Below are 72,089 nucleotides of genomic sequence, written 5' to 3'. Positions count from 1 at the left end.
TGAGACACATAAACACTCAAGTCAAGAGAATTTAAAAATCAGAGCAATGAAATCATCAAGAATCAACTTGAAGATTAATGAAGACACATGCATGAATGCAAAAGGAGCAGAAACATGCAATTGACACCAAACTTAAAATGAGACTCTAGACTCAAACAAGAAATATTTTTGGATTTTTTCGAAAATTAAGTGGAAAAAGAAAATAAAGGTATCAAAATTCTTAATGAGAATTCCAGGAATCATGCAATGTTAGTCTAAAGCTTTAGTCTAAAGAAATTAGACATGGCTGAACAAGCTTCAGCAGGACATTGCATTCAAGAGCTAAATTGATGAAAATCAATCAGCTTTGGTGATGATAAGAACATCACCTTGAAACACTAGAATTCATTCTTAAGAACTCTGAAAAAAATACCTAATCTAAGCAACAAGATGAACCGTCAGTTGTCCATACTCGAACAATCCCGGCAACGGCGCCAAAAACTTGGTGCACGAAATTGTGATCAATACTTTTCACAACACAAATAATCCCCGGTGATGAATCCAAAAACTTGGTGTTCAATACCATGGCATAAACACAACTTCGCACAACTAACCAGCAAGTGTACTGGGTCGTCCAAGTAATAAACCTTACGCGAGTAAGGGTCGATCCCACAGAGATTGTTGGTATGAAGCAAGCTATGGTCACCTTGTAAATCTTAGTCAGGCAGACTCAAATGGATATGAATGATGATATACGAATAAAACATAAAGATAAAGATAGAGATACTTATGTAATTCATTGGTAGGAATTTCAGATAAGCGTATGAAGATGCTTGTCCCTTCCGTCTCTCTGCTTTCCTACTGTCTTCATCCAATCCTTCTTACTCCTTTCCATGGCAAGCTTATGCAAGGGTTTCACCGTTGTCAGTGGCTACCTCCCATCCTCTCAGTGGAAATGTTCAACGCACCCTGTCACGACACGGCTATCCATCTGTCGGTTCTCAATCAGGCCGGAATTGAATCCAGTGATTCTTTTGCGTCTGTCACTAACGCCCCGCCTTCAGGAGTTTGAAGCTCGTCACAGTCATTCAATCATTGAATCCTACTCAGAATACCACAGACAAGGTTAGACCTTCCAGATTCTCTTGAATGCCGCCATCAGTTCTAGCCTATACCACGAAGACTCTGATCTCACGGAATGGCTGGCTCGGTTGTCAGGCGATCAACCATGCATCGTGTATCAGGAATCCAAGAGATATTCACCTAATCTAAGGTAGAACGGAGGTGGTTGTCAGGCACACGTTCATAGGTGAGAATGATGATGAGTGTCACGGATCATCACATTCATCAAGTTGAAGAACAAGTGATATCTTGGAACAAGAACAAGCGGAATTGAATAGAAGAACAATAGTAATTGCATTAATACTCGAGGTACAGCAGAGCTCCACACCTTAATCTATGGTGTGTAGAAACTCCACCGTTGAAAATACATAAGAACAAGGTCTAGGCATGGCCGAATGGCCAGCCTCCCAAAGAGGGTTCAATCATAAAAACATGATCAAAAGCTCCAAATACAATAGTAAAGGGTCCTATATATAGAGAACTAGTAGCCTAGGGTGTACAGAGATGGGTAAATGACATAAAAATCCACTTCCGGGCCCACTTGGTGTGTGCTTGGGCTGAGCATTGAAGCATTTTCGTGTAGAGACTCTTCTTGGAGTTAAACGCCAGCTTTTATGCCAGTTTGGGCGTTTAACTCCCATTCTTGTGCCAGTTCCGGCGTTTAACGCTGGGAATTCTGAGGGTGACTTTGAACGCCGGTTTGGGCCATCAAATCTTAGGCAAAGTATGGACTATCATATATTTCTGGAAAGCCCAGGATGTCTACTTTCCAACGCCGTTGAGAGCGCGCCAATTGGGCTTCTGTAGCTCCAGAAAATCAGCTTCGAGTGCAGGGAGGTCAGAATCCAACAGCATCTGCAGTCCTTTTTAGTCTCTGAATCAGATTTTTGCTCAGGTCCCTCAATTTCAGCCAGAAAATACCTGAAATCACAGAAAAACACACAAACTCATAGTAAAGTCCAGAAAAGTGAATTTTAACTAAAAACTAATAAAAATATACTAAAAACTAACTAGATCATACTAAAAACATACTAAAAACAATGCCAAAAAGCGTACAAATTATCCGCTCATCATCGCGCGACCACGTCCCCGACGCGTCCGCGTCGCTTGCGCCGTACAGCTTACCCTTTATTGCCAAAATATCTTATCTTTTCTTCTCCAATCCTAATTTTTCCTCCCTCCTTTCTTCCTTACTTCTTTCTTCCCTTCCTTCCATTCTCATTCTTCTTATCTTTCATTTTATTTATTTGCATATTCCATTCATTGCATTTTAATTTAGTGTATATTTTTCCTTCTTTTCTAAATTCATTATTTTTCCTTTGGTGTTGAATTTTCTTATTTAACTGTTGCATCCTCTCTTGAATTATTTTGGGTGTTTAGTGACTTGTTTTATTCTTGTTAGGTAATATTATTTATATCAATGCCAATCTGTTATACCTGTATCACTTTTGCATTGACATGAATTTATATTATCTCTCCTTACCCACACTCTCTTCCCTCATTTTTGTAAATTTTTACATTATTGATATGCCATGTGTCTCTACTGTTTTCTCACTTTCATGTTGTAGCTACCATGTAATTGAGACCCCCGTTATTTGCCATTAGCCCACCCAGACTTTATTTATATTCTTATTTTTATTTTTGGGTTACTTTTTTTTCTTTTTCCTCTTCTTTCAGGATGGCCACCACAAAGGGAGAGGAAAAGCTTCTTACTGGGGAGACAAACAAGTTCATCTACTCAATCTTTGGAGAAAAGCATCAGTTGACGCTACCCGTCCACCTACACATCTTAGCATGCACCGAGGACGGTGCAATCTTTAAGTGTGGGGAGGTCGATACCGATCTCCATGGGTTAGTTATTTTCTGACTCAACACCAATGTTTAAACTTCTCTGTAGTTAGTTCTTGCATTTGCATGTTTGATTGCATTATAGTTAGATTTTGTGCATATTTTACCACCACTTGGTTGAAGTAATAAATTTCTTTTCAAGACTTTATTTTATAATATTTCACTAATTCAAATTAAAAATTAAAATTTTCTATGTGTTAAATTTGTTTGAAGTTGTATTTGGAACTTGGTTTTTGAGCCAAATAACACACAACCTGTGAGATTTTGAGCTTAATTGTATGGTTACATTATTTAACCATAAAATTTTATTCTTGTGTGTTTTTCTTCTCTATGATGGCAATCTTTATTTTGTTCCATTCTATATGTCCAATATTTAGTATATTTACATGTTTGCATATGATTGAGGCCATTATTTGATTTTAGCTCACTTATCCCAAATAAGCCTACCCTTTACATCACCCTTGTTAACCACCTTGAGCCTTTTAATCCCCTTCTGTTCTATAACCACATCACTAGCCTTAAGCAGAAAAACAAAAGTAAAAATCCCAAATTGAATCTTTGGTTAGCTTAAGATAGAGATTATGTATCAACTAAGTGTGGAGAAACTGTGGGAACATGGGTTAATAAAGGGAATGTATCATGTTGCTAATTTTGAAGATTGAGAAATTTGGGAACCTACTCATGTAAAACAGAAAATCAAAAATTCCATATGCATTGATATGATATTTCAGTTTTTACTTTTCAAAAAAAAAGAAAAAAGAAAAAAAGAGAGAAAAAAAAAAAATATATATATATATATATATATATTCAATAAATAAATAAATAAATAAGGGGACAAAATTACCCGAATGTTAAGTCTAATGAAAAATCAATGCATATGTGATACAAGTTAAGAGAAAAGTTGATACATGAGTATGTGAAATATGCAAAAGTGGAAAAATTATGGGTAGCTAGGCATGAATTAGAATTATATAGAGTATACGTATGTTAGGTGGAAGTTTAGGTTAATTAAAGATTCATATTATAGCTCACTTGACCATACATATCTCCTCAACCTTACCTTAGCCCCATTACAACCTTGAAAAGACCTCATGATGTTTGCATTGGTACTTTAAATACTTGTTGATTGGTTAGATGAAGAACAAGGTTTAGAAAGCATGATTAGAGAAGAGTAGAGTGAATTACCCTATACACTTGAGAGATTAGAGTGCATATACACTACCAGTGAGGGTTCAATGCTTGATTCTATGTCCCCTGCTTTCATGAGCTATCTTCTTACAAGTTTACTTGCTTTTTATTGTATGATTTGAATTAGTGGAATTTGAATTACTTTTGTCTTGAAGAACTTATTTACTCTTAACCAAGTAAGTAAAAGCATTTAACATGTAGTTACATTCATAGGTTGCATTTCATGCATTCTACCATTCCTCTTCACTTTTATAGCTTCTCTTGAGCTTAGCATGAGGACATGCTAATGTTTAAGTGTGGGGAGGGTGATAAACCACTATTTCATGATTTATCTTGTGCTCAATTGAGTGATTTTTATCAACTCTTCACCCACTTATTCATACTATTCGCATGTTTTACGTTTTCCTTCCTGATTTTGTGCTATGATTGAAAACATGCTTCTTTGACCTTTAAATTACTAACTTCAATCCTCTCTTATTACCATTAGATGCCTTGATATGTGTGTTAAGTATTTTCAGATATTACAGGGCAGGAATGGCTTGGAGGATGGAAAGGAAGCATGCAAAAGTGGAAGGAATACAAGAAGTTGAAGGAACTGTAAAGCTGTCAGCCTGACCCTATCGCACTAAAACAATCATAACTTGAGCTACAGAGGTCCAAATGATGCGGTTTTACTTGCATTGGAAAGCTAACGTCCGGGGCTTCGATTTGATATATAATTTGCCACAGTGACCGTACAGATAGGCGATGCGAACGCATGCTTCATGCGGATGCGTCGCAGTGACGAAAATCAGCGTGGCAGATTTCTTCTCCAGCGATTTCTGGGCTGTTTTCGACCCAGTTTGCGGTCCAGAAAACACAGATTAAATGCTATAAAGTGGGAGAATCTATTCATTCATAATCATCAGCTCATAATTTGTAATTTTGGATATAGTTTTTAGTGAGAGAGGTTCTCTCCTCTCTCTTAGGATTAGGATTAGGATTTTTTAAAAATTAGGAATTTTTATTATTTCAACTCCCAATTTTTCTTCTGAGCTCCAGGTTCAATATTCCTTTAATTTGACCTCTCTTCTACTTTGAGATACTTTAATGCTTTTATTTATGTTTGATTTATGTTGCCCAATTGGCTTATGACTATTTTCCATGTTAGATTTGACTGCTTTGAATGAATGTTATTTTAGGTATTCCAGATATTTAAGATTTTAATTTAGCTTTTTATATTATTGGCTTTAATTGATTAACTGGAAGCTCTTGAGTTATCAGCTATTCATGATTGATTGTTATGTCGGCTAATTAACTGAAATTCCACTAACTCTAGTCTTTCCTTAGGAGTTGGCTAGGACTTGGGAAATCTAACCAATTGGTTCACTTGACTTTCCCTTGCTTACGCAAAGGTTAACTAAGTGGGATTAACTTCCATTCTCATAGGAGTAACTAGGATAGGACTTCCGAATTTTCATATCTTGCCAAGAGTTTATTTTATAGTTAATTATTTATTTTATTTGTCCTTTAATTTACTTGTTCCCCACTTTCAAAACCCCAATTTACAAAACTCATAACCAATAATAAGAACACACCTCCCTATAATTCCTTGAGAAGACGACCCGAGGTTTAAATACTTCGGTTATCAATTTATTTAGGGGTTTGTTACTTGTGACAACCAAAACGTTTGTAAGAAAGGTTGATTGCTTGGTTTAGAAACTATACTTGCAACGAGAATTTATTATAACTTCTAAACCACCAATCTTCAGTTCTTCAGGGATCTACTGCAATTTGATTATAACCTGAATATCCATCCAAGAAGCAGTAGTATTCATGACCTGCTAGTCTTTCTAGTATCTGGTCTATGAATGGTAAAGGAAAATGATCCTTTCTGGTAGCTGTATTGAGCCTTCTGTAATCAATACACATACGCCACCCTGTAACTGTTCTTGTAGGAACCAGTTCATTTTTTTTCATTATGAACCACTATCATGCCACCCTTCTTAGGGACGACTTGGACAGGCCTTATCCAGGGGCTATCAGAAATAGGATGAATAATCCCAGCCTCTAGTAATTTAGTGACCTCCTTCTGCACCACCTCCTTCATGGCTGGATTCAGCCGCCTCTATGGTTGAACCACTGGCTTAGCATCATCCTCTAATAGGATCTTGTGCATACATTTGGCTGGGCTAATGCCCTTAAGATCACTGATGGACCACCTAAGAGCTGTCTTGTGTGTCCTTAGCACTTGAATTAGTGCTTCCTCTTCCTGTGGATCTAAGGTAGAGCTTATGATTACAGAAAAAGTGTCACATTCTCCCAGAAATGCATATTTTAGGGATGGTGGTAATGGTTTGAGCTCGGGTTTAGGAGGTTTTTCCTCTTCCTGAGGGATTCTCAGAGGTTCTATTATTCTCTTTGGTTCCTCCAGATCAAGCTGAGCATCTTTAAAGATATTCTCTAGTTCTGATTCGAGACTCTCAGTCATATTGACCTCTTTTACTAGAGAGTCAATAATATCAATGCTCATGCAGTCGTTTGAGGTGTCTGGATGCTGCATAGCTTTGAAAACATTCAACTTAAACTCGTCATCATTGACTCTCAGGGTTACTTTCCCTTTTTGGACGTCAATGAGGGTTCGTCCAGTTGCTAGGAAAGGTCTTCCTAGAATGAGAGTTACACTCTTGTGCTCCTCTATTTCCAGCACCACAAAGTCAGTGGGAAAGGCAAATGGCCCAACCTTGACAATCCTGTCTTCAATCACGCCTGATGGGTATTTAATGAAGCTATCAGCAAGTTGGAGACATATCCAGGTTGGTTTGACTTCTTCAGTCAAACCAAGCTTTCTGATAGTAGATGCAGGTATTAGGTTGATACTTACCCCAAGATCACATAGAGCTTGCTTGGTACAAGTACCCTCTAATGTGTATGGTATCATAAAACTTTTGGGATCTTTAAGCTTTTCTGGTAAGCTTTTCAGAATGATTGAACTGCATTCTTCAGTGAAGTAAACTTTTTCAGTTTCTTTCCAATCCTTCTTATGACTTAAGATCACTTTCATGAACTTAGCATAAGAGGGTATTTGCTCAAGTGCCTCTGCAAATAGAATCTTTATTTCAAGAGTCCTGAAATAGTCTGCAAAGCGGGCAAATTGCTTATCCTGTTCCGCTTGGCAGAGTTTCTGAGGATAAGGCATTTTGGCTTTGTATTCCTCAACCTTAGTTGCTGCAGGTTTATTGTCTACAGATGTGGTTTGAGAAGCCTATTTAGAGGGGTTGCTATCAGCACTTGTATGTGTCTGATCCCCCACTGGCGTTTAAATGCCAGGGGTGGAAGCTGGAGTGGTGTTAGACGCCAACTCCTTACCTGTTTCTGGCGTCTGAATGCCAGAACTGAACTTTTTTTGGGCGTTCAATGCCAACTTCTTGCCTATTTCTGGCGTTTGAACACCAGAACTGAGCATGGGTTGGGCATTTAACGCTAGCCCTTCACCCTTTTTTGGCGTTTGAACGCCAGAATTGTTCCTCTTTGGGCTCTTACTGTCCTAAGAGGGATTTTGGGTAGCAGTTTGTTCATTCCTTGGCTTCCTGCTGCCTTGAAGTGAGGTATGTAATGTCTTCCCACTTCTTAATTGAACTGCTTGGCACTCTTCTATTATTTGTTTTGATAACTGCTGTTCTATTTGCTTCAACTGCACTTCCATATTCATATTAGCCATTCTTGTGTCTTGTAGTATCTCCTTGAATTCGGCTAGTTGTTTTGTTAGAAAATCTAATTGCTGATTGAATTCAGTAACTTGTTCTGTAGGACTGAGTTCAGCAGTTACTGTTTTAGCCTCTTCTTTCATGGAAGGTTCACTGCTTAGGTACAGATGCTGATTTCTGACAACTGTATCAATGAGCTCTTGAGCTTCTTCAATTATCTTTCTCATATGAATAGATCCACCAGCTGAGTGGTCTAGAGAAATCTGAGCTTTCTCTGTAAGCCCATAATAGAAGATGTCTAACTGCACCCACTCTAAAAACATTTTAGAGGGGCATTTTCTTAGCATCTCTCTGTATCTCTCCCAGGCATCATAAAGAGATTCATTATCTCCTTGTTTAAAGCCTTGGATACTCAGCCTTAGTTGTGTCATCCATTTTTGAGGAAAATATTGATTCAGGAATTTTTCTGACAGCTGTTTCCATGTCCTTATGCTAGCCTTAGGTTGGTTATTTAACCACCTCTTAGCTTGGTCTTTTATAGTAAATGAAAACAGTAATAATCTGTAGACATCCTGATCTACTTCTTTATCATGTACTGTGTCAGCAATTTGTAAAAATTATGCCAGAAACTCTGTAGGTTCTTCCTGTGGAAGACCGGAATACTGGCAATTTTGCTGCACCATGATAATGAGCTGAGGATTCAACTCAAAACTACTAACTCCGATGGAGGATATACAGATACTACTCCCATATGAAGCAGTAGTGGGGTTAGCATATGACCCCAGAGTCCTTCTGGACTGTTCATTTCCACTTAGGTCCATGATGGAGAAAGGGAGATGATGTGGATTTATTTTATTTATTTTATTATATAAGAAAAATAATTTTTGAAATAATAAAATGAAATAAAATAAGAACTAAAATAAAAATAAAAATAAAAAATTTGAAAAATATTTTGTGAAGATTTTCGAAAAAGTGAGGAGAGAGAAAGTGGTTAGGATATTTTTGAAAAAGATGTGATTTTTTTAAAAATCTTAAAAGGATAAGATTTTGAAAACTTTTGAAATTGAAATCTGAATTTTTATGAAAAGTTTCGAAAAAATTGTTTAAAAATAGTTTAAAAAATAAATTTTTTTTAATTTTATTATGAAAGAGAAAAACAACCAAAGACACAAGACTTAAAATTTTTAAATCCAATGCTCCTTGTTTTCGACAATTTTCGAGGGAAAACACCAAGGCACACCGAACTTAAAAATTTTAAGATCAAAAGACAAAGAAGACTCAAGAACACCTTGAAGACTCACAAGAACAACAAGAACAAAAGAAAGAACACCAAACTTAAAAATTTTAGAAAACCAAAAATAAATTTTTGAAAATTAAAGAAAATTAACAAGAGAACACCAAACTTAAAGTTTAGCACAAGATTTAATCAAAGAAAAATTATTTTTAAAAAAGTTTCAAAAGGAAGATACCCAATTGCCAAGAACATAAGCCAACGCTCTAGCCAACTGAGCTATAAATTTAACATGTTTTAAAAAGGTATTTAATAAATAAAAATTTTTTGAAAACTAAAAATTTGAAAAATGCAAAAGAAAAATAAGAAAAGACACAAAACAAGACAAACCAAAGATCAAACAAGAAAAATTGACAAGAACAATTTGAAGATCAAGGAAGAACAAAGAACATGCAATTCAAAAATTGAAAGACAAAGAAAAGCATGCAATTGACACCAAACTTACACAAAAGACTCCAAGAAAAATTAAAAACTAATAAAGAAAAATAATATTTTTGAAAGATTTTTAAAAGGAATAATAGAAGATGCAATCCTAGTGACTCTAAATAAAAAAAAAGACAAATTTTTCCTAATCTAAGTAACAAGATAAATCGTCAGTTGTTCAAACTTGAACAGTCCCTAGCAACGGCGCCAAAAACTTGGTGCACAAAAATTACACTCACACTATGTAATTCCGCACAACTAACCAGCAAGTGTACTGGGTCGTCCAAGTAATACCTTACATGAGTAAGGGTCGATCCCACGGAGATTATTGGCTTGAAGCAAGCTATGGTTATCTTATTATTCTTAGTCAGGATACCGATAGGGTTCTTTAGTTTCAGTTGTAAAAAGTAAAAGAACGTGAAATTAGTAATTGTTACACAGTAATGGAGAATATGTTGGAGTTTTGGAGATACCTTGTCTTCTGAATCTCTGCTTTCCCCCTGTCTTATTCTTCACGCACGCAAGGTTCCTCCTATGGCAAGCTGTGTGTTGGTGGATCACCATTGTCAATGGCTACCATCCGTCCTCTCAGTGAAAATGGTCCAAATGCACTGTCACCGCACGGGTAATCATCTGTCGGTTCTCGATCATGTCGGAATAGGATCCATTGATCCTTTTGCGTCTGTTACTACGCCCAACATTCGCAAGTTTGAAGCTCGTCACAGTCATCCAATCCCTGAATCCTACTCGGAATACCACAGACAAGGTTTAGACTTTCCGGATTCTCAAGGATGTTGCCAATGGATTCTAGCTTATACCACAAAGATTCTGATTAAGGAATCCAAGAGATATTCACTCAATCGAAGGTGGAACGGAGGTGGTTGTTAGACACGCGTTCATAGATTGAGAATGGTGATGAGTGTCACGGATCATCACCTTTATCATGGTTAAGTACGAATGAACATCTTAAAGAGAAACAAGCGTGTTTGAATAGAGAACAGAAATAATTGCATTAATTCATCGAGACGCTGCAGAGCTCCTCACCCCCAACAATGGAGTTTAGAGACTCATGCCATCAAAGAGTACAAAGTTCAGATCTAAAAATGTCATGAGATACAAAATAAGTCTATAAAAGTTACTTAAATACTAAACTAGTAACCTAGGTTTACCAAAAATGAGTAAACTAAGATAGATAGTGCAGAAATCCACTTCTGGGGCCCACTTGGTGTGTGTTGGGGCTGAGACTTAAGCTTCTCACGTGCCTGGGCTGTTTCTGGAGTTAAACGTCAGGTTGTAACCTATTTCTGGCGTTTAACTCCAACTTGCAACCTATTTCTGGCGTTCAACGCCAGAATGCAACATGGAACTGGCGTTGAATGCCAGTTCACGCCATTTATCTTCGCGCAAAGTATAAACTATTATATATTGTTGGAAAGCCCTGGATGTCTACTTTCCAACCCAATTGAGAGCGCGCCAATTAGACTTCTGTAGCTCCAAAAAATCCATTCCGAATGCAGGGAGGTCAAAATCCAACAGCATCAGCAGTCCTTTTTCAGCCTGAATCAGATTTTTGCTCAGCTCCCTCAATTTCAGCCAGAAAATACCTGAAATCATAGAAAAACACACAAACTCATAGTAAAGTCTAGAAATATGAATTTCGCCTAAAAACTAGTAAAAATATACTAAAAACTAACTAAAGCATACTAAAATCTATATGAAATTACCCCAAAAAGCGTATAAAATATCCGCTCATCAGTGTCGTGGAAGGTGTTGTTGCCTAAAGGGTTGATCAGATCCTCGCGGCTCTGTCCATCTTTGATTGCCTTGACCTTGATGCATGTTCCTATTATAGCTTCCATTCCTTTCAACAAAATTAGAACCAAACTCAAAACGAGAGGGGTGAGAACTCATAGTAGCTAATAGAAATAAAAAGGGAGAACAAAAACAAATAAACAAGTAAAAGAAAAATATTTACAATAACCAATAATAAGGCACACATTTGCAACTCCCCGGCAACGGCACCATTTGATGATCAAATTTCTATCGGTAAAGAAATTCACAAATAAGTTCGCGTTGTAAGTATAGTTTCTAAACTAACAGAGAATCCTTTCATACAAAAGTTTAGTTGTCACAAGTAACAAAACTCAATAAATTTATAAACCGAAGTATTCAAACTTCGGGTCGTCTTCCCAAGAAATTATAGGGAAGTATGATTTATTATTGGTTATGTAAAAAGATATATATTTTGGATTTTTGAAATAGGGAACAGGTAATTTAAATAGCAGGGAAAATAAATTAATAATTAGAAAAACTCTTGGCAAAGTATGAGAATTAGAATTTCTATTCTAGTTATCCTTATCAATGGTGATGAGAATTATATTTTTGCTCCCACTAAGTCAAGTGATTAAATTAAATTAACACCTAAAGTCCTAGTCAACTCCTAAGGAAAGACTAGAGTTATAGGAATCTAAATCAATCAGCAAAGATATCAATTATCAATCACAATGAGTCTGACAACTCAAGAGTTACTAATTAATCAACCAAAGCCAAGAATGTAGAAAGCTAAATAAAAATCATATATCTGAAAATACCTCAAATTACATTAATTAAGAAAATCCTAACATGAAAAGTTCATAAGCCAATTTGGCAACATAAATCAAATAAAAGCATTAGAGTATCTAAGAATGGAAGAGAAACATAAATTAAAGTGACATTGAACCTGTAATTGAAGAGGAAATAATCCTAAATCCTAAAACTAAGGGAGAGGAGAGAACCTCTCTCTCTAAAAACTACATCTAAATTATGAAAAGTGAATTATGAATGTTGTATATGAATTGTTGTTGATGAATGGATGGATTCCTCAATTTATAGGCTCTAATCTGTGTTCTCTGGGCTTGGATCTGGACCAAAAAGAGTCCAGAAGTCGCTGGGGCCGACTTCTATAAATTCTGCATATCGCACATGCCATACGTCTGCGTGGGTCACGCGGTCGCGTCATTTGGAGTTTTGCTTTTACACGCGGCTGATATACCCCATTTTGAGGGTTTATCTTGTGTTGATTTTAGGGGTTTTATCAATAATTCCGCACACTTTCTAGATGAAAATACAAGACTTTGTGTTCCTTTCCTAATTTTAACTCATGGATGAAAACATGCTTATTTTGCACTAAATTAGATACATTTCTAATCTTCTCTTAATGCCATTCGATGCCGTGACCCGGGTGTTAAGTGGTTTCAGAATATAGGGCAGGAATGGACCGGAAGAGAGAAGAGGGACGGGTGCAAAGGAAGGGAGCATGAGAATTGAACTTTGGAAATCTCAGCATGGGCGCGTGCGCGCACTTGACGCGTCCGTGCAGATTGAGCAGTTAGAAGTCGAAGCCAAGAGCCAAGCCACAAGCCGGCTTGCGTAGCGGCTAGGCCATGATATCCGATGGCGCGCATGCGTACATTACACCTCCGCGCGCATTGCAAGATGTCCCATGGGCGCGCACGCGTACCTTGCGCGTGCGCGCCGATGTTCGAATATGATTTTTTTAAGAGCCACGTGACTTGGGCATGGAGGCAGTTGAGGATCCCATTTTGGGGAAGTGCCCTGGCGGGAAAAGTATAAAAAGACCAAAGGAACAAGGGTTAAGGGACTTTTTAGCTCATTTTCTAGATTCTAGATATTTTGGAAGATAGTTAGTTACATTTGTGGAGAAGGAGGGAGATTCAAAGCTCTCACTAGGGTTCATTTTCTTCTAATTTCTGAATTTTCATTCACTCTTTGGTGAGATCCCTTGCAATTCTCAATTCATTTTGTTCATGTCATAGATCTTCTTCTCCAATCTCCATTAGTATTTGTAATTGCTCAATTCTCATAGATCTTGGATTCAATTTTGTAGTTTTGGATTTAATCAATTCCTTTAGAATCTCATTTCCATTGTTATTCTTTGTTAATTGTTGTTAGTTCCTTGTGTTGAATTACTTTTAATTCTACTTTCTTCTCAATTTTACTATGGCTTTCACTCTTGCTCACCAAATGTTTGATGAAATGCCAACACTAGTTATGGAGTAAAAGTTTCTTACTTGGCATAGGGTTTGGGCCATTAGAAGAAGTTGAATAGTTGTGTCAATTGTTGATTTAGAATTAGGGATTGCTAATTGACTTAGAGTACACTAAAGCTAGATTTCCATAAGGTAAAGCTAGGACTTGTGACTCAAGTTGATTATTCTCATTTGACTTTCCTCTATACATAGGGGTTAACTAAATGAAGCAAGGCCTAATTGTTGTCATCATTGAAAGAACTATAAGGATAGAGTTTCTAATGCCAACCCTAAGCCAAGTCCTCTAAGGATTGATTGTTTGTTTTCTACTTGCTAAAAACCTTCAAAGAATTATAATAAGGATTTCTAATCAATAAGATGTACACCCTAGCAATTCCAAGGGAGGACGACTCGGGAGACTAATACTCTCGGTTATAGATTGTAGGATTATTTGATGCGAAGTTTAAGTGTCGATTAGACTATACTCACGATCATATCCATCATTGAATTCTAAATCGACATGCTAAATTTCGTTTATCAGCGGCCGCGTCAGTCACGCATCCACGTCAGTTGTGTTTTGCGCGAGTCACGCGTTTGCTTCATGCACGCGTTCGCGCGGTTTCCAGTTTACGCAAAGCACGCGTTTGCGTCGTCCACGCGTTCTCGTCGCTGCCAGTTTCTTCAAAACTCCATTTTGTGCTTTCCTTCCATTTTTGTATGTTTCCTTTCCATCCCTTAAGTCATTCTTGCCCTATAAAGCCTGAAAGTACTCAACACACAGATCACGGCATCGAATGGTAATAAAGGATAATTAAATTTAATATTTCTAAAGTATAGGAAACATGTTTTCACATATGTCATATCATAAGGAAGGAATTGTAAAACCATGCAAATTCATATAAATAAGTGGGTGAAGAATTGATAAAATCATTCAATTGAGTACAAGATAAATCATAAAATAGTGGTTTATCATTGACCCCACCAAAATTGATTAGGAATGCCATGGATTTCCTTGATTAGATTATCTGGAACAGGGTATATATCAGGATTGCTTTTCCTACTACCCTTAGTAATACTTATCTTCCTCCATTAGATAAAAGACATCATTTTCAACTTTCGACCTTTTTGATAACCCTTTCTTTGACAGCAGAAAAGGTGCCATTTTTTATTTATTTACTAAAGAAGCTAGTCCCAAATACTTGTCTTGAGCTCCAATGTGTGAAATATTCATAGTAATAGTAAGTGATGTACGTATATCATGAGGAGTGTTATTGCTGTAGAAGATCACAGATTTATTAAGGTTAAATCTTTTTCCACTGAAGCTTTCAAAGTCCCCTAATAAATCTAAGATCCTCCCACAATTGTCTTTTGATGCCTTACAGAACAATATAAAATCATCTGCAAAAAATAAATGATTAATCTTAGGACATCTTCTTGTAATATGAATCCCTTAAATTTTCCAGTTTTGCTCTGCTTTGTGTAGCGAGGAGAGGCCTTTTGCACAAAACAGAAAAAAAAGAAGATAGAGGGTCACCCTAACGGATGCCTCTATTTGGTTTAAAAAAGTTATATGGTCGGCCTTCCACAACCACAGAGTAAGCCAATTCATGAATCCAACCTATCCACGTAGAATCAAATCTCATCTTCTTCATGATAAACCACAAAAACTGTCACTCAAGCTTGTCATATGCTTTACTCATGTCAAGTTTAAGGGCCATCTTATACTCTAAACCTCTCTTTTTCTGCTTGAGGTAGTGCATGCACTCATATGCTATCAGGATATTATCTTAAATGAGTCTCCCCTTTAGGAATGCACTTTGATTAGGGCTAATAAGTTTATTCATACGCCCTTGTAATCTATGAACTAGTATCTTAGAGATGATTTTGTAGAATACAGAAGATAAACTAATGGTTCATACTTGGGACATGTCACAAGCATCAGGAATCTTAGGAATGACGTAAATGTTAGTGTGGTTGAAACTCCTTAAAATGCGCCCTCCTCGAAAGAAACTTCTAACTGCCTTGAATATATCATCGCCCACAGTATCCCAATAAAATTGGAAGTATTTAGCTGTCATCCCATCTTCCCTTGGAGCACTCTGCGGGTGTACACTAAAGGTATCTTTCTTTACTTCCTCAAAAGAGATCAGACGTTGTAGCCTATGGTTCATGCTAGCTGTAACCTTAGGCTTAAAGTCTGAGAAAAAAGCCCAGGATTCGCCTGATTGGTGGAAGTAAATATGTCCTTGAAATACTCCTCTGCCACCTTTGCGATGGCTGCATTAAAAGTATCCCACTATCCATTCTCAGTCTTGAGTCTCCAAATCTTGTTCCTCCTAGATCTAGCCTTAAATTTTTGATGGAAGAAGCTAATTTTTTTGGCTCCTTCCAATAGAGCTCTTCATTCAAGTAGACCCTTTCTAATTTTTTCTCAAGTTCCATAATTTTAGGACCTCCCATTAAACCTGATGCCCTCATTTCTTCTAGCTATCCTGTAATTTCATCAATATATTTTATAGAGTTTGAAAGACTACTCCTCTGCCATATGACCAGTCGATGTCGAACGAGTTTAAGCTTTTGAGCTAGTCAAAACATGGGGAAGCCTTCAATTTCTGTGTTCCAAACCTCACTAATCAAAATTTGGACTAAATCCTCCTCACACCATTGGGTCTGAAATTTAAATCTTCTTTTTAAATGTTCAGTTTGTGGATTAGTGTCAAAAAGGAGATGGGCATGGTCTGAACTCGTCTCAGATAATCTAAGAACCATTGGATTAGGGAACAGTTGCAGCCATGTTTCTCCCACTAATATTCTATCCAATCGTTCTTGACTCAATTCTCCTGCTCTCTGCCTATTACTCCAAGTGAAAGGTCTACCAATCATTCGCAAGTCAAGTAAAGCATTATCACCAATAAAATAATTAAAATTTGCTATAGAAGACTGTGATTTAACACTACCTTAACTTTTTTTACTTTGATCAACAATAGCATTAAAGTCTCTCAAAATACACGAACTACGTTGTTGCTACTGTAAGATTGCTGACACCTCTTGAAATTGTGTTGAACGGATCTGTTCATGGTTGCTGAAATAAACACCAACGAGATTCTATTCCACATTAACGGATGTGTCTTTCACCAAAGTCACGATGAAAAAATCTGAACTATCAATTATTTGCACTACCATATTGTCACTCCAAGCTAGTGCCAAGCCTCTAGCACTACCCACTGGATTAATAATCTTCCAATTTAAAAAACCACATGACCTCAACTTCATTTCTACTTGTCGAGATTGGTTTTTAGTTTCGCATAGAAAAACCATCTCGGGGGAGTGGGATTGTGACATCCCTTTGAGATTATGAATTGTTAGGGGTCTCCCCAAACCTCGACAATTCCACGTAATGAGCTTCATATTTCTTCGGGTGCCGACTGGCACCCTCCACCCTCATTTCAGCAATCATATCATCAACCATACAGATATTCTCAACCTTATTTTCATTTTTCTTCCCTTGATATCTTCTTTTTATTCCTCCGAACAGCTTACTTGAATTAGTCCCTTGTCTAGCAAGTTGTTTCCACTTAGAATCCCTGCTGGTCATTCCTTCATTAGGTAAGTTCTATGGGACAGATCCATCAGTGTTCATAGTACTAGTAATATCTTGCATGACTAATTCCTCACTCGTCTTCTTAATTGACTGCCAAACCACTTTTGAAAAATTATCATCCTCCTTATTACCTTCAGATGTCTCCATAGAGTTATCTTTTGTCCCTTTGACACTCAAGCTGACAAAATTATCTATCAACCAGTTTGGGGTTGGTTTTTTTTTCGGTTGAGGAGTGCTTGAGTTTGAGTTATTGAAACTGGAGTTATCACCAGTTCCTCCACATTCAATCATCTTGCCTACTTGATCTACTTTGACCCACTCACCAATACGATCCTCTTTAATAGTGCCTGCTGATGAATCCTCCATGAATTTAGAACAATGTTTGGAATCATGTCCTGAATGAGCACAGTAGATACAGAAAATTCCAATCCTCTCGTATCGCAATCCAATTTCCATCACCTTACCATTTAGTTCAGCCATACGAATACTATCTTTCACCCTTTTATCATCATCCAGCCAGAGTTTGATCTTGAGAATTTGAGATTCTCTTCCATGAACAAAGAAAAAACTAATGTCTATCACCTCTCCAATTTCTCCCCAAGTCTTTTTTCAACCTGAATAGTTTCGAATTGCTCAGACAGACCCCCAGAATTGGATCTAGATTGGAAAACAAGTAATGCTTTTCTTGTCCTGTTCATCTGATTCAACCCATCTTCTCACATGCAAGATATAATCCTTAAAGAATCAAGGAGATCCTTTTTCAATTTTGAGAACATCAAGATCATTCTCAAAGAAGAATTGGAATTGATTAGGACCTCCCTCAATCAATCGGAAGCCCTCTGGTTTATTCCATATTGCCTTTAGGGCATTGTCAATTGTGCCAATTGAAAACACCTTATCTGTAAAGAGTCTCCCCGAGAGACTCTTAATACAAGCCTCCAACCCCTGAAAATAATCTTCTGTCTCCAATACCACAATATCCTCTTCATCCTCCTCACTACCTGGATCAATTTTAGAATTTCTCCCTTCACCGAAATTCATATTGGATTGAGAGTGTTAATTGAGGAGAAGTTGATTATAAGGTAACGAGAATTAGGAGTACAAATTGTTGTGATCAAAGAAGAAGATAAAAATAGAAAAGTAGAAAAGAGGTGGAAAGATCAAAGCTCTAAATAGAGCACTGATAAAACCCTAGCAGAGCCCTGCTGTTGGAAGTGTTACGCTTATGGCTGTTTATGCTGCTTTAGCAATTGGAAGTTCCATTGGCAACCTTTTCAGATCAATGCTTACTATGATATCTGGATATGAGACTGCAACCATACTCTTCAATAAATTGCATATGTGCCTTTTTCGAGCAGCAATGTCATTTTTTGATGCCACCCCAAGTGGGTGAATCCTTAATAGAGTATGTCCTAATAATTGATAATGCTTTGCTTGCTATTTTTGAGGAGACAAGTTCTTTGCTATGTCACAGTTTTGTTGATTACTTGACCTTTTTGATGTATCTATCTCTTCTTTTTAATTCTTGAATAGAATTGTTTGCCTAAACTTTAGTTCTGATTTTTGTTGTAGGCTTCAACAGACCAAAGTGCAATAGATATTAACATTCCAAATGTATTATGCGCAGTTACCTACAATCTGGCTTTCGTCTTGGGAAGTATTGCAGTGATGTCTCAAGCTGCATGGCAAGTGTTTATTGTATTTATTCCGGTGGTCGCAGCATGCATTTGGTACCAGGTAGTTTTCTAAATTAGCTCAAAACAAACCTGATGTTTATTTTTATTCTTATTCCTCCTCCATGTTTTTCTGAAGTACGTTTGCATCATGAATCAAATGTTTAAAAGTGCATTGAATTTTATTGCTTTTTCTTGAAAGTTCTTAGAGGTAGAAAAAGAAAAATGCATATGAATATTACTGATGATATTGTGCAGCAACACTATTCAGAATCGGCACGGGAATTGGCACGGTTAGTTGGTATATGCCAAGCTCCAGTAATACAACATTTTTCTGAAACCATTTCTGGATCAACAACCATAAGAGCTTTTGAGCAAGAATCAAGATTCGGTGACATAAACATGAAATTGACAGATAGATATTCCCTACCAAAGATGTTTTCTGCTATAGCAATGGAATGGTTGTGTTTCAGATTGGATATTTTATCCTCCATCACATTTGCATTCTGTTTGATTTTCTTGGTATCTTTTCCAAATGCAATTACTCCTGGTGAGTTGTTCAAAATTCAAATTACATACATACAACAATCCTTATGACACTTTGGAAGGAAACCTCATTTTACTAATTCACTTTTATCTTTTGTCAAGGCATTGCAGGGTTGGCTGTGACGTATGGGCTCAATTTAAATTCACAAGTGGTTAATATAGTTTGGTTTCTTTGCAATTTGGAGAACAAAATTATATCTGTAGAAAGAATTTTTCAATACACCTCCATCTCAAGTGAACCTCCTCTTGTCATAGAAGACAACCAACCTGATCCTTCATGGCCACCATTCGGGGAGGTTCATATCTAAGATCTACAGGTACCCACAAAGAGTTACTCATTTGTTTTGTTTCAAAGCGACTGCAACTACTTGTCATGAATCATCTCTGTTAAAAGTTTTAAAATTTTTGGTAGAAGCATATGAATGAGTTTATATCTTAACAACATGCGCTCTTACACATGTCCCTTATGGCTTGATGCGCTGGCAGTGTACAGTTCCTCCTATTTTGTGATGAAATTCGACCATTTGTTATCTATAAAAATCAGTTTAATAAGGATGGGTATTTGGGTATTTAGATTACTTAGCTGTAGAGAACTAGGATCATGCTCCTGACTGTTTCGCTCAAAAACTTAAGCTATTATTGCAGGGTCACATGGATGACTTTATGTGTTGACTATATTGTTATGTGGTTCATGGTTTTTATGTGGCAGAGTGAGATCATTAACTAGACTTCGTGTGATTTAGGTCAGGTATGCTCCTCACTTACCACTTGTATTATGTGGACTTACTTGCACTTTCGCTGCTGGAGCAAAAAATGGCATTGTGGGAAGAACTGGAAGCGGAAAAACAACTCTAGTGCAAACACTTTTCCGGCTTGTTGAGCCGCTTGCTGGAAAAATATTGATTGATAGATCAATGTATCTTCAATTGGAATTCATGATTTAAGATCCAAACTAAGCATTATTCCACAGGATCCAACAATTTTTGAAGGGACTATAAGGAACAACTTAGATCCACGGGAAGAATACACAGATGAACAAATTTGGGAGGTAATATGGTTTGCCTGACACTTTGAAGAACTAACCTTTGTATTAGTATATACATACTAATATGCTTCGGAAAATATTTTAGGCTTGAAGAGAAGCTGGACTCCATAGGTTTGACTTCTCAAAACCTAAAAGATGAATAAGATCTTACAAGTCAAATTGTTATGTATATTTATAGCAAGAATATATTATAATCCTTTCTGTTGTTAATACTTGTCACGGTATATGCACATTGATTAAGAAGCACATTATCAATATTTGACTATAAATTTGTTTACTTAATAACTAGTTTATGGTGTAAATGCTTTGTTGTTTATTGTGCTTAACATTGTGTGAAGGGTACATTTGGAAAATACTTAATAGATGTGACATTGAAATATGAGAACAATGGATATATTGAACTAAGTTACAGATATTATGAATCAAAAAAATTATTATATTATATTATATTGCATAACATTATGAATTTTTTACAGTTACCGAGAATGGCGAAAATTGGAGTATGGGTCAAAGACAGTTGGTCTGCCTTGGCCACGTATTAATAAAGAAAAGCAAGATCGTAGTGCTTGACGAGGCTACAGCATCAGTTGATGCAGCCACGTCTTACTAAAGAAAAGCAAGATCCTAGTGTTTGACGAGGCTACAGCATCAATTGATACAGCCACAGATAATATTATTCAGCAAACAGTTAAGCAGAATTTTTCAGACTGCACAATAATACAATTGCTCATAGAAATAGAATAACTTCAATCCTTGACCGTAACATGGTTGTTTCTTAATCAAGGCAAGAACCACTTCCCTTCTCTTTCGTTGCATTTCTCTTCTTTATTTGCCATACTTTTTTCTCTTGCCGGGAATGAGTTATGTTAATATTGATCCTTCAGGACTTATTGAGGAATATGACTCACCAAAAAAGTTGCTTAAGAACAAATCTTCAGCTCTTGCTCAACTAGTTGATGAATACACTCGAAGGTCAAACTCTGGTTTTATTCTGGTTTTGAAAGTTGAGACACCACTCTTGTGTGGAACCAAATGTCCCGTGGCCTATATTTTAGTAATCTTCACATATTTCATTGTTGTTGAGACTTGTATAGGAATGAATGCTTATGGCTGTAGTAGAAATGTAAAATGAGTAAAAGTTCTATTTTATGTGTTATTAATTAATAATAAATTTATATAGTAGTGACATATGTTAAACCATATACACGTTTATCACATATGTATGGAGAATGAAAAATTGAACTAACATCATAGCAAAGCTAAGTAAAATGGCTATCGGTTCCAACTCTTCTTTATCTGAAAATTCTGAATGAGTTTATGAAAATCCTTAATACAATACAATACCCATAACAAACACAATATCAGACATTACATGTATCCTTCTATACTTCTTGAGTCACCACTCTAATATTGCTATGAAGATCATTAGTGATACATTATAATATTACATGCTTTACGCACCAAAACATCTACATATTCTATACCCTCTGTATTGTACAAACCTATCAAATCAAACTTGTTAGTTTAAAAACTAACATTATGGGGGTCGAAGTTCACAATTGAAAACAGCGTAAATTAAAAACTAACACAGATCGCACCTTCTGAATGCCAATTGCAAAAAAACAAGAATCCCACGCTGACAAGATCTGGGAAGGCAATGGGTGTAATGTAGGCAATCTATCTTGATCTAACTGTCAATGACTGATTCTGTAACTTGAACCCGACCTTGAGATTCCACAGAGAGAACGTAACTGTTTCTTCAAGGCTCCTCCTCTACAACTGAATACAACTCACAAAACCAACAACATTAGCAAGCTATGCACCATCATGTAGAGTTTCCATCCTTCCCACATTCATTAGCTGTGGATTTTGTTGCTTAGTTGAGGCAAAAAAGTATAAAGATCACTTGTTGTATACTTAAGATAGCATGCCAGTATATCTGAGATGTGAAAAAAAAAATGCTATAGGTTCACCATGTATATGTACCATTTTACCACCTAGACGTATTCACCCAAGAAATTCAAGCAAAAGGGAGAGAATACTCCCACACTACTTCAGTTTTAGTAAAACCAAGACAAATAGGAATACTATAAGAGAAACACACAAGAAGGAAAATTGAACCTTCCCCACCAAGAAGGACATTGTAACATGTGATAGACCAGATTTATATCTAAACCATCAACATCTAATCCTATGGTCCCTAGTTCTCCCCCAATCTCTAGCCATTAGACTATCCCCCATCTGATCCGCTCTCCTTACTAGGGTTTGTAAAGACCTTCTATGAGAAACATACGTGACTCTGAAAATCCATAAGAAACTCCATATTTTTTCCATGTACATTCCTCTGAAGAAATGATAGAAAAACAGTCAAAGAGAAGCTTTCAGCACAATCCATCCCAAATTCATGGCCTCTGAATAGCCACTGAATCACGAGTTCAACTTTAATATCATTTAAAGTCCACAACCACATGCCTCATTCCAGATAATTTTTCATATAACAATGGCACTTAGCAATAGAAAAATTAGAACAACAGAGTATGCAAACTGTAACCAACTAAAGACTCAAAGAAAAGTCAAAAGATATAAAGCAGAAAATCTGAGTCAGAAAATCAAGGCTAACAACTGCGTAAATTCCTTTACAAGCTAGAATATCTTATAACACTTAGCTCCAAACCTCTTCCTCCTACTCAATCTTTCCAAAAGAAAATTTCAACTTGACAAACAAAAATTAGCAATCACAACAAAAGAAACAAACAACAAAATATATCTGAGTCAACCAAATGTTGCTGAATGCACCACCCATATCCAGTGCGATTGCAGGAAAAATTGAAAAACTAAACCTAAAACATTTGTCACGATCATCAATAAAGCGCGTTCACTGCATATGATTTCTTTTAAATCTTGAATATGATTTCTTTTCATTTGATCCTGCCAGCTTGTTAGGGAATATGATTCACCAAGGAAACTACTTAGAAAAAATCTTCAACTCTTGCTAAATTAGTTGTACACATGGAGACCAAACTCCTGTTCATATAATTGGTTTAGATGTCCTGGTTTTATTGATTACACAATATATTAATGTATCAAACATCTTAGTGAAATAACGTATTAAGTTAGGATCAAATTTTCATGTACCTCAATGTGAGAGTTATTGCTTCCTCCCTTATGCAATTCATGTTCAAGCAAAATCTCTACAATCTCCAGGCATATATAGTTAAATTTCTTCAAAAACTGAAGACTATTAGAAATGCAGACCACAGAAGACACATTATTACAAATTTAAAATGGTTCAAATATATAGGATTTTTAACACAATTAATGGAGTATAAATTAAAAACAAAAACAAAAAACAGATTAGGGAAAAGGGAAAAAAATTATAAAAAAAAGAAGCCTAGAATTTTAACCTGAATTTTCAAAGCTTCCATGTAATAGCAGGACAATAGTAAAGTGAATCAAGGTATATCATACTTTCTTTATCAGATAAATCAGAATTCTTACCAACATGAATGTCATTTCACAATGCAGAAAAGAAAATGTTAAAATAACATATAAACTCCCTAGGTCAACATAAATAACACTAAATTCAACATTATTATAACAGTAATAACTCTATCACATTAATAAACACAAGTGGCAAAATAAATAGAACTATTATGGCTGATTATTAATGGCATCAGAACATAGTAAATTCAACATGAACCTATCATTTTGATCATCAAACAAATTTGAAGTAAATGCTTACAAACAAGAGTTGAAATCTTAAGCCCCTTGCGGGAATCTGCATTATAAAGAAAATACCGAAATCAAAAATTGCAATTCCAATTTTCTTCAAAATCGAATATATCGACCATTCAAATCCAATCATCATGATCGCAGATAAATCATCAACACGTCCATAACTAAAATACCAATATATATATAAAGTTGGAAATTTAATTGCACTCTATTAATTTGAGTTTGAACCCCATCTAAACAATTCTAACAATTCTTTTGCACATATAATAAAAAACAAGTACTACAAAGAGCACGTCGATCTACACATCTAAACCACTCTAAATACTATAGCCGAATAACCGCCTCTGAAAGAAAAAAAATCAGAAACCAAGGAATGTTTTCAATTGGCCATGATGAAGTCACTGCCGAAGGAGTCAATGAACAGATCGGGAGAGTCCGCGGCGGGACTGACTGGAGCGAACATAACGGACTTGGCGGCCATGAGCTTCTTCCGCTGCGGACAGCGAGGTCCGTAGATCCTGGCAACGAAGACCGGGAAACCGTCCAAGGAATCGGCAGCATTGGCCTGAGGCTGAGCGGTGGCGGTGTCCCGCGGCGCATGCAACGGGGAGGAAGGAGGAGAATTGCGACGGAGATGGATCCGGCAGATGGAGCCAATCCGGTGAGATCTGGCGCTGATGATGCGCAAATCGCGGATTCGAGCTAGGGCACCCGGTTTTAGGTACTTGTGGAAGCTGTGGTGGTGTTGGGGGATGCTTGTTCTAACCCTTCGGTTCATGGCAACGGCTGTGTGTGTGTGTGTGTGTGAGAGAGAGAGAGAGAGAGAGAATGGTGAAGAAACAGAGGAATTAGGGATTTTAAGGAAGAGAAGGGGGAAGAAGAGAAAGAGAGGGAGAGGCGGGAAAGGAATGAGCGGGGATAGGGAAAGAGCGGGGATGGGATAGTGAGAGAAGCGGGATTTTACATTTTAGATATTTACCTTTTTTCCTTATAAATCATATGCCACCTTCTAGACCGTCAATTCTATATAAATGGTAGTTTAACTTTTGACAATTCTGATACACTAATAAATCCAATTCTTGTATGCATTGATTTGTGAGTGTACCAAAAATGTCAAGGTTACAACCCACAAATAATAAAGATACACAATAATGGTTTAGGTATGATGAATAATTTCCAGATAGAGTGCAATGTACATTAAAACGAAAAAGAACCTTCGAATGCAGATCAAATATCTAAGTATTGGAGGGATAAAAAATATACCAGCAACAAATAATTGTGTAATGTCAATAGCACCAACACAAATTCATTGTGCAGTTTCAGTACCGAAAGCAACCGGAAGAGACTGTGCATATTAGATTGGCAATAGAAAAGGTTAGAGCATCAACTTCAGCGTTAGTGAATTTGCAAGACCAAAATTTCTGAAAAAAATTGAAAACATGACCAATTGAAAAAGGAACCCCCCACCCCCAAACAAAGAAAGAAAAAATGTTAAGAAAATCATGACCAATTGAAAAAGGAACATCAAAATGGTAACTCAAGAAAGCACAAATTACCATTATTTGTATCGGTTTCTGTTGCTCTAATAGTTAATCTCCTCCCTGAAATCAATTTTCACACAAAAACACCAAAACCATTAGTCCCCATGAAGCCACAAGCACCAAAAAAGCATAAAAATAACAAAATTGGGTGTCATTTGATTCATGCAAAACTAAACCTAAGCAAATTAGTACATGTTACATAAGAACGCTAAAAATGGTACTTTGCAAAACCCAATGTTGTACTCTTTCAACAACCAAGAAAACCAGAAAGTGATGTGGTGAGTCAACCTACTAGTGAATGAGAAAGGAAGTGAAGGCACCCTTGTTCTTGTGCATGAGATTGTTATTGTTCTTGGTGGAACTGAAACCATGTTGAGAGAAAGTGAAGCCATTATTTTAGAAAGATAGGAGCTTGTAATTCTGAAACTGAGGAAGAAGCTTCAAAGGTTCCACACCCGGAACACTCTAGAATACAAGTTGTGTGTTCTATGCTGTAAGTGATAAAGTTTTTGTTTTGTTTTTTTTTCCTTTATTTATTTATTTTAGGTAGACATTATTCACATTAAACAAAGCTTTTAATGAAAGGGTAAGGTACTTTGAAGTGGACGAGATTTGTGGTGTTTTTGCTTATCTGGCGTCATTTGATTGCTTTGTTTATATATACTAAAATTAAATATTAATATAAAATATATATTAAAAATAAATTAAATAATATATATTAATATATAATAATTAATTTTAATATCTATCTATCTAGTTCTACTTAATATATTAAAATTAGATTTTTCACAATTAATAAAAGTGAGGTGTCACTTTCTCGTAAATTTATTTTTCCTTCAAAATAAATGCATTTAATGAATAAAATGCATAATTATAAAATATCTTTATTTTAATTATATAAAATCAATATTTAATGCATTATTAAACTACTTATCAATTATTAATCAGAAATATTTTTAAGTATTTTAATGAATAATGCATAATTATACTAATTTAGAAAAATATTTTTATTATAATTATATAAAATCAATATTTAATGTATCATTAAACTAATTATCAATCGAAAATATTTTTAAATATTTTAATTATATTCATATCCTTCTAATTCTTATTCATTATCCAATGATTTTATTAGTGGCAAGTTGTTAACCCATTTATATTGATAATAATAATAATTTTATTAGGATAAATATCAAATTCTATTCCTAATATAAAAAATATAAAATTTAATTCCTTTCATTTTTATTTTACCACTATAAAAAACCATGTATGCTAGAAGAAAATATCATTCGTTTACCAATTACTCTTTCATTTGATAACTTTTACAACAATTCGTAGACACAAACTACCACACTCTCCAACTTTCGTACTCATCATTCGGAGCTCTATAAGATATGTTATCTATGAAGTATTTATAGACCATGGTATTATCATATATGCATAAATAAAAAATGTTTCGTATTTAAATTTAAGTCATTTACCTGTTTGTGATATATTGTAGTGTGAAATTACTTTTAATATGTGTTGTGTAATGATATTATGTTCTAATTTAAGCTTTTTACTTTAGAACTGTATTATGATTTTATCTCATCATTTTTTTCTTAGATATCAATTTGACGTATTTTTATTTATTATTATTATTATTGAAACGGATATGATATGAAATGTACCCAAAAAAAAAACTCTCACATTCAATTTATTTTTATTGTAGTCTTCTATCTATTCTATTTTTTTATTTTCTTCTTATTCATTTTATTTTCTTTTTAAATGTTATATAATTTATTATAATTTGTACTAAAACTGAGTTTTCTCCCAACTAATAAAAGTGAGGTGTCACTTTTTCGTGAACTCATTTTCCTTCCAAAATGATTACACTATTTTCTCTTTTAAATTTATTTTTAAAAATTATATTTAATTGATATAATTATATTATAATTAGTATGTAATGAATGATATATAATTATACTAATTTAAGATAATTTCTTTATTATAATTATACTAATCTCTTTTAAATTTATTTCAGAAAATTATCTTAATTATAATTATATAACAATATTATACTTAGCATTTAATGAATAATTCATAATTATACTAATTTAGAAAAATATCTTTATTATAATTATATAAAATCAATAATTAATGCATTATTAACTTAATTATCAATCAAAAATATTTTTAACTATTTTAATTATATTGATTTTAATTATATTGATATAATTCTATTTTTTATTCATTATCCTAAAATTTTATTAGTGACAAATTATTATCTTAATGGTAACTTATATAATAATAATAATAATAATAATAATAATAATAATAATAATAATAATAATAATAACAAAAAGATAGAAAATTATATTTTAGAAAATATAAATTGATTATTAATAATGATAATTATATGATTAATTTTTAGTAATCATTAAATATATTTAATATAAATAACCAAGTTTAATTAGTTAACAAATGAAAGAAAATATTATTGCACGATTGTAAAAGCAACAATAAATATATATAAATAACTAATTTAATATTAATGATAATTTAATATATATATATATATATATTAATAACCAATTTAATATTAATAACGATAATCATCGTTATTATTCAATAATAATAATAATAATAATAATAATAATCTTTCTTTTTATTAAAATACTCATTTAATTGAATTAATATAAATATTTAATGAAAATAAATGATGAATTTTTGGGCTTGAAGGATAATACAATAGAATATTTTTGAAGATTTTAAAGTTGTGAGTATATATTCTTCCTATATTAATATACGCATGCATATTATCTCATTTTTTCCATAAATGAAAAATAACATTTACCCGTTAAATTTGTTAGTTACTCAACCGATTCATCTTATTTAATGTGATTGAAATTGATATATAATCGTAAAGATTTTTTTCTCCATTAATTTTAGTAAAGAAATCCATGACGTAAAATAAAATAAAATAAAGTCAATATCTACTTTTTTTTCTCAATATTTTTTATATTTACGGTAAATATTAAATGTAAAAAAGAAAAAAATAATATTAATTATTATCACTTTTATTTATTTACATTCATAATTAAATTTAATATAATTATATTAAGTCTCTATAATTATAACAATTTATATCCGTTACATATATAGCAATTATATTATATATAATTATATATCTCCTCTTTTATATATACTTAGCAAGTATTTCTATTTATATAATCTATCTACTTAATATATTAAAATTGGATTTTTTTCTCAACTAATGAGAGTGAGGTATGAATTCCTCATGAATTCATTTTTCCTCCAAAATAAATGCATTTAATGAATAGTTCATAGTTATACTAATTTAAGAAAATATCTTATAATTATATAAAATTTATATTTAATACATTATTAAACTACTTATTAATTATCAATCGAAAATAATAATAATAATAATAATAATAATAATAATAATAATAATAATAATAATAATAATAATAATAATAATAATAATAATAATAATAATAATAATAATAATAATAATAATATACTTCTACTTAATATACTAAAATTGTATTTTTTCCTAACTAATTGAAGTGAGGTGTCAATTTTTCATAAATTCATTTTTCTTCTAAAATAAAAGCACTATTCTCTATTCTAAATTTATTTTAGAAAAATATCTTTATTATATTTATATTACAATTAACATTTAATGAATAATGTATGATTATACTAATTTAGGAAAATATATTTATTATAATTATATAAAATTAATATTTAATGCATTATCAACTAATGAAAGCGAGGTGTCAATTCTTCATAAATTTATTTTTTCTCCAAAATGAAAGTACTATTCTCTCTTTTAAATTTATTTTAGAAAAATTAAAATTTCATGTTGAATATAGGTGGCAAGTTTAAAAAAAATAAGCAAGTTCATAGAATCAAATCATATTTCTAGAACATATATAAGAATGTATATTTTTATTATATAAAAATTAAATTTTTGTACTTTAAGATGGGCGTGACATACTTCTTAGCATGTTTCTTAATTTATTTTTTATAACTCATTGAATACAATTTATTACAGTAAATTAATTATATCAACTAATTGATTTGATTAGGTATTTAAATATCACGCGATTTATTATAATTTATATCAATCAAATAATTGTAATTTATTATATCAATTATTTTAATTCATTAATTTATAAGGTACATAATAACATAAATGATTTGTTACTTATACTGATTAAATACAATAAATACATATTAATTTAGTTAAAAAATCATTGTCTCCTATGTTTTTTTATTTATTTTTTTTAATTCATTAAATCCAATCAATTATAATAAATTAATTATATCAACTAATTAATTCAATCAATTATTTTCTAATTTATTTTTTGAATTCAATAAATCAAATAAAATTAATTATAGAAAACTAATTAATTTGATTAATTCTTAAAAATATTTTTATTTAATTTATTTTATTTATTTAAATATAACTAATTAGTTATTTAATTTTATTAGGATAAATATCAAATTCTATTTCTAATATAAAAATACAAAATTTTATTCATTCCATTTTTATTTTACCACTATAAAAGACCATATATGCTAGAAGAAAATATCATTCATTTACCAATTACTCTTTCATTGGGTAGCTTTTACAACAATTCTTTCTCTTTCTATGAGGCGTCGTCAAAAGAAAGCAACTATCATGGACACAAATCAGCACACACTCTTCAACTCCCGGGCTCATCATTCAGAGCAATATATGATATGTTATCCATTAAGCATTTATAGACCATGGTATTATCATGTTTGCATAAATAAAAAAAATCCGTAATTAATCTTAAGTTATTTACCTATTTGTGTGGTATATTGTAGTGTGAAATTACTTTTAATTTGTGTTGTGCAATGATATTATGATTTAGTTTAAACTTTTATTTTAGAATTGTGTTATGATTTTATCTCATCATTTTCTCTTAGATATTAATTTGATGTATTTTTATTTATTATTATTGAAGCGGATGTGATATAAAATTTGTAAAAAGAAAAAAAACTTACATTCAATTTATTTTATTGTAGTTTTATATTCTTCTATTTTTTATTTTTTTATTCAATTTATTTTCTTTTTAAATATCATATAATTTATTATAATTTATACCAATTAATTATTATAATTCATTGTATCGGTTAGTTTAATTCATTAATTTATAATATACATGATAAAATAAATCATTTGTTACTTATACGTTTATTTTTCTAAAATCTAAATCTGAATAATTATATTTTCAATTTTTGTTATGAACAAAATATTATTAATAATGAATAATAATTAACCACTCATACTTTTAATTAAAGTTTTGGATGATTTTTATATTTATTAATATTAATTATTGATTATTTTTTCATGAATAAATTATATTATAATTTTATGTTAGTTCATAATTGATTAATAATTAATGTTCATGAAGCTATATTATTTTATATTTTATATTTTATAAATATTTTATTTAAATATATTTTTTTAACATAAAAATGTATCATTTTTAATAATATCATAATTTTATATTTGTTAATTATTCTAAATGAATATTTTATCACATACTAATTAAAGCCATTCTTTCATTTGTTTTTACTAAGCTATTTTCTAACTATTATATAAAATTAAAATCGTATTAATGAATTTAATATTAAAATTAATTTGACTTTTTATTATTTAGAGTGTTTTTCAATCAATAATTTTATACTCTTTACTTTTTTTTCAGTTTTATTTTAAATTTTAATTTAGTACTCAAAGGTAGTGAAACTCCATTAATACGGAAATAAAGTTACAAAAGGGTCCATAGGATAGAATAAGTAAAATAATGTGATACCCACATTGCAACATCCAAATGAAACAACTTAGGATCTAAAATGTTTATTTTTCTCTTTCTCGCTGTCTATTATATTATCTATTCTATCTATTCTATTATATAAAAATCGAATTTTTATCTTTAATGATAAAATCAACGTAGCATACTTCTGCTTTATTTTGTTTAACTCATTAAAGTCAATTCATTATGATGAATTAATTATATCAACTAATTGATTTGAATAAATATTTAAGTATCACACAATTTAAAATTATGTATATTAATTATTTGATTTAATTTTTATGATATATAAATTTAAGGAATAAATTAAAATAAGATAATTTATTACTTATTTAAATTGAATACAACAAATATAAATTAATTTAGTTAAAAACTTACTATTTTCTAATCTTCTATACATAAAAACGACAAAACAAAATTATAAAAAAGTCTTTTTTTACTTTTACTATTTTTATTTTATTTTCTTTGTTTTTTTTATGTATAATTTTATTTTATATTAACTTTGTTTATTTAATAATAAAATATACTCATATTAATTTTATCATATAATAATATTTTTTTCTCCTATATTAATCAAAGAATTTCAATAGTTATCAACTACATCTAATAGAATGATTGAGAAGTGAAAACTACGGGAAGTTAAACCCAGGTTCAAAATGCGGAAATAAAGAAAAGAAAATAGGGTATATATGATTAGAGAAAAATGTATAATAATGACAAAATATACTAAAACTGAATTTTTTCTCCAACTAATAAAAATGAAGTGTTAATTTCTCATGAATTCATTTTTTCTCTAAAATGAAATCACTATTTTCTTTTTTAAATTGATTTTAGAAAAATATATTTATTATAATTATATTACAATTAATATTTAATGAATAATGCATGATTATACTAATTTAGAGAAATATTTTTATTATAATTATATAAAATCAATATTTAATACATTATCAACTAATAAAAGTGAGGTGTCAATTCTTCATAAATTTAATTTTCCTCCAAAATGAAAGTACTATTCTCTCTTCTAAATTTATTTTAGAAAAATATCTTTATTATAATTATATTACAATATTACAATTAGCATTTAATGAATAATGCATAATTATAATAGTTTAGAAAAATAAAATAAAGTCCAGTAATTTATCTTCTGATTTCACACGTGTATAGAATAACTTTTAAGAAGGAGTCATGTATAGTAAATACAGTTGATGACTGTAAAACTGTATACTAACATTCATATAATATTATTTCAGGTGTATGTTTTGCAGGCATCAAAGAAAAGTGTTGAGTTATTTTTTAGTAGATTTAAATTATTTATTATTTATTAGAGAATTTTGTGCATTAGAATTCTCTAATAATTTATTATTTTGAGCTAATTTTGATATGTTCTTACTTGACAGTAAAACAACATATAAAAATTTGTTGGTGGATCTATGTATTATTAAGTTATTTATGATCACATTAAGTATATATGTTTGATTTATTAAAAAAAGTAGATTACTAAAACCAATTAATAACTATTTTAGAGTTAATATATTTAACACTAGCTTAAGAAAAAATAAATAATACATAACATGTTATATTTTTATTAATTAAATTATTATAATTTAAATTAATCTTAACAAAATAATTTAAAATTATAATTTCAATTTTATCACATGCATGGCACGAGTTAATACACTTGTATAAATAATATTTCAATTATTCTCGACGTAAAAGTCATTTTTCCATATAAGTCATTTCACCCTAATTTACCTCACGCGCCTCTTAATTTAACTAACTTTTTAATCAATGTCCGAATATATAACTGTCTTTTTGAAAGGATTTTGTTTCCGTTTTTGAATTTTCTCAATATTTTTTATCTACGTTCTCTTCCATCTCTGCGTTCTCTGCGTTTCTCTTCGTTTGTTCTCTATGTTTGAAATCAAACTCTAAAATCAGTTTTAAACAGTTATCTCGTTGTTGAAAATAATGAATAATTCAAGTTCAAATTGTCAATTGAACAAGAACGAAGTTGATTATTATTTTGAATCCAATCAAGTGGCTGATGTGTGGTTCGATCTAGTTAATATTTTCGTTAGTAGTTTATGATTCTATAGGTGAATAATGTTGTTTTTGTTTGTGAAAATTGTTGTTTATCGTTGATGGTTTGAATTGAATGTAACGTAAAAGTTATGCATTAAAGAAATATTTTTCTGTATTTACAACAAATTTCGGTGTAGCATAGCAAGAAGATATTTGAGTGTATTATTAAAGAATTTTCGGTGTATGTGTGCTGATAAGTTCTGTATAATTCAAAACTCTTCTTCTTCTTCCTCCTCATCTTCTACTGCATCTTCTTCTTTTTTTTTCATCATCATCACCATCTTTTTTTTTATTCATCTTGTCTTTTTTGTTTTACCTTCTCAAGTTTCTTATGTTTTATTCTCTTAACAAGAATAAAAACAAAAAAATCAAACAAAAAAAAGACGAAACACATAATGTTGGAAATAAGTAGTATGACCACAATCCAATCAATCACGTATCAAATAATTTGTTATTGTTATTATATTAAAATGTTAATATAATAACGTCCTTGATTAAATTTAGAGATTTATCATTGTGATAGTGATCACAATATTGAGAGATAAATCTTTTATAATTTAATCTAAATTGTTCTTGGTCATAGGATTATTAAAAAGGACATTAATAACCCGGAAAGATCAATATATATATAATGGTCTTCATTGGATGAAGATTAATAGATCTCATTTATTAAATTATATATATAGATGGTGCATATAGGGATATGACCATTGAACTGACTCACTTTGAGAATTTTTAATGGTTACAATTACCGCATATTTGTCAATAGGATATTCTCAATATGAACATAGTAATAGAGTTTTTTTTGACCTGCGATTGTCATAGTAATTAACAATGTATTTATTATACTTTGATTAACAATGTATTTATTAATTTTGATTGTCATAGTAATATTAAAGAGTTTGAGCTCGATGATTATAATGACTGAGATGAATGAAACCTTGGCCAAGGGAATTGAATGAATAAAGAAATGAGTTTCTTAAGTCATTCACAGTTCATTATAATAATGGTAACATGTTAGAGTTTGACAATTAAACCATACTCTAAGGGTTAACCAAGAGCTGGAAAGATGGAAGGAATCATACTTTGTTCTTATGAAGTTCTTAGTAAAAATATATTACTTCATACTATCGGATCGTTGAGGAGCGTTGCTAGACGCCAACCTTGATTAGTAACTTTAGTTTGACTAATTTACTACCCGCTTACTATTGAACCTATGGGGTCACGCACTAATGAGTGTTCTAATCTTTGCTGTAGAATTATTTAATTATTATTTTGATTTGATCAAATAAATAATTATATTAATTCAAATGGAATATTATTATATTCTTTACTAGCACCAATAATATAATAATAATATGATAATTGAGAATATTAAATGAGATTTGAGAATAATTAGTTATTCTATTTCTGAATTTGAATTATATATTTAGATGAGATCCAAATCGATTATGTTTTAAATTGTTATGATATGATTCATAAAATTTGAATGATTCAAGATTTGGAATTTCAAGATATGATTTAAATTTGAATTGAGAATCAAATTTAAAATTAATAACAAATCTCATACTATATATATGTACATCAAGAGTACAGGAAAGTCACATGAGAAAGACAGAGAAAATAACAAGGGTTGTTATTCCTTTACCTCTATGCACATAAATGTATGTGAGACTAATTCTTAGAGAAGAATTTTATGGTGTGCAAAGAGTTGCAAGAGGTTTCTCAATTTAGATCAGATGTCCAATGGTCAAGGAGTTGACAGCAAATGTTGGTCTCGGTGTGGATACGTATAGCGCCTTCGTACCATCGAAGGAGAAAAAGATTTTTACTAGCGTACTCAGGTATTTAGATCTGATCTACTATTATATTATATTATAGGAATAAAGTTTACACACAAAATAGATCTTTAAGGATTACTTTCTTTTCTTCCGCTGCGTGTTATGAACACATGGTAATCCTTCAGTGGTATCAGAGCTTTGGCTTTTTTGTGTTTGAATTTTTATTCCTATTTTTTTTTAAAGTTTGTGAATTAATAGGATTAATTCAAATTATTTTTCAAGCATGTGATGTATGTATTTCCATTGAGATGATATTCTAATAAATTAATAGTTAATTTATTTTAATTATTTAATTGTGATTAAATTATCATTTTTAATATAAAAGTTATATTTTAATCAAATATTTTGTTTGATTTTATTTTTTTTTATTAAATTTTAGTGTGATTTGATCACAATAAAAAGAATAAGATGCAAAATATCTTTTATTTATTTCTTATATATATAAGTGTATATATAAAAGTCAAATTTGATTTGATAATAACTTTTAATGCTAAACATTAGTACATGAAAAATCAAATTTTGATTTGGTTGGTGTTTTGAACACTATAATTTTAGAAATTAATTTTTTTAATATTCTTGATTATAAAGAGCGGCCTGACAACGAGGAGTTTTATTTTCAAGATAATAATCAGTATATACATTTGATGTATTAGGGATTTAATTTTATATTTTTCCTAGACAACCTGGAAGTATAAAATTTATTCTATGAGTACTGATGAAAAATTCTGTAACAATAGAGATAAACCCTAAAAGTTAGGAGTTTGCCAAAAATAAATTTATCTCTTGTTTACAATGAGTAATCTGACAACCAGGAGACTTGTACTCAAAGACAGAATTTATTTATTCATATGATGATGTATAAGGAGAATTAATTTTATACTTGAACCTAGATAACCTAGGGGTATAAGATATAATTCAGTTAAATAATTGTCTGACAACCAGATAATTATTTGGGATTATAATTGTATGTGATACAATTCAATCATATTTATTTAGAATAGGCATGAGTAATAACTTGACAACCAAGATACTCATTCATGATTCTAAATAATTTTAACAGAAATATAGATTTCTTAATTTACTTTCATATTTTAAATTTTAAATATGTCTACCTTTTGTGTGGCATACTTGAAAGTAATATATTGACATTTGAGAATTGTTCTCATGTATGAAAGGGTTATCATGGAGATGATAATTCTATGAAAATAATATTCTCAAATAAAATTATTTTTGAAATGGTCAGAACTTTTAAAATATTTGTAATATTATTTTACATGGGTTGTTTGGACAGCCATAAGTTCTAATTTCAAAGGCATATACCCACTATTTATTATTGAACATCTTGAGAAGATGTATAGTAACCAAGTAAGATAGTATGACTATTAAAGATTTTATTTAAACTAGTGGGAGTATTGGGCCATATATTTTGAATTAAACAACTTTAGAAGTTGAAACACCATTAGCCAAATGGCTTTAGTGAGAATTGTTCTTACAAGCATTTTTAGAGATTTTTTTTGTTACAAACAAAATTTTTCTTAATATGATTAATGTTTGTGATCGTTTTAGACAAACTCAATATTAGTATTGAGGATGCCAATTAAAATTGCTCTTAAGGGTTGGTTTGACCAATAATAAAGATATTGAGTATTTTTATTATAAGAATTTAAAGTAAAATCTCTAATTATCTAATTGATATTCTATTGAATAGAGAATGAAATTCTCTCAATGCACAAATATTAGTACTCTATGTACCCTATCATGTTTAAAAGAAAAACATGAAATTTGATTTAGTTGAATATCATTGTTTGTTAAATATTTGGACTACATTTTAAAAATGTTGCTAAATTAACAAGTTTTTTCACTAAATTAATTTTTTACCCATGTGAGATATGGAAAAGGCATAAGCTGAAATTCAAGAACATTAGAGTTTGGCATTATTGTGATAATAGTATGCCCAAGATCCAATCTATCATGATCGGCTCTCGTGCAAGTGGGAGATTGTTGGGAATAAGTAATATGACCACAATCCAATCAATCACGTATCAAATAATTTGTTATTGTTATTATATTAAAATGTTAATATGATAATGTCCTTGATTAAATTTAGAGATTTATCATTGTGATAGTGATCACAATATTGAGAGATAAATCTTTTATAATTTAATCTAAATTATTCTTGGTCATAGGATTATTAAAAAGGACATTAATAATCCGGAAAGATTAATATATATATAATGGTCTTCATTGGATGAAGATTAATAGATCTCATTTATTAAATAATATATATAGATGGTGCATATAGGGATATGACCATTGAACTGACTCACTTTGAGAATTCTTAATGGTTACAATTACCGTATATTTGTTAATAGGATATTCTCAAGATGAACATAGTAATAGAGTTTCCTTTGACTTGCGACTGTCATAGTAATTAATAATGTATTTATTATACTTTGATTCCGGACACCTAATACCCTAGGGTGCTAGTTGAATGGACATTGGGTATGATTAAAATACTTGTAGAATTAATGATTAGTCAATAAGAAATCCGTCAACTCTTGGTAAAGAGTTTGAGCTCGATGATTATAATGACTAAGATGAATGAAACCTTGGCCAAGGAAATTGAATGAATAAAGAAATGAGTTTTTTAAGTCATTCACAATTCATTATAATAATAGTAACATGTTAGAGTTTGACAATTAAACCATACTCTAAGGGTTAACCAAGAGCTGGAAAGATGGAAGGAATCATACTTTGTTCTTATGAGGTTCTTAGTAAAAATATATTACTTCATACTATCGGGTCGTTGAGGAGCGCTGCTAGACGCCAACCTTGATTAGTAAATTTAGTATGACTAATTTACTACCCGCTTAGTATTGAACCTATGGGGTTCACATTAACGAGTGTTCTAATCTTTGCTGTAGAATTATTTAATTATTATTTTGATTTGATCAAATAAATAATTATATTAATTCAAATGGAATATTATTATATTCTTTGCTAGCACCAAGAATATAATAATAATATGATAATTGAGAATATTAAATGAGATTTGAGAATAATTAGTTATTCTATTTCTGAATTTGAATTATATATTTGGATGAGATCCAAATCGATTATGTTTTAAATTGTTATGATATGATTCATAAAATTTGAATGATTCAAGATTTGGAATTTCAAGATATGATTTAAATTTGAATTGAGAATCAAATTTAAAATCAATAACAAATCTCATACTATATATATGTACATCAAGAGTACAGGAAAGTCACATGAGAAAGACAGAGAGAATAACAAGGGTTGTTATTCCTTTACCTCTATGCACATAAATATATGTGAGACTAATTTTTAGAGAAGAATTTTATGGTGTGCAAAGAGTTGCAAGAGGTTTCTCAATTTAGATCAGATGTCCAATGGTCAAGGAGTTGACAGTAAATGTTGGTCTCGGTGTGGATACGCATAGCGCCTTCGTACCATCGAAGGAGAAAAAGATTTTTACTAGCGTACTCAGGTATTTAGATCTGATCTACTATTATATTATATTATAGGAATAAAGTTTACGCACAAAATAGATCTTTAAAGATTACTTTCTTTTCTTCCGCTATGTGTTATGAACACATTGTAATCCTTCACATAATGCTGCAAAATTACTTAGAAGAGGATGAACTTACATTCATTCAACTAAAAGAAAGAAATAAATAAGAAAAAAAGAAAAATAAAAAAATACAGCATTAAACAAAATATTTTTCTGTATTTGCAGCAAATTTGGGTGTAACACGAAGATATTTGAGTATATTATTTAAGAATTTTCTGTGTATGTGTGCTGATAAGTTCTTCATAATTCAAAACTCTTCCGCTTCCTATTCCTCATCTTCTGCTACTACTTCTTCTTCTTCTTCTTCTTCTTCTTCTTCTTCTTCTTCTTCTTCTTCTTCTTCTTCTTCTTCTTCTTCTTCTTCTTCTTCTTCTTCTTCTTCTTCTTCTTCTTCTTCTTCTTCTTCTTCTTCTTCTTCTTCTTCTTCTTCTTCTTCTTCTTCTTCTTCTTCTTCTTCTTCTTCTTCTTCTTCTTCTTCTTCTTCTTCTTCTTCTTCTTTTCATCATCATCATCACCATCTTCTTCCTTTTTTCTTATTCATCTTTTTCTTTTTATTTTACCTTTTCAAGTTTCTTATGTTTTACTCTTTTAACAAGAATAAAAACAAAAAAATTAAATAAAAAAAGAAAAAATACATAATGCTGCAAAATTATTTAAAAGAGAATGAATTTACATTCATTCAACTAAAAGAAAGAAATAAATAAAAAAAGAAGAAAAAATGCAGCATTAGAGGAAATATGTTTCTGTATTTGCAGCAAATTTGGGTGTAACACGAAGATATTTCGGTATAACACGAAGATATTTGAGTGTATTGTTTAAGAATTTTTTGTGTATGTGTACTGATAAGTTCTGTATAATTCAAAACTCTTCCTTTTCCTCCTCCTCATCTTCTGCTGCTTCTTCTTCTTCATTTTCTCATAATTCTTTTCAAATCCACCTTCGCAACTTCATTCACCTTTCGCGATGATTTTCAGAGATTTTTGAGAGATTTTGATCCTTATTTGAATTTTGAGCGTGGCAGTTTTGATTGAGGGAAAAAAATTATTTGCGTTATTCAAGAGTTAGGAAAGTACGTATTTACATAAAATCTAAACTGAAAGTCGTTTTGTTAGATTTAGACTAACTTGTATACTAAACAAATTTGTATGTATAGCAGATCTCATAATATTTTTATACTAAATTATATAAGGTCTACTTTATAGGAAATTATAGTATTTTTTCGGAACAGTTTAATAACTGTTCTAAGAATTTCAATATCGATTAATTTTTTATTTTATATTTAATTTTAAATATTAAATATTATAAATAAAAATAGTTTTTATAAATATTTAAAAAATATATATTAAATATATTTTAAAAATATTATGTTATAGTAATAACAATTGTTATTAGGGTTAGAGGTGAGCTGAACTAAATCAAGTTTAAATTTGGCTCACGAAAATTGAGTTTGGTTTACGACTCAACTCATTAACAATCGAGCATATTTCTTAAACTCAAACTCGACTTATCGAAAGCTCACGAACTGACTCGAGTTCATGAGCTGGCTCAAATAATAGGAACATAATTGATAATTCTATATCAATAAATTATAATTTAAATATTTTTAAAATATTTAAAATATCAATTTTGTATATTCTGTATCTATCAATAAATTATAAACTTTTTATTTATGTTCTATATCAAAATTATATATAAAAAATAAATATAAAATTTTAAATAATTAAGATCATCAATATATATATATATAGAGGTAAGGGTATTAATGTAATTTTATTTTATTATAATTTTCTCTTTTCTTACTTTTTCTTTTATTCAAAAAAAAGGATAAGTATGATTTTGGTCCCTAAGATATTGGTCGAAATTTTTTTTCATTCCGAAACTTTTTTTGCATACAAAATGGTCCATAAGGTTTAATTTGGTTTTAAAATCGTCCCTAAGGTTTAACTTGGTTTTAAATTTTTGGCGGCGAAAGCAGAGGCAGAGGTGGATTGTGGACAACTTCTTCTTCTTCTTTCCTTCTCTCTTCGCAGGAGTAGAAACACTCTCTTTCTCTTTTTTTATTTTATAATTTTTATATTATGGGTAATTCGGTCCAAAATTTTTAGATTTACGTAAAAGGAATGATTTTAAAACGTGGTTTTAAACTTTAAGGAGAATTTAGTATACAAAAAAAGGTTAAAATGAGAAAAAATTTTGCCTATACCTTGGAGACCAAAATCGTATTTAATCCCATAAAAAAATCCACTTTTTCTTTTATTTTCTTTCCTCTCAATTTTTCAAGTGAAGAAATAAAAAGTAATTTTACAATTGTTGCAGGGCTTTATCTTAGGTGGGAAAAGTATATTTAGATTCTTGGTGGTCTAGATAAAAAAAAATTATAAAATAAAATAATAATTACATAAATATCCTCGTCTTCTTCCTTTTCTCACATCTTCTCTCAACAACCAACAGGGAGGGTGCCGCCGCCACCGTTCGTTGCGTCTGGTTGCATCGTCGCTGCCGTTCCGTCGTTGAGCTGCCGCTGTCGTTGTAGAGCCATCGCAAGGGAGAGAGAGATGCGTGAGAGAGAGAGAGAGAGCGCTAGAGGGAGCTGCTACAAACTCGCCATTGGGAGAGCCTATCGCTGTCGTCTTGGCTTTTTCTACCGTCACTGGGCCCATCGCACGTATCATCTTTCGAAGAGCGCCACCGATCCCTCACCGTTGCTGCTGGGTTGTCGTCATCGTCGAGAGAGAAGCAGGTCTCGCGAAGGAGGAAATTTACACTGTCGTGGAGCTGCTGGAGGTTGCGCTGTCGCTCCTCTAGACACCGGAAAACATCACTGACGTTGTCGTCCCTTTGTCACTATCGGAATTTTTGGTCACCAGAAACAACGTGCTGCAAAGAAGAGGGGACAAAGGAAAAAAATAAAATTTTAAAATAGAATTAATTTTAAAAACATTTAAATATAAATATAATTATTATGTTATTAATAAAAGTTTTAAATTTTAACTATTGATTCAAAAATTTAATGATCATGATTTATAAAAAAATTTAAATAATAAAAATCTTGAAAATACTTTTTGCACTAAAAAAACTCCTTGTTGCAGTACGTGTATAAAATGTTCGGAAAATAAAAAGTGATGGATTGTTGATGATTTTTTTTTATGAATTTTTATTGCTCTGTGTTACCATAGAAGAAAAAAAAATTAACTGAAGAATGAGACTATACAAAAAAAAAAAAATTAAAAAAATATTATTCATTGATCATTATTACATTAGAGTGAAATATATATATATGCGTACTAACACCCCTAAGTAACTAATTTTACTCTTTATAACAGAATTATTAAAAAGCTACTTAGTTAATTCTATTAGTTACAATCTATTTTTATAAGATTCTTTATGTATGTTAATGAGTAATTATTCGATTAGTGGGTTAGATCAATCGGTTAGACCAAATGATTGGAAGAGTAAAAATTTAAATATTTTATACACTGGCTAAAAAACACGATCGATTCGATATATAATGCAATTGATTAGATAAGTATTAGAAAGCCTACAACAACTAATTGATAAAATGATTCATTATCACTAATTTTTTGGCATCTGCAAGATAAATACCTATAAATAGATACTTTTTAGAGAATTTTGATTTTTTTCTCTCTCTCTGAGTATCACATTATAAAAAAAGAGTTGTGTAACTCTTTGTTGATTCTTGAAGATGAAATTACTTCAATGTATAATTATAATCGGTGTCTCTAAAAAATTTGGGGGTTAATATACATTTGGAGAAGAATATTGTATGTGCATTAATAGTGCCCATTGTTGTGAAGAAATAGTGTGATATCATTTTCTTGCTTTAAGAATCACTTAGAACATGCATTCCTAAAAGTTGGGATTTGATACAATATTAGTGAGAAATTTATAAGTGTATAAAGTGTTCATTATTATAGTGTACATATTTAAGTTTACAGATATTTTCATAACATAATTCTTCATGTGTACTATTTTATCTTTATATTGGGGAAGCAATCTGGCCAGCTGCGAGGACCTAGAAAGTTGGTAGCTTGGCTTGGTTAGGCACAACAAAAAAGAAGCCATTTATGTTGCATATCTCTTTTTGTATATAAGTTGGTCTTTGACTCAATTTTTTTTTAATCCTTAATGGGTCCTGCAAGAAAAATAAAAAAGAATTTTAACCTTTTAATACCAATAATAAAATTAATTAGCTAAGACAAAAAATATTAATTAACTAAAATATGAATTTAATTTTAATTGATATAATTACTTTTACAAAAATTATGGCATATGTACTTTTTAACTGATAGAGAAAATTGATAACTAATTTTATATAATATATATCAAAGAGAATTTTTTTCTTGTATAATTCAAAAATGAAAAAAGAGTTACATGACTTTCTTCAATTCATTTGTAAACTATTATTTTTTGAGAAATTTTTGGAAACTAGCAACTTTTAATAATTTTGGTCATTATTTAGGCGGCACAAATATTAAATTATTTTAATAAATAAATTTTATTAATTTTTGTATGCAAATTCTAAAAAATATAGGTACAAATTGTATTAATTTATATGTATAAAACTCTAGTAAATATAAATACAAATTATATATTTTTGTGTGTAAAATATTTGTAAATATAGATATAAATTATTGTTAATAAAAAATAATAATGTTTGTTAGCGATTATATAACATTGCTCATATTCTAATTCAACTTACCATTTTTCTATCCATATTTTGTATCCCTTTTAATTACTTGCAAATTTATTTATTCATATATTTATAATATGTCATATATATATATATATATATATATATATATATATATATATATATAATACTTAAAATTGTTAATAATAATAATAATATTTTATTATTCAATTAAGAAGTATATTTAAAAATTGGCATTATGTTTTCAATTATTTACATATTTACTTAACTATTTTTTCTATTAATCTGTTAAATGCTTCTAAATTCTAATAGTATCTAATTTATATACTTGACACATGTATTAAAATGACTAAAAAATACAAACAAAAAAAAATTTATAAGAAGAGTTTAATTATGCAATATTTATATATAAATGGTCCTTGGGTTTGATTGTAGTGAAATTGACTTGATTTTTTTTTAATTTGTAATTAAGTGAAATAATTATATGAGTGAAAAATTTTGAAATAAAAAATTGGAGAGTTATGTATTTATAATGTATATTATCTTTGGTTCTTAGACCAGAAAGTACAATTCAACCCCCTTATAATATTTTTTAGTCGTATGTAAATTAATTAAAAAAGTATTTTAATTTTTTAAAGTAAATTCAAAATTTCTAATTTCTATTACAATTAAAAAAACTTTAATCCTGAAAATAGTTACATTAGAATATAAAAAATTAAATATAAAGATCATGAACTCATTTTAAATCAATACTTTGTTATTGATTTTATTTAATTAATAAATATTACATATATTAGTAATATTCACAATTTAGATACTGTGATAATAATTAATACAAATAATTTAAAATGGGTTAAAGAAAAAGTTTTTTAAAAGTTATGAAAAAAGAAAATATATATTTTATAAAAAAAATATTATTTTAGTATCTTTTAGAGAAGAAAAATAAAATTTTCTCTTAAATTTTATCAACAATAATATATAATTATAGATAAGTTTAGATTAATATTATGACTAATTTATTACCAATATATTTATTTTATTTATTAATGGTAGAAGATTGTTTCTAACTAAAAATTAAAAGCTCGTTTTTGACAAAAACACTATATATTCATTGTCAAGTTGATATAAAATTAGAATTTTTTAAGTTAAAACACTTATTTAATGCTAATTGAATGTGCAAAAATATTAGAACCTCACTTAGTTAAATAGTAATCAAATTAACTTATAGATAACATAAAAATGCCATCACATTTAAAAGAATCTTTTTTTTCTTGTCGAATATTAATGTTGTTATTATTATTATTGTTATTGAAAGATTAAGTTGTAATAAAGAATGTTATTGTTATTATTTTTAATGACCCAATAAGAATTGATGACCAAATTTTCAATTCAATCAACTAAGTCAAACTAAATTTACCAATTCCACTAACAAAATTAAACTGAATTTAATAACTATGCTAAAAACAATTTTTACTAATTTTTTTTTACCTGAGAACTTAACTTCATTAAACAAAAAATATAAAGGTCATCTTGATTTTTTGAAAATGTAATTTTTTTTTTGATAAATAGAAAAAAGCGATTGCACATTAGGATAGATTTAAAAAAAAAATATTAAAAAAGTTTTTACTTTTACCTTTTTTTAAATAGAGTTATTGATACATAATAATTTAATCTTTTAAATGAAGTTTTTTTTTATTTCAGAAGATAAATCTTTGTTGTAACAAAATATTTTATATTCATTCTTTTAATTAATTAAAATTTTCACTTGCTAAATTTATTGAAAAATTAATATTCAACCTAGAAATATTTAAGTGCAAATTAAAATTATGTCTAAATATATTTATTAGTTTTGGATTTGCATGCAAATCGTGTTTGAGTACTGAGGTTGTATATTTACATCTAAATCGTGTCAGGGTTGTGGACTTTAGGTAAAAAAATGTAATTCATACTAAGGTGGAACGATTTACATACAACTTAAAAAATACATTGGTCTGGGACAATTTATATGCATTTGTCCAATAAATTTCATACATAAATCGTCCTAGAGTAACATGTTTCATACATTATCTAACTCACATCACTCTAGAACGATTTATATATTATATAGTTTAGAAGATTCACATTTTTAAACTTCATTTAAGGGATTCACATATAAATTTGATCTTCTATTATTTTATTTAAATAAAAAGTCCTAATTTCATTTATTTTTTTAGTGGACCTAAAAATACCTTATTTTCATTAATTTTTAAAATTATCAATCCAGACTAACCATTTAAATAAAAAAGACCTCTTACTACTCAAGAACCCCAACGATAATCACTACTGATGTGTGGGAGAGGCTTGGCTTAGCCACAACTAAATGATCCCATTCAAAAATTTGAGATAAAATTTTTTAGAAGACAGTAAACCCACATGTCAATACAACAATAAAAGTAAAAGAATATCTATACCAATTTGCATCTTTACCGTAATACGACAATGACAATACCTATAGGTTTGTCATGTTTTCAAATATTTTAAAAGTATTTTTATTAAAAATTTTAAAAATGTTTTTGTAAGTGATTTAATAATTAAAAGTATTTTTATTATAATTTCTAAGGCTTTGTTTGGTTGGAAGGAAAGAAATAGAAAGGAAGGAAATAGAAAGGAAAGAAGAGAAAGGAAAGAAATTGGATGGAATTTTATTTTCCTTGGATATGTTTGGATGAAAGGAAAATGAGAAGGAAGGAAATAATATATAATGTTATAAAAAGACAATTTTATCCTTAGATATTTTAAAATATATTAAAAATTAAAGGGTAATATTAGAATATTAATAGAAAATATATTTTCCTTCCATTTGCCATCCATTATTGGAGGGAAAAAATTTTTAATGGATCCCACCCATTTTTTTACACTATTCATTTTTTCCTTTTAAGTTTTCCATTCAACCAAACAAAGGAAAATAATTATTTTCCTTCTAATTTCTTTCCTTCCTATTTCCTTCCTCCCATTTTCCTCTCAAACAAACACACCCTAAAGGAATAAAAAAAGGTTAACTTTTCTTTCTTTTTCTTATTCTTTGATCCAAAGCCTATCTGCTGAAAATTAAGTAATTAATAATTCACTCAACTTCTTTTGACTGACCCGAGCCTCAGGTTCGGAGCTAGCACACCTGCGCCTCCATCGAAGAAAAAAAAGCAAAGGAAAATGGGAAATGGAGGAAGGCAAAGCCAAGCAAGAGAGAGAAACTAGAGAGAGAAAGTGGGGGACAAGGGAGCGGGTTTTCTGATGGGTCAGATCGGGAAGAGAAAGAAGAAGGGAAGGCCATCGAAGGCGGATCTGGCGCGGCGCTCCGCCGAGTCTCAATCGGCCGAGCAATCGGATATCCGGCGAAGCCTCCGGCGCCGGAATGTGAGGTACAACATCATTGAGTACGATGACGATTACCTCGACGAGGATGAGGACGAGAGGAGGCGCGAGAAGAAGAAGCTTAAGCTCGTTGAGAAGCTCAACAGTGACGACGACGAAGAAGAAGCAGCAGCTCGAGGTGAAGGAGAAGATGACCTATTCACGTGCTGAACACGCGCTTGAAGAAGAAGAAGAAAGAGGTGATTGTGATGAAATTGATGGACGGGAAGAGAACGAGGATGGAGAAGACGAAGGGCTTGTTTAGGTGAAAAGATTTTTTTTCGAGTTATATTTTGTAAAAAATCTTATGAAAAAGTGAAAGTAATTTTATGTTTGGATATCTCAAGATCTTTTTATTTATTAATTATGTTTGGATATAACAATATAAAAGTACTTTTTTGTTTATTTATTATATGAAAAATATTTTTTTAAAGATAAAAGATCTTTTTAAAAAAAGATATAAATTACAGTTTTTCAAAAAATATGTTTTTCTGATTTTTTTAATATTTTTATTTTTATTACTAGAAATTTGCTAAATATACTAAAAAATAAAAAAAGATCTTTTTTTAAATTAAAAAAGATTTTTTTTATCAAAATAATGGCGCACAAATAATTGAAGAAATGGTGAGTATAATGTGAAAGTAAAAGTCAAAGTTGGAGAGAGAGAGAAAGATTAACTGTCAAAACTACCATCCACAAAACCTTATTTCTCTCTCTTTCTGTGAATGTGTCTCTCTCTCTCACATATAGGGCTATGACTGTCTCTGTCTGTGTCTACTCGAACTCCCAAGGCAATTATGTAAGAGTGTGAGTTTTTTGGGTCCTTTGCAGTACGTTTTTTGAATTACATTATTAATTGTGTTTGGTATTTGTGTTTCTTTGTTATGATGACAGGCAAAAGGCAGAAAAGTGGGTTTGAAAGGGCTCCACAGTGCTTCAGGTTTGTGTGATTTCAATTGGGTAATGTTGTTGGAGGGTGCATTTGTTAATTTCTTTTTCTTTTTTAGTTTCAAAATTTAAGGGATGGTAGGATTGGGTAATTAAATAATACACATGCTTCTGTTTCTCTTTGACTTTGCTTTGTTTTTTCCGGTCTTCGTTGTTAGGAACTCCAACGAATTATACATCTGGGATTCCCTTGCCTAAAAAGAGGACACTAGAATTGATCCTTGACAAGCTTCAAAAGTATGGGTTCTCGGTGTTCCCACTTCGCACTTGATCTTTTGTCTGTATTTTGCTTTATCATATGATTGCGTGGTGATCCTAATTTTCGGTCTGTATGATGGCAGGAAGACACTTATGGTGTGTTTGCAGAGCTGGTTGATCCAGAAGAGGTGTGTGAGATTTTCTTTCTTTGAATTGGTACTCTTGCTTTTGGAAGACACCCCCAGGGTTGGAAGCTCAAATTTTGTTTGTCATGCAGCTCTCCAATTACAAGATGTGATTGAGCATCCCATGGACTTTGCCACTGTCAGGAAGAAGTTGGCAAATGGATCCTATTCTACTTTGGAGCAATTTGAGGTGCATAAGAACTTGTCTTGATTGTTTGTGAATTTGTTATTAGAGGAGCTTTTGTCTTTTGTTTGAGATTTTTATTGTTTTGGAATGTTGTGTGATCATGAGCCTGCTTACAATTCCCGGAATTGAGTGAGAATTGAAATTGAACATCAGGGACTGGCAGACTGCTTTCTCTCTCGGTTTCTTTTTTTATTTGGTTACATTCTCTCTCTTTTAGTTTAGTGGATTCTGTAAGATTGGGGAGCTTGTCAGCAATGTGTCGGCAAATATTTTACAAGTATTGCGCTCTTTACTTGTGCATGAAAATGTATTTTTAATCTGCTCAAATGCAATGCAATACAATGCACCAGACACTATATACCACAAACAGGTAAAGAGCGCAATACTTGTTTTCTCTACCAACAAGTGTGGCATCACCACATCACTAACCATTTTTGTGTGAACTTTATGGCCTGAATCTGTTTCAGGCGCGAGCAATACAAGAACCGCGGGGTGGGGGGTGGGGGGAGTTTGAGAAGTTAAGGATAGCCTTTGAATGCTCTCAGGCTGAGCTGAAACCGGAACAAAAATCAAGATCTAATGCTTTGGTTAAGAAGCCAGGAAAGAGGCCACCAGGTCGACCCTCACAGGAACCTATTGGCTCTAATGCTAGGAGTTTGGCTCGATTTAGTGCTAGTCTAGGGCTTATTGCTTGGAAAGTTGCTTCCCAGAAGATTCAGCAGACGCTGCCAGATGGCTATAAATTTGGTCATGGTTGGGTTGGAGTGTATGAACCACTTTCAACCCCAGGATTAATGTTTAACAACCATATCCAAAAGGATGATAGTCTGGTTAGGAAGTTGCATTCTAGTAGTGAATTTATAAAGGGTGATAGAAATTGTAAGATTGTGGAACCCACTGTTGAACACCATGGCAATGGGCAAGTTTTTCAGGGAAAGCAGTCTTCAATTTGTCCTCCCAATGGGCTTGCATCAGAGGGAAAACCCTTTTTGTTTGGTTCTGGAGGGATAAGGCCCAATACTTCTGCTGACCTTGACAATCTTGATAATCAGAAACAAGAGTGTCCAATCGAAGAGTTTCAGCAAGTCTGAGACTCGAGGTTTCAAACAAGTGGAGTTGAACTCTGCACTTTCAGCTAATCAAAATAATTCCAATTCAGTTGCTAAGTTTCCAAGTAATGCTCCTCCAACTTTGTCTAAGCCCAGAGAAATGGCATCAAGGAGCATGAATGCTGCTCCATCTGTATTGTTCAAACAGCCGGACACTAATGGAGTTGTTAGTGGAGAATTGTCGAATGGAAAAGTCATGAATGCCAGTTCTAATAGAGAGGTGACTGGTCCATCATCCGAAGGTATATCAAACCAAGCAGGGAGAGCAGCTCCTCCTGTCCATGGCAAGGAGCAGAGTGTCAGTGACCCAGTTCAGTTGATGAGAATGTTTGCTGAAAGCCTGAAAGGGCTCAAAAACAACAAGCTTCAAATCATTCCCGGGGTAATGCTCAGCCAGTCATACCATCAGATCGACCTGGACAGAGAGATGATTCAGCCAATGCTTCAGCAGCAGCTGCTGCTGCTCGTGCAGGGATGTCTGTAGGGGCAGGAGGCTTTAAGCAAGTACCTGACAATTCGAGCTCACCCAAAAATCAGATATCTGCATATTCATTGTACAATTCGTCAAGAGAGTTGCAGCAGCATACATCCCAGATTCGGGGGGAACTTTCCTTCTGGATCAGTGCCTTTCCAATCTGACAAGAACAATTTTCCATTTCAAGCACTTGCACCGCAACCTGCTGCCTTACAATTTCCAAACAGACCTATGGTCATCCCTCAATTGGCATCGGCTGACCTATCTAGATTCCAAATGCAGTCCCATTGGCAAGGTCTAAGTCCTCCTACCCAACCAAGACAAAAGCAGGAAACACTTCCTCCTGACTTGAATATTGGCTTCCAATCTCCAGGATCGCCTGCAAAGCAATCATCAGGGGTCGTTGCCTCACAGCAACCAGACCTAGCTTTGCAGCTATGATGTGGCATTGCTGTCTTGGTGTTTCCAAAGGAATTGAACTTATTAGAACTCGGTTCCTCTCATTGGATTTTGAATTTTCATCCCATAAGGCCTGCATACATGTGAGAGAGCCAAAGGTCTACCTTGGTTACGATTTGGTGCAAGACTGCAAGGTAGTGCTGATTCAAAAATGTGCTTGCAAGTTCGGAAGACTCATGGTGGATTAAATAACTTCAGAACTTATTGTGGCAGGTCTCTGTTCCACGTTGTTGAAGCCACAGAAGAAAATCTGCTGGTGAGACAATAGGCGAAAAATCCTATTGTTGCCTTTGTAAATTGTTTACAAATGAGATCCAATTGGGTAGATATTAGGTCATATGATTGCTTATGCAAAATGTATCTGAATTGATGGTAGGGCATCTTCTTAGTTTCTCTATTATTTTGTGCAATGGAAGTTACATGTTATTTAGGCAAAACAGCTGCTTCATTTTCCTTAACTTGATATGGTCACTTCTTTGAATAGATTTAGGTCAAGTGCATTTTCATTCTTCCTGTCTTGTGTGTTACTTTTTGAAAGAGTTTTATAGAAAGAAAATTTTTTCCCTCCATATATAGGTTTGAATGAACAAATTTTAACTTTTTATTATATTGTATGGTTGGTATTTATGTTGGGATGTGTTGTGACCATTGTCCTTATATATTAAACTATTATATAATGATAATTAGTTGTGCACATAAATATTATGTTAATTACTTAATTATATTAATGACAAAAGAATCAATTTATTTATAGTTATAAAAATATAAAATACAAAAACTGAACTGAACATATTTAAAATTCAAAAACCAAATTACTAAAATATTTTCTAAAATTTAAATATGGATTTAGCCTTTTTTTTTGCTAAAAAGTTATTTTAATAGTATAATAATAAAAATTTTTAAAATTTGATCTTTTTAATGTATTGAAAATATATAAAAAGAAAATGATCTTTTTAATAACCTTCAGTAAAATATTTACAGAAATGCTAGACGAATAAGTTATTTTTATAACCGAGTCTAACAAAGTATCTTTAGGCATGTTTTCTCATCTACGTTATGTGCTCACCTTCAATTCCAACATAATCGGTACTCTTAAAATATGTTCTTATAAGTCCATGTTAGCAAATCCCCCTTTAAATATTCTTGTACGAAGTGTGTTTTTACTTTGATCCTAACGGGTTTTATTATAAGGCCTAAGACTATGAAGGGATTATTAACTAAGCTTGTGTGAAGTAAAAAACATCATATTTTATCTTTTAATGTTGTTTCTATTGTTTAGTTCGTTTAAATTTACATAACTTGATTGCAATCTAAGTGTATCAGTCCCTTAACTAACCATATCAAGGCTACAATGGTTAACAATAGACAAAATTGATTTGAAGTTATAAAAACAATTTAAGAGATTTGCATTGCAACAACCACAACAATGATTGTGCAAATTAAACTACAACTTAAAACCTCTCGTATATATAGTATTTGGGTAGTGCTAGGGAGCCATGTGTACAATGGGCTAACATTTGGTTCATGAATAAAATAAACATCACCCACACTATTCAGAATAACCATCTGAGGGATAATAAACATCTCAACCTAAAAACTTAAGTTAATTTTGGAGTTCACCAAGGATCGAACCCTTGACCTTTCGGATCTAGAACTCTAATACCATGTCATGAACCCACTCATCCCAAAAACGTAACCTGACAGGACAATGTAACACTAATGGTCATATCTCTAATACTTGCTAAACCTCCATTGTACACATTATACGCTTAGACCATTGGCTCCCTATAGTCGGGGGTTTGAATCTCGGAACTCGGAGGATTCCATCCTGTCGGGTTGAAAAATACCCTAAAAAAAACGTCACAAATACAAATAGAAAGAGAGATCTTTTTTAGCATTGAGTTGACAATTCAAAGCTCATAGTTTATTTATTTAATTTAGCATATTGAATTATTGATGTCTCTTCTCTTTTTGAACTTGATAAAGCTTTAAGTTTTCTCACGGTTCTCCCAAATCTTGATGTGAATTCTATCACTAAATTCCAAAGTAGGATTCCGAACAACTTTTCCTCCCTTGATTTTTGTCCATCTGATGATAATTAACACAAAGTTGATATATATATGTTTGTCAGTTTGTGCATAGCTTTATGAACATTTGTGATAATTATTGTTTTATGTGTTACCTATATTTTGTGACCAAAACATGAAGAAAGGTGGCTTTGAAAGTTCTACTCAACTCAGCTCCTGGACATTGTGCCAATCCTCCACCAAAATGCTTGAAATTTTTGGACACAGTGAAGGAGTCTGCATTAAAAAAATGTAACAAATTTGTTAGTGATCAAGTTAACAAAGTAATAAGATAAATAAAGGAAATGAAAATTTCATACACACTTTCCAGCGCCATGGATGGAAAGTAAGTGAATCCTCGTATATTTCTGAGTTCAATGAAGATTTGGTGTAAAAGCCAGAATGATCCAATTAGCAGGAATTATATATTCTGCAAAATTATAAAAGTTAAACATATTATATCATCATCTTACAGAACTTGGGATATTTAGAGATAACTCTAGGTAGTAGTATACCTTTAAAGTGAATATCTTTCAACGTTTTTCTTAATATTCCAGGAAGCAAAATTGAGAACCTAAGGGTCTCATTCATTACCTGAAATATGCATAGTAAGAATGTGAGTTATGAGAGAAGTATTAGAGAAGGGAATAGTGAATCAAACAGCGTCATTCTTCAAGGCATGCAATAGTGTGCAAAATGGGTTACTGTCAAATTTTCAGCAGAATACAATGAAAAACACTTTATTTGTTTATGCACTCAGTCAAGCCCTACACTAAATGATAATTTACAGAATAATATTCTCTATCCTTTCTTTTGCGCATAAAAAAAGTGTTGAGATGGATATACAGCAATAATGAAATGAGAGAAATTTATAGGTATGGAGTACATGCAATAAGCAGCTACGTACATGCAACTACGTACTCAACAAATACAACTTTTTAAATAGTTACCTTTCAACACACATAACTTTTCAAATAGTTACAACCTTTGAACAAGTTGCAACCTTTGAATAAGTCACAACTATATAAAAAGATGTAACTCTTTAAAATAACTTTTCATATGTTTTGAAAATATATCTCACAATCTCCCAACATTTTCAAAATTTCTTTTCAACTCTATCATTCTGGAAGTCTTATGCTTTCATTAGAGGTATCTTGCGATTTGAACCCTTACCTAATAATCAGTGGTATTCACTCATCTAAATTTAAAATAATAGACAAACTTTGAACCATTTAACTCATATCTATTTATTATATAAAAGAAGAGTTGTAACACAGTAACACCATACAGTAGACTCCAATATCTGTCCATCTTTTAACTATTTGTTGTTCTTCTCCAAATGACACCTGTCCTTATTACCATAGAAATTACAATCCTATCCTATATATAGATTGGTTATTAGAAATCCTCCCTTCTTTTTCACTGTTGCAAGCTCCTTTTTCCTTTGCCGACACAAATACATGAGTGGGCTCAGCAATCCCTAACCTCAGCGAGAACTCTTGCTTGGTGGAAGATTTTCGGGGCAATCGCTTTGTCCAGTGGGTTGTAGGGAGTGAATGGAGCAGCAATCCCAAAACCACCATTTTAGGGAAAAAAACGAAAATGCTAGCTTCTGATTGGATGATTAAGGTAAATAATGGATTGAGAATGCATTGTGTCTGATGGAAAAAAGGAAAAGAGGCAGTATTATTTTCCAGAAATTGTAAGGTACTCCTTTTATCTATTGTGCTTAGCATATGTTAGAGTATTAGCAATCCCAAAACGATGATATTAACCATTGATAGTTTGCTTTGATTGGTTGATTGGGGTTAATCCCAGTACCCAACGTGTTTTAGTCGATTGAAAAATTTAGTACGTTGGTTTAAACAATGATTTAATTTTGGCGCTACTTTGAAAAATTTAAAACCAGTATAACAACTTTTCCTATGACATAGTCTTTATATATTGGAAGCCGGTATCCCACCATCCACATAGCTTAGATTACTTCCTCTCCTCCCTATGGCTCTTACAAATGCTTTTACTCAAAAGGTTGATCGTGTTGCAGACATCAATGCAACGAAACTGGCCTGGAATTTAGTTGTTAGAGTTGTTCGTTTGTACGAAATTCCTAGCTCATGGAATCCCACAGATGTATGCAGCTTAGAATTGGTGCTCCAGGATGAAATGGTGTGTATCCAACTATTTATTTTAAGAATGGTCATATTGACTTGTGGAGTTTATACATGTTAATTTGTGTGTGTTTGTGTGTGTTTGTTTGTATGTGTGGCTGCCTAGGGTGATCGTATACATTGCTCCATTCCGAAGGCAAATGTGGTGGTCTTTAAGACAGTTGTTCGTGAGTTTGGAATTTACTCAATGAGAAATTTCATTGTTCAGCCAAATTCAAAAGGTGTGAGGACAACTTCACACAAGTTCAAGCTAAGTTTTTATATGAAAACTTCTGTCAGTACTCTCTCAGTGAGACCTTTCAATTGAATCCTTTTCGATTCGTCTCCTTTACTGAAATTGAAGCAGTTGATGTTGTCAATTTGAATATCCTCCTAGGTAATATATTGATCAAATGATTCATAATTTATTTAGTTTTGTTATTTTGTTTGTGGATAACTGATGCTGTCTTTGTGGGTTTTTATCTCCACTGTGTTATAGATTGTGTTGGTCACATTGTTGGAAAGGAGGATGTTAGACCAATGGTTACAAAATCAGGTCAAGAAAGTAAATGCATGACACTATACCTGGAGGATCTTGAGTAAGTCATATGGCTGTTTTCATTGGTATGTCATTAAGTGATTGTTTCAGTTGTGGCTTTTCTTATTGTTGTATGTTTTATAATATCGTAGGAAAAATAAGATCAAGTGTATTATATTTGGTGAAATGATTGGTAAGTTAACTCCATTTATCAATAAGGATGATGGTGAGCCACTGATCTTGGTCGCTCAACTCTTCAAGCCAAATCAGTACCTCAATCAGATTAATATTCAGAATAGTCTTTATGCCTCGAGAGTGTTCCTGAACCCTGATTTTCCTGATGTTGTTGCATTCAAGAATCGGTATGTAAACACTAAACCTTAGTAATTGAATTTTTAAAGTTTAATTTATTTTGTACTCAATTCTTTATATTTATTATTAACAAAATATACGGAATCAGTTACTTTTTTAAAGTGTACACTATTTGAACAACTATTATTATGGAGCTTGATTTTAAGTTTTTAATCTTTTTTGGTAATGTATGGGGTTAAATTCTGTATACCAAACCTTAAAAACATACAAAAAAATTTAATATTTTTATACTTTTTAACATAATATTATTTAATAAACTTTTTTATAAACATTATCAATACATGAAAACAAAAAATTCTTTATTTACTTAAAAAAAAATTTGTACTCAATTATTTATGTTTGCTAAACAGGAAATATACAAAATAAGCTATTTTTTTAAAGTACAAAATATAAAGTGCAACTTTAGATCATAAAATTAGGTGTATAGAAATATTAAGCTAATTGGTCTATTAATTTTGGATTACTTTGAGTTAGCCTACTGAAAGAAGGTAACATTGGATCCCAACGAATTAATCACATAGAGACCCAACCTCAGTATTCTGTGAGTGATGAACTTTCGGGAGGTTCCTTTCCAATCAATACAATTGAAGAAGTTTTGAACATGACTTATGTGAGTTCATTTCCCACCGTTTGTATTAACACTAATTTCGTTGCATTGCATTTGAATGTTACTAAAATGAGAGTCCATGTTGTTATAGGAAGTCTCCACTTGGGTTTTAGCCACTATAGTGTCTGTTGATGTTGGCACCCGCGATTGATATTATGCCTCATGTAAGAATTGTCCTAGAAAAGTTGTGGAGAATAAAGGTCGATATTACTGTGAGCATTGTCAAAAAGTGGGATTTAATGCTTCGTTGAGGTAACAGTTTCTTTGTTTCGACTTTTATTCCACGTCTTAACAACAAACTTCTTTGTGTGACCATGTTTCTTGCGTTCAATGCTAAAATGTGAAGTTTGTCACTGTTCATTTTAGAGGACCTTGGTGATTACAAATAACGCATAACTTCTTAGCGCAAATGAAGTTTCACTTATTATGGTGGTCCCATGCCAAAAACATGGGTATACCATACAACTATAAGCATGACTCAATCTACTTAACTAATTATATTTTGAGGAAAAAGAACTAAATGGATAAAACTCAGGGTATACTACATGAGTAAGGGTATTTGACTTATGTTACTATTCAGTGCTTTGTATTTTTGCTGATAATAGAACTTGAATAAGTTTTCCATTCCTTTATCTATATCAAATAAATCATGTGGCCAACTAACATACACATATTCTTTCAAGGTGTGTTTCTTTGGTTGTTGGAATGGAGTAAATGCTCTTAATGTAACCTATGTTAACGCGTTAATTTCAAGTTTTATTTACACTATAAGTTTTATATCCAGACTTATTTCTCCCCTGAACACTTTTAATTCGGTTTGGTTTATTTTTACTCAGGTATCGACTTAATGTTGTAGTCACTGATGGGACTGGATGCATTAATATAATGCTTTGGAATCAAGAGGCAAAAATCATTCTCGGAAAATCTGCTAATGACATAATGGATCTAATGGTAAACTATTATGCATTTTACTGAGCTTATTTGGTGATTTGTCAATATATGGACTGTCGGTGTATAAACCAACTAATAAAGCTTTATTTTTCATGTGCAGAAAGATGCTGATGAGAATGCCTGCTTAAAAGCTTTTGAACCTATAATTGATAGGAAGTTTCTTTTTAAATTGTCTATCTCACAGAAAAATCTGACCTCTGTGGACCAAGCTTATAATGCTGTTAAGATTAGTGATGATGAGGTACTGATTGATCTCTATTCATCCCACAGTTCTTCCATAGATATTGGAGTTCGTATTTAAATTATGACTCATTATTAAACTGTCCATTGCAGTTTCCATACTCTTAAAGGGTGTATTCGTAACTAAAATTGGAATTCATGTGATGCAGGGGGTTGAACAAGGCCTTTCAAACGTAGTGTGTACAACTGGAAATAATGACCTTGACTTAGATGGGAATGGAGTTGCTATTGTTTCACTATCAAAGGTCAAGATTCCATTAGAACCCAATAATTGATATTGCAAATTCTGTTGCATTGTAGAACCCAATATTTGATATTGTAAATCCTGTTGCACTCATGCAGGATTCTGGCATTGAGAGCATCTTTGAAAGCGGCTTAGATACTCCTGGTAAATGTGTTATAGCAGATTCTGCTCCAAGCTTGGGTGTTAGTGGACTTACTAATCCGGAAGGCCAGGGATCCAGTAACAAGACTTTCAAACGTGGTTCTACCAAGAGGAAAATTGAGTGATTCACTCAATTTGGGATATGTAATGTGATTGTACACATTTGTTGGCTTTAGTTTAGTTGCTATGGGTATTTATCCTTATGAAACTCAGTGTTATGAACTTATGTATATTGCTGTAATGACCTTGGGTGTCCATGAACAATGTCATATCAAAGTTTTAACGTTTTGTAGTTTACTTTTACTCTAAATTTTCTTTTCTTTTTTAATCGAGTTTCATAATGCAGTAAACAAAATGTAACTCCTTGCTCTAAGTCAAATCTGCAGTTGGACTCATTTGTTTATATAACTTTTTGGTGTCTTTTATTTTAAAACATCAACTTTTCGAATATTATTTGTTTGCATTATTATAAAAAAATTATCATTTGTTTTAAGTCATAACGTATTTTTAACTAAAGAAAATCACAGATAAAAAAAAATCAAGACTCTTAAGACATAATAAGTTATTAAGCGATGCAAAAAAATGTGATGAATCTTCTGTTGATTGTTTTGCCATTTGATAAAAAAATGCGAAATCTAAGAGCATTGTTACTAAATAATTATATAAAACAAATCAACTATATATAAAACAAGATAAAAAAACAAAATTATTACTAAATATTTTTTGTTCGATGGAGTTAATAAGTGTCTATTACCATTCTTATAATTCTCGATTTGAAATATTTAAACTTTTTTCAATTTTTTCTTGGAGTCAACTTTGGTATATCAAATATCAGAAATACAAAAAAAATCACTTTTAAATTAAATATTACTTAATCAAGCTTTTTAGAAATATTATAAATAATACAGGACAACAATAAAATATTCAGTGAACCACCTTTAGAGTCAATTTTATTTTGTACTCAATTATTTGTGTTTGTTAATATTAAAATATATTAAATAATATACTTTTCATTAAACAAAATATAAAGTGTAATTTTATATAATAAAATTAATATAACGGCTATGATACAAAATATAAATGATAATTTTAAAATAGCAAATATAAGTTGCAATTTTATGGTGCTTTATTTTATATATTTAATGTTTCTTAACTTGATTTTTTTCGGAGTTATCTTTTGTATACCAAATCTCAAAAGTAAAAAAAAAAAAATCATTTTGATTCACTCTTAAATTTAATATCTCTTTATCAATCTTATATGAAATATTATACATAATACATAAAAAATAAAAACAAATTTAGTTATTTACCTTTTAAAGTTCAATTAATTTTGTAGTCAAATTATTTATGTTTAGGGAGCCACTTAGAAAAAAATAACAAAAAAAGTCTTTTTTTTAAGATATTTTTTAAAAATTCAAATTTAACACATATAATCAATTAAACTGTATTATTTTTATTTAAATTAGACCAGACAAATCAGTTTAGCCAAAAAAATTCATAAATTAAATTTTAAATCGGTATAAATAAATATTTTTTATAAAAATAACTACAGTATCTCCATTATAAAAAATAACTAAAATATCCCTATTATTTATATATATATTAATTTTAATAATTCTAAATCCTAACCCTATGACGACAGAAAGGAAAAGGGCTAGAAGTTAGGATTCTCAAAATTAATATATATAACAAGAGTATTTTAATCATTTTCTATAATAGGTATATTGTACTCATTTTTTATAAAAATATTAGTAATTTAGACCGATTCAAAATTTGATTCACCATTTCCCGATCAAATTAAATTGTCTGCCCTAATTTTAATAAAAATAACATGATTTAATCGATTATATATGTTAAATTTTAATTATTAAAAAATATCTAAAAAAAACATTTTGGACGTCTTTATCAAAGTGGCTTCTGTTTGTTTATTATAACGAAATTATACAAAATTAGTTCCTTTTAAAAAGTTAAAACTATTTGAATTGAACTTTAAGATAATGAAGTAAACATAACACATGCATAAACCCTTATATAAAGGAATAACGGATTCTGAAAACCCTTACATGTACCCTAAATTTCATCTATTTAGTGTTTTCCGTTAAAAAAAAATAGAACTCTATAACAAAATAATAACATCACTACAAATTACACATCCTTTCTAACTACACTGCATTGGTAATTGAAAAAAGTAAGATTTGTAGTCAGTTTTTTTATGGAGTTAATAGGTGCCAACTATCATTATTATGAAACTTGATTTTAAATATTTAAAACTTTTTCTCAATTCCTTTACAGAGCCAACTTTTGTTTATCAAAGATCACAAATATAAAACAAAATATTACTTCTAAATTGAATTTCTACTTAATCAATCTTTTTAGAATTATTATAAACAAAAGATGACAACAAGAAGACACTTAGTGAATCACTCCTTAAAGTCAAATTTATTTTGTACTCAATTATTTATGTTTGTCATGATTAAAATATAGAAAATAATCTACCTTTTAAAATACAATACATAAGATGGAATTTGATATAATGAAATATAAATGCTATGAAAATACTTACGTAAAAAATTATGCACAGATTGAATACAAAAGATTCTAATTACTATTTATTTTTGTTCAGTTGGATTAATAAGAGCCAACTACCATTGTTTATTATGCTTTATTTCATATGTTTAATGTTTTTTTATCAATTTGTTTTCAGAGTTAACTTTTGTATACCAAATCTCAAAAATTGAAAAAAAATCATTTTGTTTAACTCCTAGAATTAATATTTCTTAATCAAACTGTTTAGAAATATTACAAATAAAGCATGAAAACAAAAAAAACTTTAGTATGTAATTCGCTTTTTAAAGTTCAATGTATTTTGTACTCAATTATGTATTTATTATAAAAAAAATTTCCAAAGTCAGCTACATTTTTTAAGTACAAACTATTTGAACTACCATTATTATTATTATTATGAAGTTTGGTTTTAACTATTTAATTTTTTCTGTAATGCACGGAGTTAAATTTTGTATACTGAATTTCAGAAACATACAAAAAATATAATATTCTTTACTTCTTTACATAATATTATTTAATCAACCTTTTTATAAACATCATCAATAATTAATGAAAAGAAATAAAATTTATTAATTCACTTTTGAAAGAAAAAAACATTTTATGCTCAATTATTTATATTTGCTTTATAAGAAATATACAAAATAAGCTATTTTTTTTAAAGTACACAATATAAAGTGCAACTTTAAAAAATAAATGACAGACAGATTTAGGATATAAACATTTAGGATGTGACATAGAATTAAGGTGTATAGAAATATTAATGAATCTTGGGCTAATTAGTCTATTATTTGATAAAAAAAAAAGAATTTCGAATACATTTTATAAAAAAATATAAAATTCATATAAAAAATTATTGTTCAATATTTATTGTGAGCATTTTTTATGATTTTTTATTAAAAAATGCTTAATTTTTTATACTGGGTTTTCTTTAAAGTTACCTTTTTATAATCAAGTCTCTTATATATATGAAAACATAATGTCTATCTACTAAACTATTTTAGTATTTCAGCTAACTTATTTTGGAAGTACGGTCACTTTTGGGAACATTTTTTTCGGTCGAACCAAGCAAATCTTAATTACATGGGCTGAGATTAAGTTCCTAAAAAAGAAATACCCCAAATCTTTAATTTGGTAATAAATTCAGACAAAAAAATGCCGGCGAAAAGATAGATATATAGCAGCTTTGTTTATGATTTGATGGGAAAAAAGAAGCAGCTTACTCTTAAATTGGAAAGTATTTAAGAGTGTGATATCCAACTCCAACAAATGGAATAGGGTAACTCTTTATGCTTAATAAACATGGAGCAACAATTCCTATGTGTGTGTTTATTGTTATCAGATATGAGAAGCTTTTGCCCAATAAAAAAACTGCAGTTGTTTACCAGAAGTGTGCCTTTTGTAGTTGCATTGCCTGACTAATTTTAAGCCAAGTCAGAACCCAGACTGAAAAAAAGAATTCCCATTTTTCAAAGTGGTGCTTTATCTGACCCTTACTTAAACCATGCATTAATATCAACTAAGTGAACCTGATTACTTATGGTTTTTGGGATGTTGTTGTGTGTAAATATATACTTCTGAATCTCTTTATTAAATATAATTACTAAGTTAAAATAACCAAACCGGATTAGTAGTGCTATAACTAAACTTGAACAGTTGTTTAGTAATGATTTTTTTTTCCTGCAACCATTATTGTTACCTAATTCATAACATTTGGATATGAAAAAAAAACCTGAAAAGTATAACCCCAAGTAATTGTGCCCCTGTGTAACATACCACTTATGTAGTTTATATAAGGTTAGCGTCTCTTTCTTAATATGACAAGTAGCCATATACATTCTACTATATTCGAGTTATACATATAATTGACCGTGGTAATTAACTTCTTTTCTTCCTTCAGCAAACCAAATTTTAGAATGGCTAATCCACCTTCCAAACCTCAAATATTGCTGCCAGATGACCTCATATTGGAGATTTTTGCTAGAGCCGATGTCAATACGATTGGTCGTAGCAGAACCCTGTGTAGCTATTGGAACTGGGAGCTGGGTACCGAGGAGTTTGTCTTCAAGCATCTACATGCTGCTAAGAAGAGGCCAGCTTCCATTTATGTTCACTTTGGTGTCAAGGGACGAAGATCATTGGGGAGTTGGGTTTTTAGATTTAATGTGGATACTGGTGAGAATGAACGCCTGCACATCCCATTCTTGAGGAACTCTCAGGGCCAATTCGAGGTGATCGGTACTGATAATGGCTGCATGGCCATTAGGTATTCATGCATTAGTCACCCAAGTAATCTCATCGTGTGGAATCCTAATACTGATTAGGTAACACAAATTCCGGATCCTATGCAACATCATTGTTGTATTTGTGCCTCCACTTATGCATTCCTGTACTTTCCTGATTCGGTTGGGTATGTGTGGATAAATATTTATAAGAAGAAAATTCTTGACTCACAATCATGGTTGACTTCATACTCATCAGTGACTGGCCGTTGGGATAGTAATTTTCCATGCCCTCCATATGTTCAGGGTGTTGATTCTAGGTATGTTGTTAACCATGGCATCGTTTATTGGTTGAATTGGAACAATCATGCACAGACAAGCCCACAGTGTATTGTTCACTTTTCAATTTTTACCAATCAGTTTGGATTCATTTTGATCCCTGTGGAAGCCAGAGCTATGATTCAGCAGCTTTTAATCTGTGAAGGTTGTTTGTATTATGCTGCTGTTCATGCTAAATCAGACAATTATAGGTGGCTCATCTGGAAAATTGAAGAAGGCAATCAAGGATACTCCTGGGAGTTGTCATCTCAGTTTCGAGGTCATGGATCAGCAGAATCTCCAGAGTATTTGACTCATGATTATTTGATAACAGTTAAAGATACTTCTCAACCAACTAGAGGAACTCAGTTCACCATCACCAAGTTAGATACAAAAAATCAGCGGAGAAGAACACTTAAAGTGGTGGAATTCCCACTTTCTACGTATATTAAATCACTGAATTTGAATTTTAACACCATTGTCCCAGTTTAGTATATATACATGGTCTTAACAACTATTGTATGTTATTCTAAAGTCCTTATGAGAAACTATATATCATAATTTATATGTATTTCCTAACTGATATAGCATATATGTTGAAATTAGCTTCAAAAATTGGGATCCATTTGTATCAGCAATGTTGTAATTTACATCCTTAATGTTTTCTTTGAGTTTGTCATTTTCTACTATTTTCCTGATATTGTAATCTAATTAAGTTCCTTTTTTTATATAATATGAAGTATTGTAATAAGTAAGTTGTAAAAGAAACTAACCTATTTGCTTAGTGGTATAAATTTATCAGGTTAACAGATATCTTAACTTGGCTGGCATTTTTATTGCCAACTTAATGTTTATTTTCTTGCTTAATGTAGCTATGCTCTATCATATGGAAGTCTCTTTATTGATGAATAAAGCTCAACACAAATCTAACATTTTATTGGCTATTGCAATTTATATGTTTACAAACTTTCTTTCAAAGAACTTATTTAAAACACTTTCTCATCAGATTGATAAGCGAGAATACAGGTATATAGTTCCTATACATTCTATTGCTTTGACATTTTATATGTCTTGAGAGTTCTTGAATCATGGTTTGAAAGTTTATGGTGAACATGTTTGTAAGTGCATCTCTATGCTTATTAATAACATATCACTTAATCTTTTGAGTGTCTAATATAGTTAAGTCTAATTACCTATGAAAAGATCAGTGTAAGCAAAACTTTTCACTATAAAAAATGCAATAAGAAGTATTGTAACAATTAGAATTGGATCTATAAAAGTACAGAATATGCATATATATTTACAATGCCAAAAAAATTTCTTACTTTAATATTATGAGAGCTTATATGAAGGTATAAGAGCATATCTATGACAAAAAATGTTTAACTTTTTATTAACATGATAATTGAGAAAAAAATACACAATTATTTTAGTTTGGAATGTTAATTAAAAAAAAATACTATTTAACATAACTATTTATCAACAATACAGTTCATATATATACCCAATCAAACCATTTTAAATGAGCATATTCAAATTTGACTACATAGGAATTATCATCATTATTGGAGTACCAATGACTTCTACAAGCAAACAATTAGGCTAATTATGCTAAACAAAATACAGTTGGTAAAATATTTCTCTAGAGCTATGCTATAGTAACCTTCAAATTGAGGTCCTATCATCTTAGGCAATCAATTATGTACTCCCTCTAATCAATATTATTCTATTTATTTAAAAAGATGTTGTGTAATTAATATCTCTTAATATTAATGTCAAGTTCTCTGTTTCCTATCAAATTGAAGATAAAGTTATATTGTTATAGACTTATAGTAAATTCCATACAAATAAGACAAGATTGTTTTCCCTACTAAGTTAAATATTAACTATTCCAAATATCTTAGTTCGAAATAGCCTCACCTTGGGAAAGATTTCTTGAACAATAGAACCAAACAAACCTTAGTTAAAGAGATGAGATAAAGTATCTAGAAATGATTTCTTTACTATCTTCAATTAATGAGTGGTTTCATATCAACATGCGAGGTATTATCTCTTTAAATGTGTGTCAGTGGTCTGAAGCTTATTGAAGTAAACCCAATAATCGATGAAAATTGCATCAGGGATTTTTTCAATTTAGATTATGTATTAATACCTGGTGAAACCCAATGATTTGACTGGCCAAATAATTACCCATTTCATATATTGTTGGTCTAATTTAACAATAAAGGAGTCTATTATAATATTGTAGTTATATAAATGAATAAAGAAAGCTTATCTATTTACTAAAAAAACAAAGCAACAATGTAGTATATATCTGCAGAAGCAAAGGATATAAGTAGAATTAAGTCAAGGAACACATATGCAATGCTTTAACTTATATAGTCCATTTCACAACTTAATTGCATTTCAAAAAATAATTTGAGGTAAAAACAATCTCCAACATTGACATGTCTTCACCAAATAGGATCAAGCATTCTCTTTTTCATTAATTAATTGGTAACATTAATCTGAGAATCAATGAATATTCTTTTTTTCTATTTGTTGATAGCATTGTTTTTTTTCCATATTTAGTTTACTCAAAGGCATTAGGCAGGTGACCTTAATATTGTTATCCTATAAGTGATACATACATCATTCTATAAATACTATATCAGAACTTAAATAAGTCTTCACAGTTAAACTAAAACACTCAAATAAGTCTTCTACTGATCCTTCTTCCCGCCTCTACAATAAGCCAGTATTTCATTACTAAAAATACCACCATAAGTGATGTTCCTCCTAAAAGGGTTAACATTCCAGATCTTCCGATGGAGATTATGTTGGAAATTTTTTATCTGTGTGATGTATCTACCATTCTCAATACTCGAGCAACATGCAGGTTTTGGAGAAAAAATCTCAGTTCATATGCTTTTTTAGAAGAGATTGCAAGAAGGTGGAAGAGCAAGGGTTGTTCCATCTTTGCTCACTTTTGGCTACTCTTCTGATTGGACAAAGTCACTAGACTGGGTCATGAATATGAGTGCCTTAACTGGTGAGATTTCTCCACTTCACTTCCCATTCCTGTTAACTGCTGAAGGTTGGTTCCAGATAGTTGGAGTTGAAAATGGCATTATTTGTATACGCTACTCTTCTATGGGTAACAAAAGCTACTTGCTCACCTGGAATCCCATTTCCCGTTACTCTAAAATCATTTCTGACCCTAATAAACATTACTGTGAAGGTTGTGCTTTTCTTTACTCTTTTCTGTACTATCCAAACACGCTTGACTATGCTCTGCTGCACGTGTACATGGAAAATCTAGATAGCTCCACATGTGTTCTAACCATGTACACAAGTTTTAGAAGAAACTGGAATGTTATAGTTCCATGCCCAGAGAATGCACGTAGGTTGAATCCAGCCTATGTGTCAGTTAATGGTGTTGTTTATTGGGTTAGTGTCATTACTGACGAAGAGGATATTCAGCCTCCTTATATAGTTTCTTTCAATATTATCACTTACTCCTTTGATCAGATTTCACTTCCAAATAAAGGACTTCAAGGTTCCCATACTCTTTTAGTCCGAAGTGAGCACCTATGTGTTGCTGCTAATATTGGTGATGATTACTCATATAACTCAGTCATTTGGCAACTTGACCAGAATAGTTCTAGCTTTAACTGGACTAAACTATTTTCCTACAGTGGCATTGGGCCGTCTTACATACCTGCTACCATTGTTGATGATGATATTATTCAGATTAAGGAAAGACATCTAGAAGTTGAAGATATACATGACTTCAGATTCACTCACTTTCATATACGCCGTTATAGTCCAGTTACTGGCTCAAAGAAGACTCTTCAATGGGTTAATTATGACAATGTAGTCAAATTATGGACACTACACAAATTCTACCCAGGACTATTCCCGGTGTAATATGCAAGTTTGGTTCTTTAATGATCGTATTGTGTTAGGTCTATGCATCTGGTGTGATTCTAATTAAGTTTTTCTTTCTTTTTAGGTTTGTAATGGAATGTGTGTTTGTTGTTGCTATGTCATGTTGCTTGTGTGAGATGTTTTTAGACATTTCTACTTATGTATTTTATGTTTATGTTTTTGCTGTTGAATAAGCATGTTCGTATAGTGATCGTGTGATGTTTGTCAGCATAATTAAGTAATCAACATATGAGGTAACTGAGCTTTCATAACAATTGATAATATTATTTTTCAAACTTTCAACTTAGAAAAAAAAAGTTACCTACCAGAAATAATCCAAATTCATAATAAAAAACGGTGACATTAAGAAAGAAGCTTCCTAAACTACTATAAAGAGTAAAAAATTAATAAAGATTATGAAATTATTATTATGAAATTAATAATTTAAAAATACATGCATGAAAAAATTAATAAAAATTCTAAAATAAGAATAAAACGGCTACTAAATATTTGTAGTTCAATTAAGTTGAGTATTAGAAAGCTATAAGTGCCATGAGTGTTATGAATCTTTATTTTAACAATTTAATATTTTTTGTCAAATTCTTTATGAAACTAAACTTTTTTTTACTAAATATTAGAAATCTAAAAAAATATTTTTTTCTTTTAAATTTAATATTACTTAATGAACCTTTTCAGAAATATTATAAATAATACATGAAAATTACAAGAAATTTAATAATTTCCTTTGTAAGGTAAAATGTATTTTGTACTCAACTATTTATATGCTTCATATGATCAAGAATAGAAAACAAGCTACATGTTAAAATTTTTTCAGTATAAAATATTAATTTCAACACTTTTGGTAATCAACAAAGTTTTATGAAAATTTTTTTTACCATTGTAATAAAAGAAGACTTTAACTAAATTCAAGATAAATAAAGTTTAGTAGGATATAGAAAAAATTTTAATCTTTTCATATAAATCAAGTATTAATTAATCAACTTCTTAAAATATTATAAACTATACCTGAAAATTATTAGGAAGTTAATAATTCTCCTTTTCAAGTGAAAATTAATTTGTACTCAATTTTTCATGCTTTATAAGAGCAAATGCAGAAAAATAAGAAACGTCACTATTTTAAACTTTTTTTAAACAAAATTTAATGTAGTATTTGGTTAATAAAATAAATCAACTACCTATGACAGCCTACAATTTAAAGTAGAAACAGAGTTCATGCATTGTGATTAACTAATGACAACTTCAGAATAAAATACAAATGGTTGATAGGATTATAAACTTCAAACCTTTTGGTATGCCAATGAAGTAAAAAAGATAAAAATAATAAGTCATGATCTGTGTAGTTTAATTAAAAAAAAGCTTTCATTACTATCATAATAAAACATTGATTTCAGTGATTTAATCAAAAGCAAACCTGGATACAGTATAAGATATAAAATTTATTTAACTTAAAAAAAATTACAAATAATAAAATTCAAAACTCCCAAAACATCATACTATTAAGGTATATACATATATCATGCATCTTCCGATAATTAATCTTTTGTTTGATAACAAAATAAAATTTCGGAAATACCTGCACAAAACTATATAAAAATGATACAAAAAATAAAATTATTACTAAATATTTATTGCACACTATTAAGGTATATACAAATATGATCAATATTCCAATAATTAATCTACTGTTTGATAACAAAAAAACTTTTCGAAAATACTTACACAAAACTATATAAAAATTATACAAAAAATTAAATTATTCCTAAACATATTACTAAATATCTATTATTTAATGTATTGTCAATATTTATTTAAAATGTTTAATATTTTTTTAGTTGTGAAGTTACCTTTCTATATCCAATATATATATATATATATATATATATATATATATATATACTTTTAGTTATTATACTAAATATTAACTACTTCTGCTAACTTAGTTTGAAATAGTAGAAGACTTAGTTCAGGACAGTTAAACAAATTTTAGTTATAAGTAAAGAGATAAAGTAACTAAACTCCCATCTTTTTCTATTTTCTTTGCAAAATTGAATTAGGCTAATTAATGAGTGATTGTATTGGGTATTACCCACTAAGACCTATATAGCCCATGACATCATGTTTTCACAAAATGGTGATCTTATCTGCTCAGAGAACAATCACCTCACCGACTGGATATCTTTAAATGCAACTTTAATTAAAATTATTTTCTAACAGGTATAATATTAATATCAATTTTCATATTTGACTTACTTATATGATAAAATAAGGCCAAAATAAGCTACATCCACCCCAGCTGTTCAAGTGGTTTTCTTCCAATTGACCTCAACCCTCTCTTTTTAGTTATTTTGATAAACTCAGCCTTTCACAATTGGAAGAAAAAAACTTATGATATTCTCTTTGTAACATGAAAAACTATGATGTAGCTCACAAACTTGCAATACCTTCATTACCTAAAGATTTAATCATCTATATTTTATGCAAAACTGATCCTGCTACAGTGTGCAGGTGCAAATTGTTGTCACATGACTGGAGAAAAACGCTATCAGCTTTTGAGTTTGTCTCAAAGTATTATCAACTGTTCTCAAAGGCTCATCCTTCCATTCTAATTCATGTTTTCTTTCCAACCTGGAAAGGGAAAAAATTGCTTCATTAGACTCGATCCAAAACGAGGTAATCGATTATTTTTCCCACTGCTAGCAGAGTTGGGTGATGCTGACAAACTGATGTAATAGGCATAGAGAATGGCAATATATGTCTTTCTTATAACATGTTGCAACATGAAGCAAAGATAATAGTTTGGAATGCATTTACTGGATCAAAGAGACAAATTCTTCCACCAAAATTCTTGGGTTCAAGGTTTTTTTTCCAGCTTTTGCTTTTGCTTACTTTCCGAAAAGCATGCATTATTGCATACTTCACACCTTCAAAAGGAATTTGCAGGAAGATTTTATATTCTATAGTGTCTATTCCTTTGAAGATCAACAATGGACCAAAATAAGTGCAAGTGAAGGCATGAGAGGAAAGGTGGGCCTGATTATGTTGCTGAAAATGGTCAGATCTTTTGATTCATTTCACTGGTGAAGATTATCAGTTTGCAGATTCTATATTGATTTATTCTATCATAAAGAAAACTTTTTACATCCTTCCCATACGTGACAGATATAGATCAAAATGTCAATTTCTACTAAGATATCAGGGTTTTTTTCTTTTTTATCTCACCCAAAGATGAAAATAATTATACTATATGCATATGGAGCATTATAAATACAAAGGATGAGTGCTTTAAATGGAAGTCAACTTTGAAGCTGAAGGGGCTGAGTACATATGATAATCCCAAGTTATTTGTTGATAATGATCTTATAAGTTTAGTTGATGATACCAAACAAACTGGGATTGATTTGAAGGAAATTGTTTTATCAAGATTCCATATTGCAAATCAATTGAGAGGCATCATGTTCACTGTGTTCAGTGGTCTCAAGCTATTGAAGTGAAGCTCATCCATGAGTATTTCATAGGAATTTTTCCAGTTTAGTTGCCTTATAAACAGTTTTACCCTGTTTGTTGTTATTTATGTCGTAGCAAAAATATATATATAATTATATGGATAAAATCATGTTACAGTAAGGACATTAATGCTATTTTATCTTGGGTAGTTACAGCAAACATGAATATAGTTTGAAAGGATTCAATGATACGAATCTTTTTTAAATTTGATCAAATTGGAACTAAGTAACTTGATAAAACCATTTTAATTTCACAAATCTTTTGTAAGTAAGAAATTATTTTTTGTAAAAAACAGGACGTTCATTCTTTTTCCAAATTTACACTTAATAACAAGATACCATACGCATGGTATAAAGCTGCAGTTTGTGACGGAACCATCACGTCAGTAATTTGAGTGGCTCTATATTGTACTGATACATCACCAAAATTTTCTTTCCAATAATAAAAACAAAGTAAAAAGTAATATTCTATTTGTTCCATTTTTCCAACAAAATATGTTAAACAAAAATCACTTGAATTTTGCCAAATGAATTAGTAATTTAACCTTACAATAACTCATTTGCTTTGATTGTGTTGGGTCACACATCTACAAATATATTGTATTTTATAACTATTCTTTTCAAGAAATATAAATACAAAATTTGAGTTACTTAATTTAATAGGAGAGTGAATTGCTACTGACTCATAGACTTGGTTGCTGTTAGTCTAAATAGAACCAAACGTTTGATTCCTTACTTTTCATGTGTGGCTTAGAAACAAATACATGAAAGAAGTAGCTTAGTAGCAACATTACACACCCGTTTAGTAAAAATATTTGCTCTAAATCAATTCTGTAGTATGGAACCAGATGATAGGAAGTAGGCAAGACAACGTAGATATCACATTCTAGCTCAAAAGAAGAGGAGATTAAACTATGCTCTGCAACAAGGTTCCACCCGCATCTACCCTTTTTATTTGTTGCCTTAATTATTTCTCAAAAACACATATTCAGGTAAGCAATTTTATCGATACTTTGTATTTGTTTTTAATTATGTCACATACAGAAATTCTCCTGCCATTTTACCACCACCAGGGGAGGAGATCTCACGATAGAAAGGATGGGGAAAACTTCTTTAAGGAATCAACAACCATTGATTGAGTTAGAAAATGGTAATATTTATGTTCCAGTTGCATCAAATTTTCTGCTGTCAACATAATTCATGGGTAGCCTTCATTGTTAGATGAACAACTTATACATTACAATTCTCACTTATACATCAGTAAACAGGTTATGCAGGCAAATATTTTATGTTATATTATAATGTTTTTCATACATATTTTTGGTATAATGATTTTCAATTCTTATGATCCAAAATTTGTAGTTTAGGAGAAAATTTTGCATCATAAGAAAATATGTATTACACTAATTTCTTACTGTATGATAAAATTCTCCCACTAGCACCAACTATTATAAAGTAATTCACTTAAATAAAAATCCATCATTTTATTAAAATCCCCTTCTCAAATAAGTACACGATTTTTTTTTCCTTTCAAATTTCACCA

The 72,089-nt window shown here is 30.9% G+C and overlaps 1 protein-coding gene, 1 long non-coding RNA gene and 2 pseudogenes across 3 annotated transcripts; all 4 read left to right on the top strand.

Annotated features, from left to right (window-relative positions):
* Nucleotides 1-18,391: 18,391 nt before the first annotated feature.
* Nucleotides 18,392-21,035, top strand: LOC140175687 (ABC transporter C family member 3-like; annotated as a pseudogene).
* Nucleotides 21,036-47,781: 26,746 nt separating this feature from the next.
* On the top strand, nucleotides 47,782-51,142 carry LOC112715844 (uncharacterized; annotated as a pseudogene).
* A 3,061-nt stretch (nucleotides 51,143-54,203) lies between these two features.
* On the top strand, nucleotides 54,204-55,521 carry LOC140175503 (uncharacterized). Its single transcript, XR_011866321.1, has 3 exons — nucleotides 54,204-54,478; nucleotides 54,816-55,315; nucleotides 55,418-55,521. It is a non-coding gene; the product is annotated as an uncharacterized lncRNA (long non-coding RNA).
* A 93-nt stretch (nucleotides 55,522-55,614) lies between these two features.
* Nucleotides 55,615-58,299, top strand: LOC112718282 (uncharacterized). 2 transcript variants are annotated; one of them, XM_072204026.1, is made up of 7 exons: nucleotides 55,615-55,818; nucleotides 56,303-56,438; nucleotides 56,527-56,687; nucleotides 57,272-57,386; nucleotides 57,487-57,627; nucleotides 57,776-57,871; nucleotides 57,969-58,299. In XM_072204026.1, the coding sequence occupies exons 4-7, from the start codon at nucleotides 57,321-57,323 to the stop codon at nucleotides 58,134-58,136; spliced, it is 471 nt and encodes a 156-aa protein (XP_072060127.1). In that variant the 5' UTR covers nucleotides 55,615-55,818; nucleotides 56,303-56,438; nucleotides 56,527-56,687; nucleotides 57,272-57,320; the 3' UTR covers nucleotides 58,137-58,299. The 2 variants fall into 2 exon arrangements, with proteins under 2 accessions (XP_072060127.1, XP_072060126.1); XM_072204025.1 differs by having other exon boundaries at nucleotides 57,487-57,675.
* The last annotated feature ends 13,790 nt before the right edge of the window (nucleotides 58,300-72,089 follow it).

Source organism: Arachis hypogaea, chromosome 10 (genome assembly GCF_003086295.3).
Source record: "Arachis hypogaea cultivar Tifrunner chromosome 10, arahy.Tifrunner.gnm2.J5K5, whole genome shotgun sequence".
In the NCBI taxonomy this organism is placed as follows: domain Eukaryota; kingdom Viridiplantae; phylum Streptophyta; class Magnoliopsida; order Fabales; family Fabaceae; genus Arachis; species Arachis hypogaea.
The sequence above is the reverse complement of the archived record's forward strand: the minus strand, read 5'-3'. Positions and strand labels throughout refer to the sequence as shown.

Coding starts and splice junctions, on each gene's coding strand:
- LOC112718282 (XM_072204025.1), top strand. CDS start 57,321: ATGCTTTGGAATCAAGAGGCAAAAATCATTCTCGGAAAATCTGCTAAT. Junction 57,387..57,486: donor ATGACATAATGGATCTAATG/GTAAACTATTAT, acceptor TTTCATGTGCAG/AAAGATGCTGATGAGAATGC. Junction 57,872..57,968: donor CTATTGTTTCACTATCAAAG/GTCAAGATTCCA, acceptor GCACTCATGCAG/GATTCTGGCATTGAGAGCAT.